A 60663-nucleotide genomic window follows, 5' to 3' on the forward strand; every position below is an offset into this window, starting at 1 on the left:
AAATATACTTTTGAGCCAGGACATGAGCGGGAGTTTCAAGATGCTTGGAATGCTGCTGCTGGCAAATTATATAAAGATATGTTATATAAAATTAGAAATAAGGGCAGCAAACCATCTTGGATCCCAGAGGACATCTGGGCTGCATGGCAAGCAGTATGGCATGCAGAAAGATGGCAGGCAAATGCAGAGATAGCTCGGTCCAACAGAAAGACCGAGATAGCTGGCCCTAGCACCGGATCCACAAAACATACAGCTGGATCCCGCTCCATTGTGGAGCATACCTTAGACTTGGTAAGTTTACAATTAATATATTATTAATTAATTCTTAATGTAATTATTTTTATTTAATTGTATTTTTGATTTTTCAGGAGCACCAGTTACAGCGTCCTCCTACTTGTTGGGAGATTTTTACAAAGACACATAAGTCTAAGGATGACACTTTTATTGATGCTCGCTCGCAGGCCATAGACGTAAGAAACTATTTTTTTATTTATTTTACATTACCTACATGTAATTATTTTTTCAAATAATAAATTTTATATTAATTTAATTTTATACAGGCGGAATATTCAGCTAGAGTTGCACAAGCGTCTGCGCCTGCAGTTGAGGGAGGAGAGAGGCAGGAGCTCTCAACCGACCAGTTGAATGAGATCTACTATGATGTGGTCGGTGGGAGGAAGAAGAGCTCCACCCTCTACGGTCTAGGGTCCCAGGCCCGAGTTGTATATGATCGTGTGATGGCCCCTAGACCCAGGGGTCGCCCCAGTGGATCAGATTCAGCGATAGAAGCACTACAAAAAGAAAATCAAGAATTAAAGGAACGACTCTCGGGGCAGCAAGATCGACTCGCTGCATTAGAGGCGCAGGCAGAAAGTCAAGCTCGGTTTGCGCAGCAGATGGCGGCCTGGATGGAGGCCTTCAGCCCGACGACGCAATCGCAGCCTACTTCTGATGCGCTACGAGCTGCGATGCGAGGTGCAGACCCTGATACGGAGACTCAGGACCCTAATGCTCCTGATCAGTAGCTATCTGCAAGGTAGGTTAGTATTTCTATTACTTTTAATTTTTTTAAGTTATTACTTTTAATTTTTTTAAGGTAGGTTAGTATTTCTAATCTATCTTATTGGTTCTTTGCAGGATCTTCTATTTTGTCTTGGCTGGTTTAGACTTCTTTTTGATCAGTTCTTGTATTTTGACATTTGATATTATGTTACTGTATTCAGATTATACTGGAGTATTTTGTTGTGTTATATTCAGATGTTATGCTGGTGTTGTGTTTTATCATTATTGGTTGTATTCAGATTATTACTTGTATGTCGGATATGTTGTGTTTTGTTGTCGTGTAAACAGGGAAATTCAGAAAACAAATTAAATTATATTAAAAAATTATATTATTAGCGACGGAATTATGAATTCCGTCGCTAATATCCAAACTAATTTTTTTTAATTTTTTTTCCAGTTAGCGACGGAATTTAAAATTCCGTCGCTAATAATAGCGACGGAATTTTAAATTTCGTCGCTATTTTTGCGACGGAAATTTTAAATTCCATCGGCAATATATTTCTAAAATAAATATTTTTTTTAATTTTTAAACCAAAATAGCGACGGAAATCTAACTTCCGTCGCTATTTTTGCGACGGAAATCTAAATTCCGTCGCAAAAAATAGCGACGGAATTTATTTTCTGTCGCAAAACAGATAGCGACGGAGGAAAAAATTCCGTCGCAAATTAGCGACGGAAATGAAAAATCCGTCGCTATAGTGACGTCAGCGACCGAAAAAACCGCGACGGGCCAATTCCGTCGCTATTCCGTCGTTAATGTCGATTAGCGACCGAATAGCGACGGAATTGGTCCGTCGCTATTTCGGTTATTTTTTGTAGTGGTTGGTGTTAAAGTGTCTTATCCTAAGTGGTAAGTATGGAGACACCTGTTGCTTGAGGTTTCGAGTTCGAATCCTCTTAGCAACATATATTTGTTGACTGAGGTGCTGTGCGATTCATGTGTTAGCTCGGCTAAAGTGCTGTTTTGGCAGTATGCTCTTATCAACCTAGTGGTACCGTGCCTCCAAAAAATCCCTTAGGGGGTTTTCTGATATGAGGTCGTTTCGGCGGTGGGATCGATCACTATAAAAAGTTTACCCACTACAGTTTTTGTCCCCGGGGCAATGGTGCAACGGTAGGACATCCGGGTTGTAACTCAGGGACCCGCGGTTCGATCCCCAGCTACGGCGTATTTACAGGAATTTTCCTCCAAATGGGGAACGTAATCAAAGGATGTTGGGTATCTGGATTGGCCGCCGTTTGCGCTTCCCGATTTACACTGGTGGTCGGTGGGAAACTTTCGTGGGACCGGACCGACCACCCCCAGAGATGTGGCTACTGGCATTATCTTTTTTTTTTTTTTGAAATAGACAGTTGGTGTTTTAAAAATGGAGAGGTTATCATGTTATTAGTTTGATAGAGGGTAATTAGGAAAACAATACGCTACTAATTATAAATTTTCTTGTTTCATGACCATATTTATTGATAAAGAAAATTTATTTATATATTTTTTAAAAAACTCCTTTTTATTAGAATCGTCAAAAAAAGAATACTTTTTTATTTATTATTAAAATAACATTCTAGTTCATCTTGGCATATTTTTATTTTTGAGGTTGTTATAGCAACTATGAGATTATAATTCTTACAATATGGTCACTCCAACTATAATCAACACTAATAATATTATATTGTAACAATACGGTTTATAACTGTTACAATATACACACTTCATCTTTACTTAGCAGTTAACAGTATTAGATTATACTAGTTATGAATCATAATTGTTACAATATAAATAATTTATTTTTCTAATCAATTTATTTTAATATTTCTCAATCTCTATTTATTTTAATTTTGATAATTCAGATATCTAACTCTTTTGACGTAATTAATTCTAAAGGTGATCAATCTAATCCTACAAAAGTTTCCCATCAATCCTTAAAGATAATCCGAAAGTGCAAGCAGTTATAAGCGTCGACAGCCGACCCCTGCAGTCTTCGTCATCCTTATAAGACCGTTCCCAATCTAAATTTTTCCATTAAATTTAGCAGTTGCGTATGTCCCAGTAGAGGATCGAACTGCAAGACTTTGGGAATCTCCATTGCGCCTTGTCATATTATGGCTTTAAATAAGGATAAAATAACACATTCCATTAACTTTTAGTTGGAATATCAGGCAATTCAAATGTCCAACGGTCATTTATTATCCATAAAATAACTTTATTGATTAACCATTAGTATTTAGTCTATCAAATCTTGCATTCAATCGACTAATAATATTTTAAGTCAAATCAATTTGCATCCAGTTGATGGAGTTGGATAAAATCATAAACTTGTTCGTCAATGATCGATTTTTATCTTTAGTTGACTCCACGAGAATCTAATTGACTCAATGATATTCAATCTGCCTAATTAGACGATATAATAAGTTTATCTTGTCTAACAATCATATACGAGTCGATATAACTAACATTCTAATATATTCGGGGTCAAATAGAGTCAAGTCTTTATTAAGCAAAAGATTCTAATTAATCAAGTAATCAGTCGACTAAGCATTCCAATTGCCTTAATTTATGATTTTACTTTTTGCTTGACTTACATCTTATATTCTCTCACAAACCTTTAAGATCAACGTCATGTTTAGACTATAAGTAGAAATTCATGTTCCTTTGTTGAAGTTTCTTAATAAATCTATCTAATAAGAAATTGATGTGTCTCGTAATCCTCACCTTGACAGGAATTGCAGACTTGCCCATGCCAGAGCCCTTGTTGTACAAGGGCTCTGGGCGACATTATAATTTTTGAGTCCTGACACAGTAGTATATTTAATTTTTAGAACTTGATAAATTATAGTTTTCAATCAATAAAAATTCTAAAATAAAAAAAATTTTATACGAAACAATGCTCTCCAAGCAACTAGAGTTCCAAGACAAAAAAGAATTTTTTTTTCTATTTAAAATGATAACGATACTTTAAATAATATTAAGAATATACAAAAATAAAAATAAAAAAAGTCAAGGTTTTTTGAATTGCCATTGTAAATTCTATTGAAATACTCTTTTTCTTCTTTGTAGTGAAGAAGTTCCAAACTGGAAAAAGGTTGTCATTGAACATTGAATTTTTTTGATAATCGTCGTTCATAATATTTCCTTGTCTGCTCTACCAAAAGGTATAAACTTTGTCATGTCAAAACATCAAGAAAAGCATTTTGATGCACAAGGAAAAATATACAACGAGAAAATTTAAAAACTTGTATGGCTAAAAATAAAAGAAGGAAATAAAAACACAAGTTACAAGCATGAAGTTGGTGAACATGCAACACAATTCAAAGACCTATATACTTCACTTGACTGGTAATGAGATAATAATTTTATCAGACAAAAATTAAACATATGGACTACTAGAAAAAGTTGATTAACTAGTCACTCGTTAAAAGTTCTGTGCTGCTTTGGAAGACACTAATTTATACATTTGCAACTTAATAGAAGTTAATTAGTATATTCACAGCATAAAAAAATCTACATATATAATGAATTCAAAATGGACAAGTTACACTCTGTTTAGCATGTAGTTCTTAAAAATAAACATTCAAGGCAAAATAACAAGCATGTTGGTTATGAAACTAATGAAATACCACGGTTGAAGATAAACAAAAAAAACCAGCAGGATTAAGCAAAGAGAAGTTAGTTGTATGTGACCTTGTTAAAAAGTGATAAGCTTTTCTTTCAACATTACACGTGCATTCATCAAACAATGGCAGTATCATAACAATAAAAAAACTTAACCAAAGGATAGAGAGGGAGAGAAAAATACCAAAGAAGCTGATTCATTAGTTTTTCACAAATTCTTTATTTTCATCATTCTTGTTTCCAACAAAATCTTCATTTGCATTTGATTCGTTAGTTAAAATCTAAACTAAGTTTTTTGTTATGTCATATGATTCTTTACTAAAATATTTATTCAATGAACCTCTTAAGTTTTAGGTTATCTCTTCCTCTTTTTTCTTTTTTTATCTTTTTTTATATCTAGATAGTTGTTTCAAGATGATAGATAATTATGAACAATAAATAATAAGCAATAAGTAAAGAACAATAAAATATAATATGGAGGGGCATTTTCGCGGCGTGTGGAACTGTAAAAGCAGTTGTGACCTATGGGGGCAGTTCGCGGCAGAGATCCCCCCTCATGGTTTTGTTCTCCACAATGACATGATATTGTTCACTTTGGGCCTAAGCCCTCATGGCTTTGTTCTTAGGCTCTCCCCAAAAGGCCTCATACCAATGGAGATACGGGACTTTCCATCCTTTTAACCCATGATTTTTTCCATGTACTTTAGATGTGGGACTATGTTTGCACCCTTGCAACCCAACAATCCCCCCTCAAACAAAGGACCACAGACCCCCCTCAACGTCATTTTTGATGTCCGAATCCTCGACCCATTAGGACTTTTTGCCCCTCGGTCCACCCAATCTACTAGGACTTCTCACCTAGCCGCAGCTAAGACTTTTTGCCTCTCGATCCACCCGACCTACTAGGACTTCCCACCTAATCACAACTAGGACTTTTTGTCCCTCGGTCCACCCGACCTACTAGGACTTCTCACCTGGTGTCTGGTCCTCTTGATTCAGACACGGGAGCACTCACTTCCCTTGTTTAAGGTTCAAATCACATGGTTAGATCTGGATCATGGCTCATCCGACGGTTAGTCCGGTGAAGAGCGGTCTCGCTCTGATACCACTTGTTAAAACCAATGGAATCAAAATATCTCTACAATGGCATGATATTGTCCACTACTTTGAGCCTAAGCCCTCATGACTTTGTTCTTGGCTCTCACCAAAAGGCCTAATACCAATAGAGATACTTTCCATCCTTTTAACACCATGATCTTTTTCATGTACTTTAGATGTGGGACTATGTTTGCACCCTTGCAACCCAACAAGTTTTTTTTAGATGGACAGATGGGTAAAGAAATACAGAGTTGACCGTTTAGTTTTTTTGGATCCGATCAAAGAATACTTTTAATATTCTTTGAGAGACAATAATTAAAAGCTAAGAATATGAAATGTAATCTAAAAATTAGGGCCCTACCAATTTGTGGGCCCTGGCAGTTGCCCTGGCCCAGGGTCAGCCCTGGCCCACATGAGTATTAACTAGATCACTAAAGACGTGATCTCAAATCTTCGTGACCTTGGAAAGGTTGCATCTTAGGAACAACCCCTTTGGGTATATCCTCAGAAAGACTTTGTCGTGACTTGGAAGATGTTACAGCTTGGAAGCAACCCCTTTGGGTTCATCCCCAAAAAGAAGTCGTAACCTGAGACATGTTGTAGCTTAAGAACATCCTCTTTGGGTACATCCTCAAAAAGACTCAAGTCCCTATGATTTGGAGGATGTTACAGTTTGGGAACAACCCCTTAGACACATCTCTTAGCGAGCTCCACAAACTAAAAAGTTTGCAGCCTTAGAAGTTCGTGGACTTGGATGTTCATGGACTGAAAGTATATGGTCTTGCAAGTTCATGGACTCATAGTGCATAGCCTTAGAAGTTCATGGGCTCGGAAGCTCATGGACTTGGAAGACTTAGAAGTGCATAGCCCTAGAAGTTCGTTGGCTCAGAAGTGTATAGTCTCAAAAGTTTGTAGACTCAGAAGTTCCTAGACTTGGAATTGCCTAGCTCCAAAACTTCATGGATTCAAAAATGCATAGCCTCATAAGTTTGCGGACTCGGAAGTTCTTAAACTCGGAAGTCCAAGGACTCAGAAGTACATGGTCTCGGAAGTTCATAATCTTGGAATCATATGGTTTGGGTATCTTCTCGGGTGAACCCCACATGTTCCTTCCTTTCATAGCCAAATTAAATAATCATGTAGGAGCATCCCTGTCCTGAGAAAGTCCTCGGCATGTTATCCAAGCTGCTAGAATACTTCCTACTCGTGGATATCTCCTACCCTTCCAACTATTTTACTCCATCATTTTTCCTAATTATCTTTGAATTAAGACCCCAACAACAAACAGTGGTAAAGAGGTGATGGATGTTAGGCAATTGGATAGATGACAACTTTTGACATCAAGAAGTCAACTCATATGACAAATCCTCTGTGCATTGTTCTTCTCTGACAAGGCGACTGGTGATCATGTCTTTGACAAGAGACATAATCAGGCAAGCATGCACCTGTATTTCAGCCGTCAGACAGAGCACATAGAAGTAGATAGCGGCTAGTATGAAGGTTGGTCTCATGGCTATATAAGGAGGGGTTGTTTTGCCAAAATAAGGTAATTGCCACTGAGCCAACTGCCTATGAGTAGATTTCAATCGACGTAGTGCTTGACTTGCTTGAACACTATTCTTCTTCCTTCTCTCTTCATCTAAGTTAAGCCCTTTCCCAAAGAAGCATTCTCTTTTAGCTCAACTGCTTCCTCAATAGAAGCTACTCATCTTTTCCCAGTTCAAGTGATCATTTTCCTTGAGGAAGGTGATCTATTCTTCACTATTGTGCTGATTTAATCATCGGAGGGGTTACGTGATCAACAACGTCAACCTCCACTGACGGTGTTGATTCGTAGATCAGAGGCCAAGATAGGAGCAGGAGCTCAAAGAAAAAGTTATAGGTAAGAGCAAGAGCTAGAACTTGGGAACGTGTGAACCCTACATAAATGGTGCGGTCGAGGTCCGGAGCCGCGGAGAGAGATTCGACCGCATCCGAAATCATAAAACCGCACGTCTTTCAATTGTTTCAGCTGTAAGTGGTGAGTTAATTTTACAAGTGGCATATGTCCCTGTCTCGTGTCCTGCTATTAATACATAGATCAAATTTTCACGGAACAAGTATCCATATGAATCCGTTAGCCAACGACTTCACACGGTCCGGCCCCACCATCAGAATAATTGAATAACATAGAGAGGGCATTTATATAGAGAGAATTAGGGAGGTGGAGATCGAGCAGGAATCAGAAGCTAATGGAGCAGTACAACAAAAGTCTCCTCTTGTGCGACAGACGACCTCCTCCCCTTGCAGCAGCGTCGAGTGGGGAGACTGAGGAGCTCCGGCGAGGGCCGTGGACTGTGGACGAAGACCTCCTCCTTGTCAACTACGTCGTCCGGCACGGCCAAGGCCGGTGGAATGCCCTCGCTCGCTCTGCAGGCAATTTATAATTACTCTGCTTTCGCTGTCGATAAGAAATCAAGAAATAGCAAGCAACCCTCACTGTTTTGAGCTGGAACAGGCCTGAAACGAACCGGAAAGAGCTGCAGATTCCGATGGCTCAACTATCTCCGGCCGGATGTTCGCCGCGGAGACATCACGCCGGAGGAACAACTCCTTATTCTCGAACTCCATTCTCGGTGGGGGAACAGGTAATTGAACGAGATTCCTTTTTTGCAGATTAGAACGCCAATCAACATGAAAAAAAAAAGTGAGGAATTGAATTAGAAGATCTTTATCGGAAAATTAAAATTGTATGCAAGAATCTGTTTCAGCCAGGCAAAACTACGAGTGTGATTTGATGGCTCAACAACTGCAGGTGGTCGAAGATCGCACGCTTCCTCCCTGGCAGGACCGACAACGAGATCAAGAATTACTGGAGAACGCGGGTGCAGAAGCACGCGAAGCAGCTCCGCTGTGACGCCGGTAGCAAAGAGTTTAAGGACGCAATGCGCCGCCTGTGGATGCAGGCCGCTTCTTCCGCCTCCGCCGACCTACTCGCCAATCCTTGGACGCCGGCGACTGAGACGGGGACGACGATGGTGGATATTTCTTCTAGCTCAGAGGAGTATTACTTTTCCCCGGCGGCACCGCCCGGCCTCCTCGCCAATCCTTGGACGCCGGCGACTGAGACGGGGACGACGATGGTGAACATTGCTTCTAGCTCGGAGCAGTATTACTTTTCCCCGGCGCCGCCCGGCCTCCTCGCCAATACTTGGACGCCGGCGACTGAGATGGGGACGACGATGGTGAACATTGCTTCTAGCTCGGAGAAGTATCACTTTTCCCCGGCGCCGCCCGGCCTCCTCGCCAATCCTTGGACGCCGGCGACTGAGACGGGGACGACGACGATGGTGAACTTAGCTTCTAGCTCGGTGGAGTATTACTTTTCCCCGGCGCCGCCCCAGCAGCTCTCTTCGCTCGGAACCGTGATCGGGCTCGAAGAGGAGTTCGGCGCCGGCGGCATCGACGCCGTTCTCGGCGGCGGGGATGAGTGGACGGAGCGCCACGTGGATTGCTCTGGGAGCATCTACGTCGGAGGGGACTGGCCGTGGAGTGGCGATGGCTGCAAATCATTTAATTAATTCAATTTTTATTCCGAAAAATTCCAATTTGTTTGAAGAATTATTAATATTTTTGTCAAATAATATTATTAATTTAGGCATAAAAATATTTTCCCATTGGTTCAAAAAATTTTCCACGTGCATTGATTTTACGGGACTGCAAGTCTGCAACAATGACTGCAAGAATTAATATTTTAAACATGGAAATAATTTTTTATTTTAAATTTTTAAATAAAAACAATTAATTATTTTAAATAAAATAGAAGTACCGTCAACTTTGTGAAAGTGAGATGTAAAAATAATAATTTCAAGTAAAAAACATCAAAACTTTTTTCTCAAATACTTGGTGGTCGTGTCATTTAATAATATTTTTTCTATTTAAAATGACTGAAATGTTTTATTAGAATTCCTTAAAAGTCATCCATAGGATTCCATTTTTTTTTTCAAAAAAATGACTTATTATACTTTTTTAATCTTTTTTTTTACTATGATCGATGTAACATTATTCAGTTTGATTTTATTAAAATTGTCTGTCTTAATAATATACACGTGTCGAAAGCATGAGATGTGATAGTATTTCTGGACTCTTAATAATCCAAATATACTTTAGGTTCAACGATGTAAAATAATTTTTTAAAAATGATAATAATAAACTCGATGACTTTGACTTGTTAAAAACTTAAAATAAGACTCCTAAAAATCTTAATTTATGTATTTTTCACAAATATCAACCTACAAATAAAATTATATTGATTTTTGGAACAAGAACATAAAAAAAATAATTAATTCACTTTGCTTATGCGAATATAATAGTAGAATATGACCTATATATTTTTCATAAATACAATAAAATTATATATGTTTTGGTTTAGACTTCTAGAATTTAATATTTGCTGTATTTCAAGAGACATTAAAGTGTTTTTAAATATAAAATAACGTTACAATTTTACTTCCTGAACTCTTATAAATCAAGATTTCATTTTTATTTTTAATGTTTTCAATCCTCCACTTGTTAGATAGATTTGTTGAACTAAATTTCTGGTGACATTTTTTCTATTTATATGGGATTATCGTGAAGTCATTTTATTTACATCTCTTCCATCTAAGCAATATAAGATCCTCATGATTTTTTTATCCAAAAATATTTTAAATGATATAAGTATACATTAATTAATTTATGCCCGTCAAAAGCATAGAAATGAGAACTATAATTATATATATATTTAGCTCCTGTGAACCTAAATATTAGTTGAATAATAGTGTAGTGATGTTAACACTATTCATTAATGAGATACTCTGAGAAATTGTTATGTAACTCAGGGGCGGAGGTAGATTTCCACGAGATGGGGGTCACATTTTAAATATTTAATAATAAAATATTAGGGGGGGGGCAAACTTAATGAAAATAAAAAAGCTGGGGCAGTGGCCCCTACCTGCCCCCCTCGTGGCTCCGCCCCTGATGTAACTAAACACCCACATTAAAGAAGTTAAGAAAGGTTGAGAGAGCTTGAGAGCTAGATTAGTAAGTAAAGAGAAATTACTATTCTTGAGGACTGTTTACAAGCGAAGAGGAGAAAAATATTCATAGTTAGGCATTCTCCTCCTTGCAGTAAAAATAGAATTCGTCATCCTAATAGTCTCATACGGTCGGTGTCAGGATCATTAGATATTCTCCTCTCAAATCAAGGTTGGGTACAATTTGATTGAAAGATGTATATTATAATTTAAAAAGTTTGTTTATAAAATATCTAGTTATTTTTATAATGAAAAGATTTTAGAAAAATAATTAGAATGATATTAAAAAACCTAGAATATCAACATAAAAACTAAGAGAGTGAGCCAAAGTGTAGATAAAGAATCACTCTTGCATTTAAAATTAAGTAGATGGTGATAGTTAGTGGCGTAGTTAGAATTTTCAACTGAGATAAATTTAATAATAAATTAAAAAAATAAATACCACACAAAATATATGACAAACTTCATATATTAATTTTATATATTTTTACCATAACACTTTTTGAGATTTCATATTTTGTAAATATTGAATAATAATTTTATTATTTATATCAAATACATCTTGTTCAACATATGGTACAAATAATCATTTGCCATATAAATTGAAATTTTCAAAAAATTCAAACATTAATGTAGTCAATTTTCACCATCTACAAGCCTAAATTTTATTTAAGAAGCTAAAAATGAACTTAAATTTGAAATTTTTTACCTTAACCCTTGGTTATAGTTAAAACAACTATCCATCGATCCCTAAAATTATTTTCTTCAATACATTCAAAAACACAACACAACTCGATTAATCAATTAAAATTTAAAATTTTCAATCTTAAATATCCAAAAATCAAATCAAAAATAGAAAAGTTAGTTGGGATTCCATTGTCACTCACCGCCCACTACAACCTCTGAAATCGTATTCTAAATACTAAAATCAAGCTTAAACTTATTCAAACTATGATTTTCAATGATAAAAATCCACAATGATACTAAAAAAAGCATCACATAACTCTGACAAGTGCAGAGGATCGACAAGCTCATTCCAACTTATGATATTTCCTTACAAAAATGGTACCAATTGATAACGTCAAGGGTTTTTCAAACATGTGATCGATTTTAATTTTCCGATGATGGTGGTGAATCAGTCAGTCAAAGTGATGGCGAGCATTTGAGATTATTTTAGAAATAAAATGTAGAGAAAAATGAATATAAATGAGATATATTTTGATTTTAATTAGTATTAATTATTTAAATATATATAGTATTATTTTTTGAAAAATCTGAAGGGACGGTCGCACTTGTCCACACCTGGCTAGCGACCGTAGACTACTGTTTTAAAATACGAATTTTTCTATACTTAAAAAATATACAGAATGGTCTTTTAAAAAAGACTTAAAAAGAATTATCATGATCCAAGACTATAGAGCAAGAAAGTAAGTAAGTGTCCCTTGCTAGCCATTATGAGAAAAAAGGTCAAAATGACCGTCATGATTTACTCTTGGATTGTGGGGCCGGGAAATTGGTTCCACCTTTTTGCTACCACAAGAAAGTAAGTAAGGTGGATTAAGAATCTCTCTTGGATTTGAAATTGGATGGATTATGACACTACGATATCAAACTATTTTAGAAAAAAATTATAATAAATTCATAAATAAGTTTGTATCCTATTTTAATTATTTTTAAAAAAATTATAATATTTATATGCATTGTCCATTCAACTATAATTAAATTGAATCAAATTGATAGTTTTATATCAATATGAATTGAACTTATATAACACTTTTATTCAATTTGATTTGAAAGCTTAACATAATAAATTTAAGTTACTCTTGTTTAATTTTAGTCAGTTCATAATAAAATCTTGAGAAAAGTTCATTTGTACAAAAAATAAATCAAAAACCTATTTGAGTTTTTTTCTAAAAATATGGACAAGATTCCACCCACCCCATTTAAACGTGTTCTTTGGTTTAAATAGTTTTCTTGGAAAATAAAATTTAAAAGGTCAAAAATACGAATAAAATAATTAATTAAATTTTGAACATATTTAAATTTATAAAGATGAATAATATAATAAATATTTTTATTTTATTTTTTAAAAATTAAAAACAAAAAATAGAAAATTTTTAACTAGCAAATTAGACATAATTGTTTCTCTTTTCTTCTATTGAAGAATTCCATGGCAAAATTTAAAAAGAAAGGTATTTTCTTTTAAAAAATGCAATATAAAATTTTACCCTTGTGAAAACTTTATTTTTGTGAGAGGCATCTATTTAATTTATATAAAAATCTCATTAATTAATTTTTATCACAAAGCTAAAACTTGCACATACAAACAATTTAGTTTTCTTATTACTTCTTTGCTTGCAACCAGTTTAGTCATATATTCTAGATGATCTTCCCTGTTAATAGATTTCATTAATTTGATCCACAAGATTCAAATTAATTAATTAATCGTGTCTAATTACCACAAAATTATTAGGTGGAATCTTTGAGAAAACAAATTATAAAGATATAAAAGAAAATATCTGTCACATAAATTTCTTGTGTTAATGTTGGTATGTAATATTATTTTAGTCGGACTCTCATTTCATTATTTCCTTGGATTTACATTAGAGTTAGAGATTGGTCACTCTCAAACTCATTGATAAGTGGAAATCAAGACAAAATTAAAAGTCATCATCAATGTGAATCTTGTCGACTAAACTCAATTATATATATTCGCATTTTAAAATTTAATTAAACTCCATCATCTTAATTTATTTTATTGGATTGTACATGCACTTAGAAGCATTAGGCGATAGCTAGTATTAGTCTTTGTAAGACGATTTGGTACTCCTTATTATTGAAAATATTTTTTAATCGTATCGTACACCAACATTATTATTCTAATAGATGCGGAGGTGCTTATGCGAAGGTAAGTCAGAGGTCCATGTGACGAGCCCTTAACTTAATTAGTCAACATAGATTCCACCTGGTATGTCAACTGCCGAGCTGACTCAATCAACCAAGTCAATGACCTCTCTAGGAGTCTTCTTAATAAAAGTTTACCTTTCTCGAAGAGTTTTCTCAATAAAAATTTACCTCACATCTCCTACAAAGAGTCTTTCCAATAAAAACTTATACTTCTCGATTATTCATCCCAACAAAGGTCAATCTCCTGCAAAGAGTCTTTTTAACAAAGACTTATCTAGAGAGGAGTCTTCCAAACAAAGACTCACAGCTCAAATCTCAAGCAGGACCACTTACGTTAAGATTATTTGTTATATAGTAGAAACTACGAGAAGAATAATTTTTCTTTTTATGGTTGGGCATGGCCACCGTGTTTTAATAGTTGTTAGATAATTTATGTGCACTAGCATAATTAATAGGATGCTATTGGGCTTCACGGATGATGGGTAGGCTTGGTCCATTATTCCCTTTATATGTAGAGACCCACTCCTAACCCTAATGTAAGCCTATCGATTCGCCATTGAGACATACACGTAATTTTTGTCTACGGCGGTGAGACCAGCAGTTTCTCTTACTTTTCTCTGTATTGTTTAGGTTTCTTTCACAGAAACAAAGATGAACTGATCGACATCTTCTGCATAATTATATTTATTAATTTAATGAATAAAATAATTATTTTATTAATATATATAAATTTGTTTTGATTTTTTTAAATTAACAAATTATATTTATTAATTTAATGAATTATTTTATTAAAATAATTATTTTTAATGAATTATTTTATTAAAATAAAATTATCAAATTATATTTATTAATTTAACTCATTATTTTAATAAAATAATTATTTTAATAAATTAGTTTATTAAAATAAATACAAATTTGTTTTAAATTTTAAAAAAAATAAAATTAAGGAATTATATTTATTAATTTAATGAATTATTTTATTGAAATAATTATTTTAATAAATTATTTTATTATATATTATTATTTTAAATTTCAAAAGATAAAATTAAAAATTATATTTATTAATTTAATAAATTATTTTATTAAAATCATTATTTTTAATAAATTATTTTATTAAAATAAAATTATCAATTTATATTTATTAATTTAATAAATTATTTTATTAAAATAATCGTGCGATGAGGAGGTGTACGACACTCCTTTTCTCATTTTTTATTTTTCAATCACAATTTTCAATATTCTCTATAAAAAATGATATTTTATTATTTTCTGTTTTCTTAGAAAATGACTTTTCATTCTCTAGAAAATGAGATTGGAAAACACAAAAGCAAACAGTAACTTTTGCTGGCATGAGTAGCCATTTTTTTAGTTGGAGATTTTGTAAAATACCGGAATTGAGGATTAAATCATAAATAAATTAACCCTAAGATTTAGGAGATTAATTAATTAAACCTAAGTTAACTAAAAGGGTTAAAGGGTTAATAACATTAATGGGTTTAATGGGCTTTAAGGTTAATGGGTTATAAGGTTTAATGGTTTAATGATTTAAGCTATTGGATCCTAGACCCGACCCGACCCGTTAGGAATCCTATAGAAGCTACAGGAACCGCGATGCTTCTTCCCCAAATCGCGACTCACCTCCGCCGTCTCTGAGATCTGATCACACGCCGTTCCTCCTTTCGTTGCCGCCGACGCAAGAGCAGCCGCGGAGCTGCGACGCCGGAGCTAGGGGAGGCTAAGAGATCATCGGCGACCGGAGCTGGTGTTGTTGGGGTTGGATTTCGTCGGTGGTGGCAGCGGCGTAAGGAGCAGATCGAGCGGCGAATCGAAGGGAGCAAGCCGATTTGGTAAGTTTGAAGCCGAAACATCTTGGATCTCTAGGTTTTAAGCTTAGATCTAAGTTATTCTTGGATTCCAGAACTTGTAAGGAACGGTGGTTTAGGTTGTGGGATTTTCTGGAGTTTTCGGCCGCAAGGAGGAAGAAGAAAGGTAAGCTAGATTGAGTTAGATGTTGAGTTTTCGTGGTTTAAGAGCTGAAGTTCTTTGGATTGTTTCGATGCTTGCCTTGGATCTTGATTCTGTTGTTTCCTGTTTCCACAGTTCACGGTGGAGTGCTGATCCGAGTAAAGGAATTGGGTGGGTGTCGAGTGGTTACGGCAGCAACAAGAAAGGGGCTGTGAACGGCTCGATTAGAGGTAAACCTACTTGATTCTGATCTGGATATCTTAGATTAGCTACGGATTTTGGGTATTGACCTATTAGATTGGTATGTACGGTTGGGTGAATTTGAGCAGGGTTGTTCTTACTGTTTGATTGATTTGTTAGGTTAAGATCAATATTAATGAATGTGATGCTTAGTGTGGTGGCTGTTGGAGTTTATTATTGGGGTTTGTATGTTGTTGAGATGTGGTTAAGTTAGTTGAGAAGTGGGAAATCGATTGATCAATGGAGTCTATTGGGAGTTGTTGGTTAAGATCTGATTTAAGATTTATTCTGATCATTTACCTTGGGAAGTGAGTGATATGATTATATGTAGACATAAAATTTAGGATTTAAAAGTTAGAATTTGAATATGTATTCGATGCAAAGTGCTCAGTGATTTATTGAGTACTCGTGATTTGAATTATATTTTTGAATTTATATTAGTGGCCAATGTACGCAATGAAAAATTTCGATGGTATCGGTTATTTTCCGAATTAACGGTCACCTCGGCTCAGCCAATTTCGTATTTTTTTAAAAAATATATATATTTAAGAAAAACAGTCACTCCGTGAAACCCTTAAAAACACTCTCCCAGTCCCGACCGATTGCGGTTCCTTCCGCTGACGACGCCCCTCCTCCTCCTCCTCCTCCTCCTCCCGTTGCTGGACGCAGGTATTTCCTCCTCTTTCATTCTCTCTAGTTGTCCTTAACATACTCCGTTTTGTGGCTTGTGTGTTTCTTCTCATCTGGGGATGTTCTGTTTCTGGGATAGATTGAGTGCGCATCATGGATATTGTTTCTCAGCTACAAGAGCAAGTGAACGCCATGGCCTTGCTTGCCATGAACACATTTGGGACCTTGCAGAGAGATGCTCCGCCTGTACGCTTGTCACCTAACTATCCTGAGCCAACAGCTAATGCTTCAGAAGAGACAATTGGCGCTGAGTATCCTAAGACAATGAGTGCCGCTCTAGTGGAAGCTGCAAAGAAGGTAACTTTTTTGCTGTTCTTACTGAGTCGCAGTGAGTTCACCAGAAATTGGGTCTTTAAAGTGGAAAATGTAGTGATTGCTTTCGGTGGAAAATGGGACAGATTGAATGGAGTGGATGAAAGTCAGCAGATGAAATTTCTGTATTCTTTTTATTGATCAATGTCATATTCTTGTGTTTGATGATGTATTTTCTTGTACCGATCTGCAACCTTATCGATAATGTCTTTTGTAGCTCGTTATTGTATTATCTATATTGATACTAAGGGCTCTGTTTTTTTAACAGTTTGATGTTCTTGTTACTGCCTTGCCCTTGTCATCAGAAGAAGCTCAGCTCAAAAGAATTGCAGAACTCCAGGTAAGCTGAATCATTTGTCCTAATCTTCTCAGTTCTCATTGATCTATAGAACAGGAAAAGCTGGAGTTTCAAAGGGCAAAATGGCACAACTTTATGTTGGTACTTTAATGAGCGGAAAGTTCTGACATGTTTGTTTGTCACTTGATTTTCAGGAAGAGAATAAAGCAGTAGGTTTGGAGCTTGAAAAACAACTAGAGGCTGCAGGCATGTTGTTTTTCTACCATCCTGGAGTAGATATGATAGTTTAATATTGTATCATTGTTGATATGATAGTTTATTTGATCTACAGACATACATTAAACTTTTCATCATTGTGATGTATGGACCAAATTTTGTTCAAGTTTGAGAAATTTGCATTAGTCACTTTTCGCCGATCATCTTATTTTACATGGTATCAGCACTATCACCCTTCTTTGTCTAATCCACTTGAGAATTAGCTTCAAGGCAATGCCTCACGCTTGGCCTCCTCTCCATCCTATACCTATCATTCATCCTCCTTGCTTTCTACTCTTCATCAAATTGTCCTTTGCCATCCTCTAGATTACTGTCTCCAGTCACCACTACCCCAAGGTCAAGATTCTCATGAACTAGATACTCATCAGCACTCGCCTCCTCAAATTTTGCTCAACCTACTAAACTCCTTTATGCCTCTGCAGGTTCTGGTACTTTCTCATATTGCTTAATAAAATTTCGATGAATTGCTATGCTAGTCACAATGAGCACAAACATTGAGTTACATTATTGTTTCTCAAACTAAAAAAATCTTATTATATCCACATCATCTTGTTATTTTGGTTTTAAGATGTGTATGTCATCTTGGACCATGTGTATCATCCGAGTTGCCATTAGATGGTAAACTCGAATCTGCGGATGTGTTGCAGATGTCCTATCATCATGAAGTTGGCACAAATCATCCTAGGTTAACCGTGCCACTGATCTAGCTTCAGAAATCTGAAAGCATTTGCTCCTCCAATCATTTTCTTTTGATTCAATTCAAACTGAAACTTCTTTCAGCATCTTCAGTTTGAAAGGGGGTATTAAAGGAAAGAGATGATCGCATAATCTCTAGCCAATCTTTACCAATTTCATTTTGTTTCATTCTGATTATTTTCTGATCTGCTATATTTATTTCCTTTGATGTTATGTCACAATCTTTATAAATAAGGCATCATTTATACAAAAAAACATATTGAGTGAATAATTATTTCTTCCAATCATTTTATTTCACAACAGTGAATGATGATTAGCCTAAACAGGCACACAGGTCAATAAGGAATAGCATATACGATTCATTTTGAAAATGGTCTATAATGTTATTAAATCATTTTGTCTCATCTATCTGATTTTTTTTTTTTTTTTGCATTATCTATCTGAATACAGAGAAAGAGTTGAAGCAGGTACAGGAACTCTTCAATCAGGCAGCAGATAACTGTTTGAATCTTAAAAAAACAGACTAATTAAAGTGACTGTATGTTAACTTTCCTACTATTTTCATATTGCAACTTCTATTTTTCATACTGTTTGATTTTACATTTTGGATTTTTTAGATGTATTCTGATAGAACTCATTTAGTATTGAAATAGAGATAATTAAGTTTTATTGGTATTTCAGTCATTAAGATGATTTATTTTTTGGGTAATTTCTTATCTAATGCTTCAACAATTTATGTACAGGATATAACAGTCTGAGTTTTAATTTGAAGAATTTTTGGCTATGCAGTTCCACCCCCTTGCTGTATCATTTTGTTTCCTCATACATTTAGCCAGCAACTTCTCTATTAGACATGATGACCATGTGCTCCAATTATTTAGGGTTGTCTATATTTTAGCCTTGACTATATAACATTATTACTAAAAATATCCACAGGTAAACTAGTATTGCAAATATTATTTTGACAATTTTCCATTGCCCATTGGATCCTTCACTATTTCCATCCAAGCTTACTACTCAAAGGGTGACGTTTAATAATGGTAATAATCTATGATATTCCTTCAGTTGAGTTTGACTTGTATACACAAGCAATTGATATTATTTAGCATCCTGGATCTTCCTTTTGACCTTCCTACTTTTGCCTTTTCTAATTGACTGGAAACAGATAAACCTAGGCGGTCAGGATGGCTTAGTTATCATATATTTATGTTCTTCTTTGGTGTAGAAAACATTGCAATTGTTGATTTTTTTATTATTTTTTAATAATACACTAAAATAATTGATCAGCTAGGAGTCATCTACATTATTTGAATAGTACGTCTATCAATCAATGACACTATGGTATTGTTAAACAAAGATGCATTAGTGCTGGCAATTAGAAATATTTATTCTAATTCTTTACGATTGCTATGATTGGATTAACAGTCATTAGGGTAAGACTTTTGAACTGCCAAACTCACATTAGAAAATGGGCAAAAATAAAAAAAAGACGCCTTTGTTTTTTTTTTATATCAAATCATAGGGTGCCCTACTTTACTTTTTAATTAAAAGGGCTTTCTTTTTCATAATTCAATCTTATATATTTACTCTCCTGTCTTCTAATATTATTTTCATTATTATCTTCCGTCTAAATTATCCATTTAAATTCTAAATCGATTGGATGCATTATAGCAGTTATAAAATTATACTTATTAATCATGTTGTAGCAGCTACAATTTCATAGGTGTTGGTGAATGTTGGATGAATAAGTCGAATCTGTATTGTAGTAGTTATGAAATCATAGCTGCTACAATAGTTGTGGCAGCTACGATTTTATAATTGTTACAATTGAATGGTAGAAAAAAAGAGTTGAATCTATATTATAATAATTATGAAATTATAACTATTATAATATTAATATTTTTGAACTAATTAAGTATGAACTGTAGAAGTTATGAAATTGTAATTAATAAAATATGTGTGTAATAGTTATAAAAATTATAACTGCTACACTGAGAGTAGTATTGAAGGGCAAGAGGATAAATGTATACGGTTGAACAGTCATAAGGAATGTCTTCTGATTAAAAATAAAAGGGTCAAAATGAAGTTTCTCTCTTCTTCTATTTAGTTTTCCTCTCACTATTCTCATTGTTCATGAAAAGTCAATTCTCCATCTTTTAACATCTTATTTATATGCTTTGAGTTGTATCACATGCCTCTTGCCCCCATGAGTGTAATGTCATCTTAAAATACTCAGATAAATAATAAAAAAAAATGAAATATGAATGTTAAATAGGATGAATATTTTAAAGATCAATTTTTGAACGTGTATAAATTGTATTTTAGATTTATTTGGTTGGTGAATAAGGAGAAAGTAAGATTATCGATCTATAGGAGATGTAGCTTTAATCCTTGAATTAGTGATCTTGTTTCATATGTTAGCTTGTTAATTGAGTACTCATATATTTTTTTCCCATCGGTTCTGTTTTTCTCCTTTGGTGTAGATTTTGAAGCGCCGGAGAATGTTGGGAGTTATAAATTTTGTATAAGAGGCCAATCAAACAAAGAAAATGATGATGTTTTTGAATAGTGAAAAATGCATATTGTTTTTAGGGAAAAATTATGATCCTAAACGAGCACATTTAATTTTATAAATTCTTAAAAGATATTTCCAAAATCTATAAAATATTTCTACAACTCATGATTTAATTAAGTATTTTTTGTAGATATGCTCCAGCTCCTGAATGAATAGTTACGATCAAGTTTTATAATATTAATTTTTATAATATCCATTTTTTATATACTCTGAGAAATCTTTAGAATAATCTTTTTTAAAACTATTAGAAGAAAGAAAACGGTGATTGACACTTGAGCTTGAAAATCATTTTCCTCCATTTAAGTTTTGATTGATGAAGCAGATGCTTGTGAATTGTCACAATATATATCTCATTCTCAATTGTAGCACTTGATCTTGTGACAAATGCATATATCATGTTCTTAATTGCTTATGAATTATAATGATCGTCTGTCTATCAACTATGTTGGTGGTATTTTGGTATCAGGAATCTCTAATTTAGGCTACGTTTGGTACGACGTAATGTAATCACGCTTGTAATGTAATCAAGTTTGTAATGTAATGTAATGTAATCTTGATTACATTACTATGTTTGGTTGAAGGAATGCATGTAATCTTTGATTACAAGAATGATTACATTACAGTGTTTGGTGTACATTATTTTCAGTAAGGAATCTAATTTTTATTATTATAAAATACCAATAATACCCTCCTAATTTTTAAAATAAAATAAAAATAAATGTAATAATAAAGATTATTTTTATTATCTTTAAAATAAATTATTTTATTAATAATTAATAATTAATAATATTATTAATTAATTAATTTTTTAATAAAATTAATAATTATTAAAATTTTATTAATTATTAATAAAAAATTAATTTATTAATTACTAATTAAAATTAAGTAATAATTTTTAATAATTAATAATTTATTATTAACTATTAATTTTTAAAATTAATTATTAATAATTAATTAATTATTTTTATTTTTAAAATAATTAATTAGTTTAAATAATAATTAATTAAAATTATAAAATAAAAATTATTAAAATAATTAATAAATGTTTTATTAATTAATAATAATAAAAAATAATTTTTATTTTTATTTAAATTATTAATAATTATTATTTTAATTATTTTATTAATTATAATTATTAATACTTATTTTAATAATTAATAATTATTATTTTATTATTATTAATTATTATTAATAATTTTATTATTTTATTAATTATAATTATTAATACTTATTTTAATAATTAATAATTATTATTTTATTAATACTTTTATTAATTATTTTAATTAATTTTATTAATAATTAATTATTAATTAAAATTATAAAATAAAAATTATTAAAATAATTAATAAATATTTTATTAATTAATAATAATAATAAATAATTTTTATTTAAATTATTAATAATTTTATTATTTTAATTATTTTATTAATTATAATTATTAATACTTATTTTAATAATTAATAATTATTATTTTATTAATATTTTTATTAATTATTTTAATTAAGTTTATTAATTATTAATTATAATTAATAAATTATTGATTTTATAAAATTACTAATTTTATTAATAAAGTGGAAGGGTATATTTGGTACGATAAAAATAGAATCTGTAATGTAATCGGATTACATACTATTTCCTTTGTAATCCAGATTACATATCTTGACTTCTCTTTTGTAATCCAATTACATTACATTACATTACATTACATATGCATTCCAGTCTACTGTGTGTAGAGTTGGAGAAGAAAAAGCCAGGCATCCACTTTGAGATGGCTATGACTTATGAATGCTAGTGTATGATCGATCACTGAATTTAGTGTATCGTCACTTTGCAAATGATATTATAGTAATTGACGCAGTGCGGAAATTTCACCACGGTGATGTGGAGGTAGAAATCCATCTCGCATCCAAGAGCGATGACGTCGAAGCTTTGTCTTCGCTTTCTTCTTATGGCGTGGCGATGCCTACGGAGAATAATAAATATTAAAGGATTCGTCAAGAATTGCTCCAGCGAAATACTCTGATGCTTAAATCATCATGGTGCTTCGATGGTAAAGAAAAAAGGGAAAAAGTAATACGAGAGGTTGAATTAGAAAGCGCCTCCACTGCTCGAAGAATATACCTAACCTTTTATAAATGTAAGGTGCCCCGGGAAATCATGGAGAGCTGGGGGAAGAGCACATAGGAGAGTGGGGAGAAAACATGGGAGTATAGGGATCATGCCCCATGTGTACTCGTGCATGGCTGAACTTGATTAATAGAACTTGATTAGACTAGGAGACTCGGTCCTATCAACTTGACAACCCAATGGCTTGACAAGTTGACTCGATAAGTCGAGAAAATGATAAGTTGAGAGATCGGAGTGCTTGGGGAGTCGGAGTGATCAGCTCAACTTGTCGACTTAGTCGCGTTGGCACTCAACGGTGCTAAGCAGTGCTTGACTGTGCTCGGGAAGAGGGCTTGGGGAGTCAAAGTGCATAGGAATCGAAGTACGCGTCTCAGTCGGTTGGCGATTATTGACATGCCATGTGGAGTCTATATTGATCAAATCTTAGGTCATGCCTGTTAGTACCGATGAAATCAAAATATCTCCACAATGGTATGATATTGTCCACTTTGGGCCTAAGCCCTCATGGTTTTGTTATTGGGCTCTCCTCAAAAGGCCTCATACCAATGGAAATATTTTCCATCCTTTTAACCCCATGATCTTTTCCATGTACTTTAGATGTGGGACTATATTTGCACCCTTGCAACCCAACAATCCCCTCTCAAACAAAGGATCACATTTCCATCCTTTTAACCTCATGACTTTTCATGTACTTTAGATGTGAGATTATGTTTCTGCAACCCAACAATCCTCGATCACAGACCCTCTTCAATGTCAGGACCAGGACTTTTTGCCCCTCGGTCCACCCGACCTACTAGGACTTCCCACCTAGCCGTAGCTAGGACTTTTTGTCCCTTGATCCATCCGACCTACTAGGACTTCCCACCTAGTCGCAACTAGAACTTTTTGCCCCTCGGCTCACCCGACTTACTAGGACTTCTCACCTGGTGTCTAGTCCTCTTGATTCAAACACGGGAGCACCCACTTCCTTTGTTTAAGGTTCAAACCACATGGTTAGATCTGGATCATGGCTCATCCGGCGGTTAGTCCGGTGAAGAGCGGTCTTATGATACCACTTGTTAGTACCGATAGAATCAAAATATCTCCATAATGGTATGATATTGTCCACTTTGGGCCTAAGCCCTCATGGTTTTGTTCTTGGACTCTCTCTAAAAGGCCTCATATCAATGGAGATACTTTTCATCCTTTTAACCTCATGATCTTTTCCATGTACTTTAGATGTGGGACTATGTTTGCACCCTTGTAACCCAACACTGCCACACGACTCCTGTGTTAATCAAGTCAAAGGATCTCCAACATGGACTTCCTGTTCACCTAGTTAATGCCTTTCATAAGGACCCCCTTATGCATCACAAGCATCGCCTTCATATGGATCCTTTACTTACCTATGCATCACAAGTATCTCTTCAAGTCTAAGGACTCTTGGTGCTAAGGATTAGATAAGTCTTTTACTATTATAGAAATATGATTTTATTAGAAATGGGATGGATATATTAAATTTGGACCTGACGACTCTACTTGAGGCAAAGAAGATGAAATGTTGATGAACATATGGACAGGAGGAATGAAGGTTTGATCCGCGACTATGTTTGAGTTAGGAAATAAATGGCTCGATCTACTATTGGGTTGTAAGAGTGCAAACATAGTCCCACATCTAAAGTACATGGAAAAGATCATGGGGTTAAAAGGATGGAAAGTATCTCCATTTGTATGAGGCCTTTTGGAGAGAACCAAAGAACAAAGTCATGAGGGTTTAGGCCCAAAGTGGACAATATCATACCATTGTGGAAATATTTTGATTCCATCGGTACTAACAAGTGGTATCAGAGCGAGGTCACTCTTCACCGGACTAACCGCCAGATGAGCCATGATCCAGATCTAACCATGTGGTTTGAACCTTAAACAAAGGAAGTGGGTGCTCCCTAAGTCTGAATCAAGAGGACCAGACACCAGGTGAGAAGTCATAGTAGGTCGGGTGGATCGAGGGGCAAAAAGTCCTAGTTGCGACTAGGTGGGAAGTCCTAGTAGGTCGGGTGGACCGAGGGGCAAAAAGTCCTAGTGGGTCGAGAATTCAGACATCAAAAACGACGTTGAGGGGCGCCTGTGGTCCTTTGTTTGAGGGGAGGATTGTTGGATTGCAAGGGTGCAAACATAGTCCTACATCTAAAGTACATGTAAAAGATCATGGGGTTAAAAGGATAGAAAGTATCTCCATTAGATATGAGACCTTTTGGGGAGAGCCCAAGAACAAAGCCATGAGAGTTTAGGCCCAAAGTGGACAATATCATACCATTGTGGAGATATTTTGATTCCATCGGTATTAACATCTACGACTATGTTCGAGTCGGAAGAGATATACCGATGGACGTCATCTGTCCGAGACAAAGGGAATGAATGTTTGAGCTGTGACTACAGCCGAATCGGGAGAGATATGTCGATGCACGTCATATGTCCGAGACAAAGGGAATGAATGCTCGATCTGCGACGATGTCCAAGTCAAAAGAGAAATAGCTCGATCCACAACTATGTTTAAGTCTGAGAGATATGTCGATGGACGTCATTTATTTGAGATATAAGGAACGAATGCTCGATCTGTGATTATATCTGAATCAAAATAGAAATAGCTCGATCTAAGATTATGTTTGAGTCGGGAGAAATATGCTAATAGACGCCATCTGTATGAGACAGAGCAAATGAATGCTTGGTTCTCAATGGTCCTGTACATAACGACATCAATAATAGTCGTTGACAAACATAGATAGAGTTAGTTGTCTTCGTGGGATGCATCATTATTGTTGAAAAGATAAGATCTCCATTGCAAATAGAGAATAAAAGAGGGAAAGCTAAACCTAGTAGTGGAGGTAGGTGTTGCATTCTTGAAAGAGTTAAAGCATATGATTAACCGACCATTTCATTAGAAGGGGATTTGGAACTTCGAATGAATTACAGAATATCCAACCCTTCCTTTAATCTAGAGGTTGTGATCATCTCTATGAACAATTAATAGAGTTGAAATAGCAAAAAGGAGATCAGTGATATGACAAAGATAAGACCATAAGAGGTAAACGTCGCCATGAGTGGTAGGAGACTTATCTTGTCATTGAAAACCTTTTTAGTTGATCCTTATCTGGTTGACAGGTCCTTGAGTAACGGAGACCTCAACAAGCAATGAGGAAAGCGCGATCTGAAGTAGAAATCGAGCGATGGGTGCGCACTTGCAATGAACGGACAGAAGACGTAATCCTTCGCTACAATTGCCCAGTGATTTGTCCGCCCATTCCCGTAGGAGAGGTGTGCAGGAGGCTGGATCTAGGTTTGCACCGACGAAGCGCAGAGAGGAGGCATTTGGTTGGACGAAACCCTAGGCAAGTAGGACGGATGGGTGACGAAAACCCCATCCTCAAGGACCTGTCCACTAATAAGGAAGGGGAAAAAAATTTACCTCTGTTTGGAATGGGGTGAGGTAAGGAGGGGAAGGGAAAGAAGGGGAAGTGTTCCCCTTCCATGCCCATGAATAGTCACAATTTCTTACACCCCAAATCGGGGTGTAAGGAAGGGGAAGCAAATATTACTCATGTTTATTCCAATTTTACCCATTAAACCTAGGGATGGCAATTAGACCCGGACCCGATGGGGAATCCGTTCCCCGAACCCATTTTGACCGGGGAATCCCCGAATCCGAGAAAGCGGGGATGGGGATGGGGAATCCCCGAATCTCGGAAAACGGGGATGGGTCGGGGATGGTATTCCAAATATTCCCCGTCCCCATCCCCGAACCCGACCCATCTTATAGTTAACTCTTTTTATTTTTTTTCTTTTGTAGGATAAGTGGTGTCAAAATTTTGAAAAATTGAAGAATGGAAGAACTTCAAACTTATTGTATCGATTATGCATTAGTTAGATGTTGTTTTAGAGATAATGTTTTGTTTTAGAGTTTAATATTTGATTTTATAATGTTATTTTGTAAGGATTTTATAATATATATATATTTATTTAAATTAATATTTTAAAAAAATAAGACGGGGATGGGGATGAGTATGGGTATGGGGATACCCATGAAAATATCCGCGGGGAAAATCAACCCCGAAACCCGCGGGGATCCCCGAAACCCGCTGGATACCCGAAACCCGACGGGGATGGGGATGGTATTTAAATTATGATACCCGACGGAGATGGGGACGGGGATGGTATATGGGTTTGGGTTTCGGGGACGGGGATGGAGAAGGCTTCCCCGCGAACCCCCGAACCCGTTGCCATCCCTAATTAAACCGATCGGGGAAGAGGCCGCGATGGAGACGCCGCCGGAGATGTTGGCCGCGATGGAGACGCCGACAAAGAGGGCCAAGCCATGCGCGAGCGCCACCGCGACCAGGCCTGCCGGGTCAAGTGAGGCACCACTCGTCAACTTATCAAAGGCGATGGCGGAGCCGACGCCGGCGAAGACGAAATGGCAAGGAGCGATGCCGAGATGTCGGGATCTGGTATTTATAAAGAGCCAGAGGAAGCAGTCGGGACTGGGCCTCGTCGCCGCCGACCGTGGAAATGGCAAGGAGCGATGCCGAGATGTTGGGATGGGAGCGATGCCGAGATGACGGGGAAGAAGAGCAAGGAGCGGAAGTGAGAAAGGATATTTTTGACCTTTTATATTTTTAACTTTCAAATCCTTTCCTTTTAACCTTCCTTTCCTCCCAAACAAGGTTACTTTTCTTCTCCTCCCTTCCCTTCCCTTCCCCTCCCTTCCCCTTCCTTCCCCTTCCATTAATGAACCGTCCCTCACCCGATCCAAACAGAGCGTAAATTGTCACGATCCGGAAGATAGTCGTCCGAAAATTTTTGACAGCACCTCCCCATTATCCCTGACAATTCTCTAAATGCACACATATAATAAGGCTCACACGGTTTATTCATACTACAAAATATGGATTTAGACAAGTAATAAAAGTAAAAGTGACTCACACGACCACGTACACATCCTACACAATGCATAAGAATGAAATTCTAATTCTACACAATGATTAAGGAATAAATTCATCAAGTAACGAAAAATCCAAAGTTTCGTAAGCGGAAATGTAACAAGTACGAGTATGAAATCACGAATAGGAAACATGCTAAGTCTCAAAATACCGATACAAAATCAGAAAGTCCGATACTGTAGAAAGGAAACCAACAATACAAGTATATCACCACATGCTACAAACATCCACACAATAATATCACAATTCCTCGTCGTGAGATGGTATAGCTGGCAGATCCTTGGCATCCTCTGTAAGCTCCTACCTGATATCTGGGAAGACAGAAAAATCCTAGGGTCGAAAAGATGTGAGTACAAATACTTAGTGGATAATACAGGAAGATAGTGCATGTATGAAGTAAAGAGCAAGAGTATAACTACATACCAGAGGTCAACAAGGTATCAACAATATCTCTGCAAATAATAAGCAACTAACATGGATCTCATGTAATGCACCATATGAATGACATGTCAAACATAGTGCAACAATTAAGAATCAAATAAGTAGACAATCAAAATGCAGTATCAGTGTGGTCCAATACATATATATCATGCACATGATGCGCATATGCATGATGCAACTACCACATTCACTACAGAACTCGTGCAAGCATCTGAGTCTGGGAATGTCCGACATCGGGGGATCAGTACTCCGCGCCCTACAACAAAGTAGTCAGGTGATCCAAATCGGGGGATCAGTGCTCCGTGCCCTACAATCAAGTAGTCCGGTGATCCAGTAGCTATGATAAGCTACGTATCCTATGGTCGATATCTGTCCTCTAATACTCATCACCGACGTACCAACCATGTACTCTCCGAGTACCACCCCTATCCGGTGTCAAGGTCAAATCATCGACTCGGCTGCGTACACTGCCATACAGCCACCATCACCGCGATGGAAATAGGGTATGATAACCACCTATATAGATATACCACTAAAGACCATCTACCATCACGATAGACCCACAACATTGGGATTTACAATCGTTATCATGCATCATGATGAGATGCTCAAATCATAGTAATCAACACCTACCATACTAATCAATAAGCGTAAGTATAAATCATAATGATCTCAGGTATCATAAGAAAGAACCATACCAATAATAATCACAAATGTCATATCAAGGATAAAAACAACAGTCAGGAATAATAATCCAAGATCAACAGACATAAGGTCAAGTATGATATGAACATGAGTAACATCAGCAGTATACAAATAACAGACAGGAATATAATCAATGTATCAAACTACAAGAACTGTCAAAGAATCATGCACTGGAAATGGAAAAAACTGTATTGATCAAATACAGTAAATTACCCACAAACAGGTATAGGTAGGTGATCAAGAGACTAATCAATCGCAATAGAAAAGGAAAACATACACTGAAAAGAGAGTAGATCTGTATTGACCAAATATAGAGATTACCCATAAACAGGTATATGTAGGTGATCAAGAGACTAATCAATCGCAATAGAAAAGGAAAACATGCACTGAAAAGAGAGTAGATCTGTATTGACCAAATACAGAGATTACCCACCTACGTATCGTAAGTCAATCAAGAGTACTCCCAAAAATATCCTCGTAAGTAACTGATCAAAATCAAGGACCTGCAAAATAAATAAACAACATCCATTAATAAACATATAGATCTTAATAAATTTTAAGATCTACATATAACCCAAATCCAATTAAATTCATAATTCAATTAACTCATGTTAATTAAACACGAGTTAATTTCATTAACTCTAATTGGATTTAAACCAACCTAACTTAATTAACCTAACTAACCTAATTAGCCTAATTAACTAACCTAATTACACAACTCTAATAGATAAATTCTAACCTAACAAATAAATCCAACATTAAACAACCTAATCAGATCAAACCTAATTATAATCAATAACATACTAACCAATAGAATCTATAGCAGAACCCTAATACCTAATAGCAAAATTCTTTCCCAACTTTAAATAAGGATTTACCTCAGGTTGATTCAGCCCCTTTGCCCTGGAAATCCAGCTCCCTTGATTCCAACTACAAACAGCAAATCAAATTCTTAGTCGATCAGCCCAGGATAGAATAGAATCACCCTCAATTGAATCAATCCAATATTCAAGAACACTAACCTCTATTGCCTTAGCAATCTAACTCTATCCCACGACTTCTTGATCAAAACCTGCCACCAACTCTCCACCGGTGATTCCTAAATCAAGAAAAAAATAGAAGACAACTCACAGGGAATGGAGAAGGCAGCGACATCTAGATCAGGGCCTGGATTCGATCAATATAGGGTTCCACAAGAAGAGCTCCGGAGAACGCTCTGATCCTCTTGTCTTCGTGGCGTCGGATCTGAGCCTCCTTTGGTGACAACCTCAGCCAACAAACCGACAAATTGCTCCACGGCAGGAGATGATCCCTGAACGGCGATGGTGAACAAGCAGCAACTCACAACGCGGAGTGAGGAAGGCAACACACGAAAGGGGAAAATCGATCGCGATGGGGAAGAAGAGAAGAAAACTTCGACCAAGATGGGAAGTCGCCGCATCTCCCACTTCGCCCAGCTTTCTCCCTTCTTCCTCTCCCGATCGATTGCCCTTCTTCTTCTTCTTCCACTCGGCTCGAAGTTTCTTCTCTCGACGCCGGACGCCGAAGCCTTCTGCCTCTCGACGAAATGGTGATCAGCCTATCAACTCTTATGCCAATCCCACAAGATGATCGCGCAGCGAAAGAGAGATTGATTATCTCAAAGAACTTGGAGTGCTTGCCACCCTAGCGGCTGACCATGCAATTGATCGAGGATATTATCTCAGCGAATAGCGTTTTATGAGAAGGTAAATCGAGAAGCCACGATGGAGGAGGATATTATTTCAGCTTCATCGAGATTCGAACCTTTGTCCTCTTCTGCAACTCTGCTCCGTCGTAACCAACTCAACTATACCCTAGGAGTCAATGTCTTTCATTCTTGTTTCCACGGATAGGGGTGAACAAAAATTCGATTAAATCGAATAAACTGACCGAACCAACCGAATTAAAAAATTCAGTTTGGTTTTTAAAATTTTGATTTTTTTTAAAACTTCGGTTAATTCGATTTGATTTTAAAATTTCTTATTTGGTTAAACTGAATAAACTGAATTAATCAAATTAGAAAAATAATTTATAAATTTTAAGTAAATAAATTTATAAATCTCTAATTAATTAGTAAAATTTTTATAATATTTAAAAAAATCGATTAATTCGGTCGAAAACTGAATTAATCGATAAAATATCGGTTTGATTTGTTCGATTTTTATAGGAAAATTCGGTCGGTTCGGTTGGTTCAAAAAAAAATCGATTTATTTAGTTTTCGATTAATTCAGTTCAATTTTAATTGAATACTCAGCCCTATCCACGGATAGTGTCCAAATGATGTCGGAGTCTTCCCTTTGATTTCTTCTACAATTCTTACAGAGAATAATAAATATTAAAGGGTTCATTAGGAGTTACTCTAACAAAATCATTTCGAGATGTTGAGTTAGACAACTTCTCCCTTAGAGTATATATATATCTGACCTTTTATAAATATAAGGTACCTTGAAGAGATCATAAAAAGGTTGGGAAGAGAACATGAGAAAGTAAGGGAAGGAATGTGGGAGAGTGGAGATCATGTCCCATGTCTACTCGTACATGATTGAACCCGATTAATATAATTGGCTGAACTAGGAGATTTGGTCCTATCGACTCGGCAACTCGACGGCTCTGCACGTTGACTTAGGAGGTGTTTGGTTTTAAGTTGTATTTTTTCAACGGAAAGTTGGGGTTGAAAATATGTAAATGTATAGTTGGGGTTGAGAACAGATTGAGAAAATGTAAATGTAAATGAAGTGTTTGGTGAATATGAGGTTGAGTTGTATTTTGGATGCCCATTTACTTATTTACCCTTTAAAAAACTTTAAAAAATCCTTATATATTTTTCACAAGGGTAGATGTGTAATTTGAACTTTCAGGTTGGCAAAAAGGACCTCCACATGTCCTTTTTGCCAACCCCCAATTTCCGGTTACCCCAATCCCATATGTACATTCACCATCTAAATCCAAACACCCATCATCTGTCTATCGCACAAATTTTGAGAACTCAACGGAACATTTACATCTGGGGAACCTTAAACCAAACACCCCCTTAGTAAGTTGTGGTAATAAGTCAGAAAATAAATAGGTCGAGAAATCAATGTGCTTAGAGAATCGAAGTACTCAACTATGCTCAGGAACTAAAGGACTCGAGAATCAAAGTGCTCGACCATGCTCAAGAATCAAAGGGCTTGAAAATCAAAAGGCTTGGCTCAGTCAATCAACAATTATTAACATATGATTCATTTATTGATCGAGTCAAGGAATTTCCTATATAGACTTTCTCTTAACATAGTTAAGAGCTCACACCTTCACATAGATCCTTATTTAGCTATGCATAGCAATTTCATTATAGATCCTTAAGTATTATATATTTGCTGACATCAATTTCAAACATGAATCGAAAGGAATTGATCAGGGCCATTCAAAAACAACAAATATCTCTTTCTAGTCCCATAAAAAAATAAAACTAACTAATCCTAAAACAAAATCCATCTTCTTTTTACACTATTATGATTAATTTTAATCATATTAATATATATATATATATATAATATTTTTGACTAAATTAATTCGATTTATTTGTAATAATTATTTAATAGTGATTATAATAATATTAGAATAAGAGTATTTTTAAAATTAAAAATATGATTGGTATTTTTCTATTTTTTTAAAAAAAAAATTAATGATTCTAATAGTTATGCATGTTTTTTAATAAAAAAATAAAAACAATATCATTATTTTAGTGTACTTATATTTATGTTTGACTAATAGAAAACATAATTTGATATAAAATTCATGTAATTTGGGTTCCATGTTATTATGTTAATAAATTTCTGTTAGTTAATTTTAAATAATAATAATAAAAAAAAATCCGAGTTTTAGTAGTATTTTGAGTTCCAAAAAATGTCACGGGGCTAATGAGTGTTGAGGCCCAACCGCACGTGCCGCCGTCTCTCTCCTGCCCCGCTGGTGGTCCCCGTCGCACGTGGTGGGAATGAAACTGATTATTAATTTATTTTCATTAATAAATCAAATAAATGGAATGAAAAATTGCTGTCATACGGCTCCTACGGATCGGCGTGACGAATAAATAAATAATACAGGAATTGTGACAGCGAAAGGAACAGAAGGGTTGCGCTCAGACACAGACCAGACCCCCCAGCGCAGCGGCCGCTCCCTCTATAGAAAGCGAAAGCACGTACGTCGGAGAAGATAGGCGAAAACGGAGACGACGACGGAGAAGAAAGATAAGTGAGAGAGAGAGAGAGAGAGGCGATCGGAAGCTCTTTCCCCTCCTGTTTGGGCTCGACTCTAGGGTTTCGACTTCTGGAGCGCATGGGTCGCGGTAAGCCCTGAAAATTTTCTTCTCTCAAATTTCCGTGTGATGCCTTCTAATTTTTGGCGTCGATCTCGATCCGATTTGTCCCGCGTCTCTCTTTCTTAATGATTTAATCTTATTGGCTAGTTTTGGCCGTTTGGAGTTTGTTTTTGGCGATCCCAGGAAAAAATGGCGAATTAGGTTTTCATTCACTCGGTTGTGTTTTTCTAGATCTCTAATCCTTCTGTATCACCGTCGAATTGTGTGATTGTTTTTCCCCCCACGTGGAATTAATTAATTATGGATCTTTTCTTGTTTCGTGGTTTGTTAATTTTTTTTAGATAAATAGAAGTTAATTTTCGAATAAGGTTGCTAAAAAAAAAAAAGAGAAGCAAATCAAAACAAACTGGATCATTACCAATAAAATCAATTTTTATGAATTGAAACATCTTTGCCCAGTATATGCATCTAATATCTTTGTAACTAGAATTTTTAAATAAGGGTGTCAGATTCTGATTTATACTAGCAATCTGTTTGTCAAACTTTTGAACCGTCAATCATATCAAAACGTTGGCTGTGAAGTCCAACTAAAAAACAATGGAATAAGTTAAAGCGATTCAAGTTGAATCGTGAATCATCCACTCCTTTTAGAAATAGAACAATCGATGTCGACTTCATTGTCATAGTAGTCAACTTTGGGTCTGAATGACATTGATGTGGTTGAGTAGAGGAAGTGGAAGACAAGGAAGGTGCTACGTGAAAATTAGAAGAGGACGAATTCTATGTGCTGAGGTTTTTTCTCAATCATTTTGGCTTAAGATATTGTTCTCTCATTCACAATTAGGACTCAAGCATTGACTGCACCTTCATCGTTGATTATTGTGTTATACTAGAGTGGGTTTATCATATTTGGATAACTTTTAGGTTCATTTATTAGATAAGTTTTGTATCCTTTATTTATTTTGTCCAACCCAGTGGGTACGATTGCCTCCATTGGGCATTACTTGGATTTCTACTTGGCTGTATTAGGTATCTGTGAACCCAGTTTTCTTGCTTCGCCGGCTTCTTCTGTAAGATTTGGTTTCATTTTTTCCTTTTGTTTAGGTGGTTTGTTTGATTATGAGAACAATAAACAGGATATAGATATATTCTAAATCTGCAATTCTATCAGTTGATCATTACACTCACCTGTCATGACTAGAAGCTTGGCCAGTAATTGCCCAGTATAGGTCTTAATAAGTATTGTTCTAAGAATTCTTTTAATTTGTAGCTGTTGTATACAACTAAAAATTTATAATATCCATGGGAGTGATTGAAATATCTATTACCTAGTAGTTTTGTGGAAATGGTTATGAAACTCTTTAAAAAAATGAGGTTGCCCTCAGTGACATTGGAAATGTTTGATACTAGTTAAATTTTGCATTGCGCTAATTAATTTTTTTCCTTCTGAAAGCAGATTTGTGAGTTGATTTCTGATTGAACTGTGCTATATATTACAGTAAAATTCTACTACTTGTTTATCCTCTTCCTACTGGCTTGGCAACATAGTGCAAGGAACTGAGCATTGAATCTTTTACCAGTGTATTTACCTGTGAGTCAGAATGACACTTGAGGATTTTTTTACTCTATCAGAGATGAGAGATGGACTCTCAAGTCTTGCTAGAGTTGAAGAGCTGCTCTCGATGATTCAAAAGCTAAATGATCATGCTATAAATAACTTGGGTGATGCAGCAAGACAATGGTCTACTGTTGCAAGTGTTTTGGCAGCTACTAACAAGGAATGTCTTAGTCAATTTGTTGAGTTAAATGGTCTTTCTTTTCTGAAAATGTGGCTTCAACAAGCACTAGATAGTAATACTGATGAGAATGAAATTGTTGTTGAGGAACTAATCCTATCATTATTGACAGCATTTGAGAGGCTTCCTATTGACCATAAAAGAATAACTGCCTCTGGAATTGGAGCTACTATTGAACATCTCCTTGATCACAGAAGCACTCAAATTATGGAGAAAGCTAAAATATTGCATGATATATGGGATCATGCAGAAAATGATGATGCACGCCTCTATGATCTGGATAATATTGGGATCAGTCAAGAAAATCAACATATACCAGCTGAGGATGTGCAGACTGGAGAAACTGATTCAAATTCAGGAAATCCACCTGTCAGTATTCCTCCTTCTTCGTGTCTGGTGAAGGAAAAGATGGAGTACAATCTGCTATGACTGAATCACAGGTCTTGACTGGCATAAGTTCACTCGAGTCCAGAAACAATGAGAGAGGCCCAATATGTGATCAATTTCATTCCACATCTTTGAACACAATTGTTTTAAATTCAGTTTTAGCTGGTGAGAATTCATCGGCATCATCACTTGTCTCAAACTTATGTCAAGAGAAATTGCATGTCATAGAAGAGCCTCCTGTTTGCAATGTAGAGGGAAAACTCTCTGCTGAAACTTGCGCACAGTTTTGTCTGAAAGGAGATGCAGACGATCAATGTGATGCATCAGGATCCAGGGATATTCTTTCTGATGTGAAAGATATTGATATGGATGCTAAGGAAGTCAAACCAAGCAAATCCATCCAAGAAAGTGGTATTCATTCTCTGTCTCTTGTTTTTCATGAGCCTAAAGCGACATCAGCAGTTGCTACAGAGCCAGATATCTCATGCATGCCAGTTTCTTACATTGGTGACTCTTCTTCAAGGGTTATGGAACATCAGCCAATGGCTGGGGCAGTCAACCATGGCCTGGACAAGGATTTGATGGCAACCAAGGAGTCCATGCCAGCTGCAAATCTCACTACTTGTTTTCAAAATCCTTCTCCAAAAGCTAGCATTCATGACAACATCAGTGATCCTCAGTTATCTGATCCGAAGGAGGAGGCCACTAGTAGTGTCATTAAGGATCTTGATTGCAAACTCAATTTCAAGTATTGCAAAAGTCACTTTTCAGCCTCCACTGATTTTTTAAAAGCTGTGCCAACCGCCAAAGCTAATGAAGAGATCAACCAGAAATCTGGACTGGAACTTGAATGTTTGGATGATGCTCTTGAGGTTGCGAGGCAAGTGGCTATAGCAGTGGAGAAGGAGGTGGTTGATTATAGAGAAACTTTTTGCAGTTCTCCTAATGTAAATTCCAGGGAAGCATATAGTTCTCATAGCCCTGTTTCTGAGGAAGAAAAAGAGGAGGAACTGACTGAGCAAGTATGTAGGAACAGTTCATCAGCTGGAGCTGAGTATTCTGACCCATCATCTCCTGATAAGGGATCAGAGATCACACAGAATATCAGTTCTGATCAAGAAAACATTGATCAAGATGTAGTGTCACCTGAGCCAAAAGTTTCTGCTCAAGAATCAGTTTGCAAGGCTGATGTGGACGGGTGCACTTTTGATCTAAATGCAAACATTTGCAACGATGAACCTGAGTGCTCAACAATGGTCAGCCCCAAAATGCCTATTAATGTGTGTGCTCCCGTAGCTGTTGTTGCTTCTTCAAAAGGAGCTCCAGGAGTGCCTGCTACTCTATGTTTTGGAGGTGAAATGGGTTGGAAGGGTTCTGCTGCAACCAGTGCTTTTCGACCAGCATCTCCTAGAAGAACTTCTGATGGTGAAAGGATTTCTTGTGCAAAGCAGAAACAGAATTTCCTTGAAATTGATTTGAATGTGGCTGAAAGGGTGGATGGGGTTCCTGATGACTTTGCATCATTGAAACAGTTGCCTTCTTCCTTTAGTCATCCATATAGAGATTCATGTATTGAAGTTGGTTCAAAAACAGAGAAGCAGAATTTGGATTTAAATTGTAGTGGGGATGAGGAAGTGTCTATACTTCCATTCTCATCTTGGAAGTTGAATATTCAGAATGGAGAACGGAGTCAATCTTCAGCTTCTTCATCATCCCATAAACAGACTTCCTTTCGAGATTTTGACCTAAATGATAACCCATCTTTAAATGATGCTGGTTCTCACAGCTTCAGGCAATCATCTAATAAAGCTCTAGAATCTTTTGGATGGAAAGCGCCACATGAGCCCATCATCAAGATCATGGGAGCAGAAATTCCTATCACACGGACAGGCAATATGAATCAGGTGCAGCTTTTGTCCATACCAAATGGGCTGCAAATGGAACCTGGCATGGTTACCAGACCATTGCTGCCTTGCACGAGCATGCCAACCCTTGCTTACGGGTTCAGTGGACTTCCATCTGGGTCTTCTATGTCAGTTCCAGCAGCATATTATTCACCCGGGAGCATTCCTTACATTGCGGAGACTAGAGGCATGGTACCTGTAACGCACGTCTCTGGCTCCAGCACTGGCTCGGGACATGCTGGGACATCATCCAGGCCGCCACACTTTCTCTTCAGTGCATCTGGCATGCCCTACATGGCTGGTTATGGCAGTGCATTACCTGGTGGTTTGAGCTTGAACAACGGGATGGCACCTCCAGAAGGTGGGATCAGAGGCGGCATTTTTGAACATCAATTCTTTCTGCAAGGGCATAGAGGTTGGATGGAAGAGCAAAACCAACCTTCTACTTCTGTATCGCCGTTAAAGCGGAAAGAGCCAGACTCAGGGTGGGAGCCACTTCCTCCTCTAAATGGTTGCAAGCGGATGGCATCCAGGCCTTAATTTTTTCTATTTTTTCGGTAGGAGTCCTAACGAGAAATTTGATTGTTGTAGGTTTTGGTTGTTCATAATGAATGCCTCCATTGTCATTTATCAGTGTGCCCACCTGGTGGTGGTAGAAAGGCCAGTGCTTGTATATCTCACAAATACTCTAACAAGATGAAGAGAGGGCAATAGAGCAACTAGTATTTATTCGCAAGATGGAATCTTCGCAGTAGTATTCGGTTTTAGAATTTTGTTCTTTGAATTTTCCTACGCTATTGATTTCCTAGTGGTTATTTCATGGGTGTTTTCTTGAATTTGTTTAAATATTCTTATAGAAAATATTTTAGAAAATTTTTAGTTTTTGATACACCAGGCTGTCCGATTGGGTTCAGCTTGCTAGGTCAGGCTGGTCGAGTTGATACTATGTTTTCGCTCGAATGGATAAGTTTGCTAATTCAACCTGATCGATTGGTCTAGACGATCTGATCAATCCGGATCGAATGATGTGATGATCAATCGTTAAGATTACTCAGGTGGCGGATTTCATCTTTTACATCAGAGTTAAGGTCGATAGAGTTAAATAATTTTAATATTTTAAAAGTTAATTCCTAATGCGTATAAAATATAAATAAGGCTTTAGATTTATCAAAAAGTCTGTTAACCTTGGGATTAAAAAATAAATAAATAAATAAACCGTCCGTATCTTTGCTCTCGTACGGACAGACACTGGATTGGACGCCATGAGGAGGAGCTGCACAGCATTAAATGTGAGTTTGCGGCGTGATATTTAGAATTAGATGCCCGGCCCGTCCTCTCTCTCCTCCCTGCTCACGTGGAAGTCAGTGAAAGAGAGTTGGCAGCTACAACCACAAAGTTCGTGGTAAACCGTGCTGCACTGTCGCATATGGACAACTGAGAACTTGGAGTGAAACAGAACTTGCATGTGCCATGTGGGCATGAGTTTTAGCCTGTTGGCAGGCAGGCAGGCAGGCAGGCAGGCAGGCAGTGCTACACGTGACACAAAGCTAAATTACACCAAGCACAACAACGTGTCATGTTGAGTATGACCTGGTTGTCCGCACTGATGGGCTCAGTTGATCATGCAGCATGAATGTTTGCCACGTTAGATTTTGAGATCAGTTTTCAATGATGAAATGCTTATTAGATTCTGCATTGTGTCGGGATAAAATCCTATCTTTATAAATAGTTACGAGACAGACTGTGTGAGACGTCCGAATCAGCGCATCAATCATAGAGTTGCCAAATGAATTAATACAGAATATATTAATTTATCAAAAATTTATTATACGATAGAACAAGACAGATCGATTTATTAATTAACGAATTGAAAAATCTTTAATCCAATCCAACTCCAAATGAATTATGAGTTAGATGGATGAACCTATCAAAAAAATATTAAAAAATAAAAAAATTTAAATTTAAATCTACCTAAACTCACCTTAAATAATAAAATTTCAATCTGACACATCTAAATTATTTGATGGGACAAATTAATCTGATAGACCTAACTCAAATTGACATACATGGATATGACAAATGGTCAAGTTAGCCATGAAATTTCTCTGGGCGGTTAACTATTGGTGTGTGTGTGTTAGGCGCGACTCAATGTGCCAACCCCTTCAATTTCAATGGCCAAAATACCCTTTTTGAACACGCACTTTTACTAAAATACCCCCTCCTGATCTAGGCCATACCAAGCACGATCCATTTCTTATTGTGTTGTGTCATGCAAGTCTAGCTAATCTATAGGACAACAAGAGGCGCTTTGTCTCAAACCTAAGTTGAGTAAAAATAAAATAAAATAATAGGAAATTATACAAATTAAAAATATAAATATTTTTAACAGAAATAAAGCACATGTAATCCTTTAGTAGAAGAAAACAACAGTGTCTTGTGCTTCCTATGCACTTGTATGCCTTGTAATAGAGCATTGCAATGTTGGAGCAGAACTAAAAATCACATATATATTTTTCTAAAAAGTTATTAGAAATTTTCTATATTACCCCAACCTAACTCATAATTTTCATTTTGTCTTCCAATCTCACATTCTCAATCCTACTCTCTATTATATATGTATATTTATATATATTTAACACCACAACCATCATAGTGGCAAGCACATCATAACTTCTACAGGGAAACTTTTTTACATTGGGATAAGATATTAATTGGTAATATTTATTATTTTTATTTAGTTAATTAAATTACATTTTTTTTATTATATAAAATAAATTATTAATTTTAAAATTACATATGTTAGAATGCTTCAACCACTTTATGGCTTCCCAGTTGATACTCCACGTGCCTATGGATAGAGCTCATCCACAAGATACAACCAACCTCATGATGACATATATAAAGATTCAAGATATAACATACGATCAGAAGGTCTATTTAACAAATCATCAAACTTTAGAAATTTTATAAAGATATGAATATAAAATATAAAAAAAATCCACTTAAGTACAATATAAGTGGATTTCAACCTAAATTATCTTTAAAACAATATTATAATTTAAGGGAAAAATTTATAATACCTCGAGAATGATTCAATCTTCTATATTATTACGTTTGCATGATAACCAATAAGAGTTCATTCCAGAATACATGCAAAACTATTGTCATACTACTATTTTTCAGGGATTTTTTTCTTGAAAAAATTCTACCAACTCCCATAAATATCATTGCTAAAAGATCCATTCATCAAGTTATGATAAGCACTAAAACACAGCAAATGGAATGACAGTGACGATTAAGATAAAACAGATAGGCAGCAGGTGAATAGTATCTCGTTCCGGCAACAATCAGTACAGAAAATGATTTAGCCAAAATTGAGGTTTGTAAACACACTTTCCCCATCCCTAGTATGTAGAATAATGATTAACCGAGAAGTTGAAACAAGACAGTAAACTACCTCAAAGGCTCCAGACTTTTTCCTCGATTGATAAACCTAGAATTGTCAGAAGCTGTCTGCTCTTCCTACGAAGCCATGCTACCAGTTTAGCAGCATGCGTCTACTTCTTTTTCTTTGACTTGCTTGACAGTGATTGAGCATAAGCAGTACCCTGAGCAACAAAAACGAAGTGAGAAGAGATCAACAATTCAATGTGAAGGATGAAGAACGTACACCTGTAGCTATTCACATATCAGAGGTCACAATCTAATTTTCAAATAACTAAACCAGGATATCAATGAACATCCTTCATTCGAGCAACTTAATAATTTACCTTCAACCACTCATCCATATCGGCTTCCGTGGTTTTAGTACCCACTTCTACCTTGGTTGATCTCTTTGGTTTCTGGAGAGAAGAAAAAAACAAGACTAATAAGGCCCTCAACATAAATCAGTATGAGCATATATAAAGCAAGCTATTCTAAAATCTGAAAATAATAAGGTCCTCAAAACATCTATCATAAAGGAACAGAAGGTTTTCTTCTTATTTGTTAGCAGATTGTCCATGTTCAAAATAGACCATTTAAGGGCAGTCCGATGTATGAAACTCCCGCCAGTGTAGGTCCTAGAGAAGAGTCGGATCACATTGGATCAATTATACGTAACCTTAAAATGGACCTTTCTGAGAAAGCAAATTCATTTCATTCTTGTCTATAAGCTGGTTGTCCTTGTACCGCATCAGGCCTGAACTTATCTTGTTGAGAACATGTTTGCAATAGCAGAGAGAAGTAATCGATCAATAATGCAATTGCAAGTCTTCTACCCTTGGATCTGATAGACCTACTGATCTTATATTCTTGCTATGAACATGAGTTAGAACACTGTTAAGAGGGCACTGTAGGAAGAAAGCTTTTTAAGCACTCTTCCAGGATGAAATATAATCTATGTTTTTGAAAATCAGTCTGGATCAGCTAACTCAACAACCTAAACTAGGATGGAGGTCAACCCAATCTAGTTGGATCTATAGAGGTGCACTCTGGTTGAACTGGAGTTCATGCCTGTGAAATGAGTGGATCATGACCAGAAGTGATGACTGTTTAAAACCCCTAGCCCAGGTTTGGAAACACTATGTGCCAGGACTAGAATGTAACGTACGTTTTTAGGAATCAGTGGATCAGCTGGCTCAACCACTTAAACTGGAACGGAGGTCAATCTGACCCAGTAGGATCAATAGAGGCACTCTAGTAGAACTGACTTTGGGCTTGTGCAATGGAGCATTGTGTTCTGAAGTGGCGATCATTTGATAACTCTCTAAAGACATATATGGGTATATATCCATTAATGTAGCTCCTAAGTTTAAAGTTCACCTACATATTGATTTAATTCCTTTGCCAACTTTTATTCGCCAAACTGAGAATTGTATATATGAGAGAGACACACGTCGATATTATGGGAAAAATTGAATTGAGTAATCATTATTATAAAAAATATATTAATGCATTTGATAGATTCAAAGATAACAAAATAGAGCACACCTATCCATTCATTAGCCCAAAATTTATCATAAGGAGCTTTACGAAAGTATTTACAATGAGAAAAATTGATGCATGTTTATTCAATTTACCAATTTATTTACACTGTAATTTAATTTTCAAAACAAGGTGTATACTAAATTACTGAGATATTCGAACCTCAATATTTGTGTGTTGACTTGTCAGAAAAGAGTCAAAAGAGATTACTTCGACAAATAAATCAAAGGCAATGTTTTCTGATTTACTAGAAATGACGTCTAAAGAAGGGAACGATGGCAAAGATTACCTTACCAAGAAACAAAGCAAAAATGAATATAAAGATGAACATCCATTAGTCTCACTCATAGAGCTCACCCAAGAAAAGATACTGAAGAAAGCATAGTTAATAACATACTGAGTATTATAATTTATTATTGGAAACAATGACTAAAGAAAAGGGCTAACAAGGCTTAGAGACTCTCAGATAGGAGAATGATGTTCAAAAAATTAGAGATCAATTTAGAAACTTTGTTTGAAATTTGAGAGTTTAAAATTTTAATATATTTTTTAATTTTTAAGAGTTGTTAAAAGTTTGTTGTATTTTTTAAAGATAAATTAAGCCTTCTAAAATTTTATCATAAATTTTTAGAGATAAGATAGGAGTTTTTAGATGACTTGGACTTGTTTCAAACCTATAAAAAGGGTTAGGATCTCCTGTAATGGATTATCTTCCGATTTAAAGATTTCTCTCATTGAGTTGAATTGTTCAGAGCTTTTCATGTGTAATTTTTCATGTTATATCAAATAAGATACAAAATTATAATAATCGAGAGCAATTAAGTGCAACTTCAATCCATAATAACATGAGAAAATAGGTTAAGATGATATATACTAAAAGCCCAATAAATTTTAAAGATAAAAGAGTTCTGTTAGAATGAAAGATGGAAAAAATAAAGGGGCATTAAAGAAAATATTAATTAATATAATATAAATTATTTAAAATTTTTAAATATTCAACTCAATGGAAACATAAGATTCATGTAACTGACCCTATATAATTAGTGGACAAACACAAGTTGACAATGAGGAAAACAGAATATCATCAACCTCACGGCCTCTTTCATTTTATGGGAAGATAACTTAGCTAGGAAGCTAGAATGGTCAAATTGATAAAGTGATAAGGTCAATCAAGGCATTCAAATACTGTCAAATGATAATGTACCTTTGAGAACTGTTGAATTTGACCATATGCCCACAATCCTAGAAAGACGAGAAGAGCAACTCCAAGGGTCACAAGGAAAACTGACTCGATGGTTAAAAATCCTCCAGCTTCAACAACTTCAATTGTACCATTATAGAAAACATTCTGATATGGCTGCTGATCAATCTCATAGTCTATCCTTGCCACCAAGTCAAAAGAACCAGGCTGCACAAGAAACAAAGCATAAGATTCATAAGAAATGAAATAAATTTCAGTATACATTCATCTCATAAACTTCCCTTAAGTGCATTTTTCCTAACATCAGTAATTTTTTTCTCAAAGCGAAGAAAGAATCTGACTTGTGGGTTGTACACATTATGTAATCAATTTATAAAAGCTATGGCAAAAAGGTTACACTTATGAAAACTACCTGTAAGTATTTGCTGACAGCAAACAAATAAGGGAAGGTAGCTTGAGTAGAAACAGGCACTGAGGCATTATAGAATTCCTGCATGAGAAAATAATTAGAGTATTCGTAGTAAACAGAACGTCAATGTAAAGAAAAGACACCATGTGATTCAAAAAATGATAAACTTGACATTCAGGATAAAATAGCATGAAAAGTACTTAGCAGTTTCAAGAAAAAACTAATGACTTTACTGAAGGACAGCTACCGTTAATAGCACAGGACAATGGCCTTTTAAGATGTTTTTTATAAAATCAGCAAGGTGTTCTAATAACTCTGCTAAGCTAACATTACAACTAAGTAACACATCAAGAAAAATCTTATTTATTCAATAAAATCTTGCTCCAGAGTTAAAGCAGATAGTTATCACAATTGAAAAATGTTGAACAACCTTTTTAATCAAAATTGTTGAACAATTTAATTTCCTGCTTGGTAGCTTTTCTACTGCAGCCCATGTACTACCCGACATACCACGTGTGCCGTGATAAGTGTTGAACACCAAGAAGAATATTGATAAGTTCTTGAAGGCCAGGACGTCCATCAATTGAATTTATCATGAAAAAATAACCTCAATGAAACCCTCTACTTTTCCTCTAGTTAGCAGGATGGAATTGATAAGGAATTGGATATTCTAGGGAATGAAATGAAATCTGAATGCAGTAGGAATATGTAATGAATTTTCCATTCAATTATACATTTGATTTGCAGAAATTGTGTGTAATAGAAATGGAATAATCTCCACAAAGGTGACACATTTCTTTCCGTCCACTAGCTGACACACAACATAGTATGAGACAACACAACACGTAATCAAGCTCTATAACAATGCTGATGCAGTTGAAGGATTCCCTTGATGCACATAAGGCTTCATAATGCGGCACGAGGTCAGCAATGTCTCTGTGCAAGAGCCACGAAGATTACACATGGCAGAAATAACTTCTATGTAAGATCCAGTGATGACAACAGCTTCAGGCAGCTCCTCTTACCATTGATTGTAATTTGCAAGCCTTCCATGCCATCTCAAAATGGTCAAATAGTTTATCTTCTTCCTCTCCCTTTCCCCCTTCCCCTCTTGTGCTGTTTGGCATGCCCACTCCACCAACACCAGCACTTACCTCTACATCTAGAAACTTGCTTTTGAATAGATCAATTCAGTGTTCTAAATGGCGAGGCGGCTGCACCTAGGCGGCAGGCATCAACCGCACCACCTTTGCCTTAGGCGGTGCTTTAGCCAGTCAAAAATGAGGCGAGGCTTGCCGAGGCAGTGGGTAAGACGGTCAAAGTCAACAAAATTAAAAAAATAAAAAATACTCCCTTTCAAAACATAAATAACTCCACAACCCAAGTCACCCACAACTCCCTCAAAACATAAATCTCCTCATCCACAACTCATCTCCTTCAACTGGAACCCCCCCGCCGCCGCTATTAGGTTAGCTTTTATATATTTCTAGTCATAAATTGAAATCTCGAGACGTTCCGATGCCAACGCACCACGACACTTCCGGACATGTTCCCCGGACCTAGCGACGAGTTCGGATGCATCACCTGGGCCCGGCGACAAATCCAAACCATCGCTTGAGCCCAACAACAAGCCCAAATGCATCGCCCGAGTTCGATGACGGGCCTGAAAGCGTCACCCAAGCTCGACAATGGACCTGGACATGTCATCTGGATCCAGAGTCATCCCATGGGTCGAAACAAGGGTAAGAAGGTTGGAGTTAAATTTTTAACTTAGGGTTTAATTAAATAATTTTAATCAACTCCTAGCTATAATTAGGATAATTTAAATAGACTTAATTAAAGCCTAATAAAATCATCCTATTAATTTAATATTTATTTATTTAAAAAATTATTTTGTTTTTTTATATTTTTAAATATTTAGATTAAATTTTTTAGAATTAATATGGTGATGAATGTTTATTAATTATCTTGTTAGTTGCATTTATATATTTATTTATACCTTATATAAATTGTATTATATTGTATGAAGCTTATTTATGCTGACTATTTATAATATTATGTATAAAAATAGTAAAAAATTCAACCGCCAAGGCGGCGAGGCGGTCACTGACCTCCCTGCCACCACCTATCGCCATTTACAACACTGGATCAATTACAATGTAATCACATAAGTACTCTAGTATTGTTGGGTTAATAAATGGATTAGGTAAAAAGTAAAATGATTCAGGGCGCAAAACATCTGTCAGAAATTGATATTCCAGGTCTGTTTTGTTATTTTATGAAGAATAAAATAGCTGTTCCTGAACATTAAAAGTTCTGTTGGATTTATACATAAACAAAATTTATTTAATGAAATAATTTGAGATGAAAAAAAATTCTCAAAACTGGGTTTTAAAGAGGCCCACATCAGCCCTACCCTTTTTATTGGATGTCTTTAAAGAGACCTTAATAGTTCTATTAACATAAAGAACAATAGTATCTACATGTCTCTAAAGAGACCTTAATAGTTCTATTTACATAAAGAACAATCATATCTACAAAAATCGATCAATGATAACAAATGCCAATTAAGAGGGCAGTTAATAGACAATCCTCATTAACCAAACTACAAAAGATCTATAATTGCTATTAGAAACTATATATGATCAAAACAATAAACCAAAATGAGGATGTTCCATGACATAAAAGCCAATAATAGAAAGGCAAAGAAGACAACTGTCTGATACAACTTGTTAAATTTCATCAGCACAGGATTGGTTTTCCTTTAGTTACAAAAGAACTGCAAAAAGAAGATTACCAGGCTTTAATTTTTTGTTACTATTTGACCCAATCATAATATCAACTCAAATTTTCACTTATGCAACAGTTGTGAACACTTAGTCTAAGCATATCAGCTTCCACCTAACTGATACGACTTTGTTTTTTAATTAGAATTGACATAGAAAACTCCCTGCGGTGAATCATAAATCACAATCTTTAAAAAAAGTACATCATAATGTAATAATCTGAGACCTAGACAAAATTTGAAGAGATGGAATAGAGCATACACAATTCTTCAGTGTCATGGATAACTCATAACAGGATCAAAAGGCTAAAAAATGAATTTGACAGGCATAGTACAGCAATAATACTTTTAATTTTGAAAAGAAGCATGCATAGTCTGAGTGCATAACAGGTATCAAAGGATACACACCTGCACTGTTAGATTCTGCACCAACATCTGATGATCAAATGGAAGATGAAGGCTAGCATGTATAGCAAGCACATGAAGTGGCGATTCGACTGTATTTTTCCAGAACAAAGCATCACATTAGATGCGCCGTAATTCAACATCAACGATAAGAAGGAAATTGTAGTATGAAAAACACCAAAAATTGCATCAAATAAGTGGACCTCAGTAAAAGGATAACATATGAAAAGGTCATTAACATAAAATCAATATACCATCACACATAACATAATTTCCATGCAGAAGACACAAATACAAGTAAAATTTAGAGAATTTTTTTATTATGCTTAGATTCAGCAATTACCCAAATGGATACTGTCTGAAAGTAGAAAAGTTTGTTATATATAAAATCTGTCAATATAGAGGATCCACAACAATCTTGGGAAATAAATCTATCACTTCAATGAAATGGCAAAAGTAGATCTGTCAAAATAGGAAAACAATTTAGGGAAGGTATGTTTATTAATTTAAATGAGTAGGAGATACTCCTAGTACTACATAATACATTTGTCAGCATTGCACGAGAGTACACAACACAAGAAAGTAAAATCAATACTCATAGGATAAAAATAGAAAAGTTATTTACTATATTATGTTTAAATTTTAAAGTAGGTAGAAACCCACCATCATTATGTAAACCAACCAGCAACTCAGCTTCTTCTCCAGCTGGTACTACTGCATGGATAAAAAGATAAATATATATGTTATAATGCTTCAAAACAACTACCATACCACTTACTTGTGTAATGATTGATCTTCACTAACTTAATACTTACATTTGCCAGCATTCTTTGGAAATACACAAACAGTATCCACTCCAGGAGCTGGACCAAGACCAACATCACTAAAAACTTGGGTATCATCACCAACTATCCCAACGTCACTTCCTTCAATAACTTCAGTTGCAGCAACATCTTCATCTGACTGGCATTGAACTGCCACAGTAAACATATAGTCAGTAAAAGATCTTCTAATGCCACACGTTTATCATACCCTCAAAGAGAAAAAAAAAAAGTTAGCAAATAGAGGATATTAAACGGAAAATTTGTACCTCCTAATTTAGTCCAGAATTCTAATTGGTTAATAAACATTTGCAACAACTTTATATAAGAACATTAAAGTTAAAACATCAGAATCTGAGTTAGTTTCACACTGGGAGATCCTTCACCATATGAAAACCAATAACCTTAAAACTCATTTCATGGATGGAAGTCAAGAAATATTGATTTAACTCTTTGCTCAATCCTTTAGGATCATTTCACAAACCTGTCATATGACTTTGATATAAAAGAAAATTCAAAACTTCATTCACATTGCCCTTGCAAGTGGCAGGCAATTAGCCATTAAGAATAATCAAACTGTTACATTAGGAGAAAGTATTTTGCGAAATGTATTTTTAGAATTCACAAAAATCCAGCAATTCCTAGTTTCGCCGAACCGTCAAAACAATTACTTGATAACATGAATGGGATAATACTGATAAAAAAAGTTTGTCATAGAAACACTGTTGGAAATCAGGTTAAAGATTGCAGGTACAGATGCAGAGCAATATTTTGCCAGAAGAATTTTCTGCTGGCGCTGGAAGTTCAAAGGGCGTCGTAGTCGAACCTTTAGTAATTCATCCAAAAAGGAAACCTTTTGTATCCTATTGTCTTATATCAAAAAAATAAAAAAAAAAAAATAGATCTATTTTCCGTTTTTGTTGTTCCAATTTCAGTTTCAATCCTTCGATTCTGCAGTTTCTTTTATTGTATTCCGAACTCCTTGCGTAGCCTTTTCCCCTCAGAATTCATACATGAGCCATGGTGCCCAGAAAATGAAATAGATCTACGTAATGCCCAATTATACAGATCTCAAATCTCCATGCGCAGGAAACAACTAAGAGATCGAAATAGGTGCGCAGGAAAAAACGCACACATAACAATCAAAATATAGCGACAATCAGTCCCCTAGGGTTCGATGAAGGCGTGCAAGAACTGATCGACAGGTTCAAGCTATCTGGGATCGGGAAGAATATACCTTGCAGGACAGGGGCCCCTACGAGTAGAAGCGCGAGTAGGACGGCGCAAACCCTTATCACCATGGCGGAGAGGAGATCGAAGAATCGCACGGCGACCGCTCGAAGGAACAAGTGATTCACAGAAATGGAATAGGCAGTCAAGACTCGATCGGATCCAGCGTACAAATAACCGTGCGTGCCCTTTTTCACCCCGTGTGTGTGCTAGATCCTACCCGTTCCATGATTCGTGCAATTCCAACGGATAGCCGTTCGATGGGATGCATGGCGAGTGGTTTAGTTTGCCTTGGACGGGGCTCCGATCAACGACACGTCAACGAGAGAAGAGGTGTGGAACTCTTTTTCACCGTCCAATCGTGCCGGAGTTAATTCCGACCGTTCATGGGACGCACTACGAAGGGGTTTTTTATATATATAATTTAGATATTCAATTTTTATTTTATAAAATATTTTCATGATTCCCTAATCTATAAAGAAAAGCTATGATATAACTTCTCTAGACACAAATGATAATGTAAAGTTGAGAAATAAATAGAATTATATATAATGTAACATCAAAATTGAATTGTTAAATCACTCAAAAACAAACTTTCATATAGGAATTTATATTAATTTAAAAAGAAATAATTATAAGACTTTGTTTTATTATAAAACAGAGTTGATAATAAATACAAAATTAAATATTTTAAATAAAAATATATTAATATATTTATAATAATTATCTATTGATTATTAAATAATAAAATTTAAATCTCTAATTTATTAGAGATGCATCAATTTTTATTAGTCTTGATTTTGTAGTGCCAAATTGATAAAATTAAAATTTATCTTGAATTTATTTATTTTTTACATTATTTATTTATTTTTTCTACATTAATTAGAAAAGATTGTTTAGACTCAAAGGTAGAAGTGATCAAATAACCATTACTACTATACACCTTTTAATCAATAATTTTCTATTTAAGATTTAGGCATACACGTAATTGTTGTTTTTTTTTTACATTGATCTTCTTCTGCATTTTAAAAGTTATCTCCTCTTTCGAAGCAAATATATTATTAATTATTGTGAACTTTCAAAGCAAATATATTTTTAGACTTCTCTAATTAATTGATTAAAATGGATGGTGCATGTAGTCTTTGCATGAATTGTGATGAATAGTTTCTCTCCATCTTCATCATCAACGATAAGACTAATTAATCTTTGGATCTATCAAAGTATATATTGTTAAAATTCTACAATTCATATGTCACTGTTGTATGATTTAAACAAAATCCAATATTTTTGGCATTATAGAAAGTTATAACCAATCAGGTTTTGATCGAACTATTGTTAAAGATATCATCATTTGACTTCGATATTTTATTTCTCAGCTACATTCACTATTTGTCATGCACACTGTATCTTCTTATAATTCAGCCTTTAATTCGTATTCATATAAAATATGTGAAAATTAATGTTCATTTTATTCAAGAACATATGACAAATCGATAATTATTTATCTATTAACTCTTTGATCAGACTGATATTTAATTTTTCATTAAACTATTAACCAGATATATAGTGGTTTAACGTATTGATAATCAAATTTGATATTCGTACTATACCTCTATTGAATTTATAGAGAATATTAACAAATATAGGTTACCATAATTTTTATTATTATAATATTTATGATTTTATATTAAAAAATCTTATAAACAACTCTATTCAGCCATTATAATACAAGAAATTATGATTTTCTTTTTCTTTTTCTTTTTTTACGTTATCTTGCCTTCTTGCAACTAAAACATGTAATTAAAGCTTCCCATGAAAACCAATTCGTCTTAAAATGCTCCTTCTTATCAAAAATATTATTAGACAAAAATTAAAAGATTGCCTCTTATATTATTTTCATTAAAAATATTAAAATAGCACTTAGTATATTGTTTATGACTAATTAATAACATGTTAAAATAAATTTATTCAACTTAATACAGCAACATATATATAAAAATATTTGTACCAACTTAGATAAAATTATTTGATTAAAATTATTGTAAATTAATTTTAATCAAAATAAAAATAATTTTAGTTTATATTATAGCAATTATAACTATAATTTTTACAATATTATTTAAATAAAAGTATTTTCTTGTTAACAAATAAGTTGATTGTATAAATATTTTTAGCAAAAGCAAGAATACAGTGTGCATCATAAATAATAATTGTTAGTATTCAAATTTTACTAGAAAATACCCTCAAGATCAGCTTTTAAAATCTGAAGTTTTATTTAGGGGTAAATAAAATCTAGATTAAACTAAAATAATCTACCGAATTAAGAAGTTTGATTAATGTTATGGGTCTGTATGACCTAGCCTAGAACGTCAAAGTCCTATCCACGTAGATGGCATGTCAGACGAAAGGAAGGTTGATTTGACGTCCTCACACCCTCGACCTGTTAACCTTGACTCGACGTCTAGATTAGGTCAAAGTCCTGCATCCCCTCGGTTTTCAGTTCAGATCTGGACCCAAGGCCTAACCTCTTGAAAATTCGACTCCTATGCTGCAGCCCACTCCGAGCTCTGATTCCAGACTATTCCATCAAATCCACCCAGCTTGACCACCTCAGCTCCTTATCTTGTTCAACTCAGGCATGAGTCCAACGCGAAAGGCAGCTCAAGTCGAGGGGTCCAATGCTTGACCTGGCAAGTCGACTTAGCTCGAGATCGACTAACCGATCTTTCTCCCAAGCTGAGTTTATTAATCTCGACCCTGAGCTGAGCCCCACCAAAGCCCCGCTCGATCATATTCCACCCCCCAATTTCAACCTATCCCAACTTGAGTTCCTTGTGCCGACCAAACGTCATTCCCTCAATGCCCTGCTTAACACTCGACTCACTCCGTTTCTTTTCCTCAGTCAGGTAAGTCGCCGCCAGTAGAATATAGGCTATCATGTGATGAGATGGTTAACCTACCCCTATTAATGTGGCATGATGACGTTGTATGATGATGAATAACATGATTTTTCGTTACTACAGCAACAATGTGACACTCTCCTTACTTGGAGATATATTCTCTCACAAAATCTCCCTTAGAAATATTTTCTTTAATAAAGTTTATATAATCCTTGCTCACCACCCGTATAGGTACGCATGATCAACACAGATCCTCAATTAACCTCACTACTTTGCTCCTTCTTCCTTCGTTAGACGAGAAATGATTTGAGCATCGGAGTGGTTGGGCCAGAGTCCCCTTGACTTCGACCTCACCTTCTCTCTGTTCTTGCAGTACTAGGGAGCTCACTCGGACCGTGGAGTCCGTCGTCTTTAATTCTCTCTTTCTTCAGCCTGATCAACTTGCTTGCCAAGTGGTGGTATCACGTTCGAAAGACGATCTCAACCAAAACAATTAAATCTATTATTTTGATTTATGATTTATCAAAAAAAATTAATTAGTTAGACAAACGAGAAAAAAAAATCATCTGTCTAATATTAAAAAATAATAATAAGGGGCTGCAGCGTTTATTTATTATTATTATTATTGCCCGAGTATTCTTCCTTTTGGCCCTTCTCTTCTCTTCCAATGCAGCAATCAAACGTCCAAATCGAAACTGCAGAAACAAACAACATTGCTCGCATATATACGATGTAGAATACCAGCAGAAAAATTCCAGAGGCGGCACACTGTTAACGTTCTCTCCTAAGCATGGATTCATTCCAGTTCATCTCTTTCCAACAGGTCGCTCGCCACCATCATTTTTACATCCATCACGATCAACAAATTGTAATCAATGATTAATTATTAGCGAATATCCCTCGAAGGCTTCAAGAAAAACCAGCTCCTGACAAAAGAAATTGTCAAGAAGCGCAAGATCGATTATTGTTTTTTTAATAAGAGCACTCCTCCTCTTGTGCGCATCGATCAAACATGGTCCAAGAGTCCTTGATTCCTTCTTTTCTGAAGTGGTTACCAGCCAGCGACAATTGCAGTAGCATCGGCCCTGAAGCAGTTCTTCTCCTCACAGGTAGAAGGAACACCGATCAAGGTTGGCTTCCTCTTCAAAGGCAACGACGACGACGACAATTGAAACGAGTTCACACGAGCGTTCTCGAGAGCTTCGTCCATGTCCATCTGCTCCCACCGGCACTCCCTGCTGCAGAAAGGAATGTCCCCTCTGCAAAACGAAAAGAATAAGAATGTCACTCCTCGGAATGCATATTAATTTCCTGATCAGTCTCAGTAGTCGATTGTTTGAGCGAACCTGTACATGAAGATGTCCTCGTTCCGGGGGATGCGCTTCTTGCAGAGGAAGCAAGCGTCGAGGAAGTGGTGGCGCCGGCTGGCGGCGGTGGCGGGGTTGACGTCGCCGGAGAACCTCAGGGACGACATGGTCTTGATGGTTCTTGGAGGAAGGAGGACTGTGAGCTTTGGGCTCTCTTCGCGGTCACTGAATTTCAGTCCAGTTGTTGAAGGTAGAGGAGCAGGATTGGCGAGTTATATGGCTGCAAAGAGAAGGGAAACCCATGGGTGGAAAAAACTGGCAGTATGCAGGAATCCATTGGCTGGGCTTTGAAGCCTTCTCATTAAATGTATTTTTTTAAATTTGTTTGAAAAAAAGAGGAAAAATGGATTCCTAACTAAAATTCTCTCTTCATAAATATTCCTTGCAGGTTTTGGTGTCGCAAGCTGTTTTGTAAATCAGTTTGCTGTAAAATTATATCCATTTTGTAAATCCAAACAAAGAGAAAAAAAATTCACTTTGGTCAAATTAAAATTCATCACGCATTTGTGTTGATTTTGAAGTAGATTGTGGTCGATTTGAACTTGTAAATATATATACTGTGGAAATATTAGAATTTATCTAAACGGTTTATTTTGATAAAGAAGATTCACTGTGAATTAATCTGTGAGCTAGTTTACATATGCATTTTACCCAATTTTGAAGTCACGGCCAGATGTATAAATCAACTTGCTATAAAAAAAATATACAATTTTAACAACTTGAGTGAACTAATTTTAGAATGATTTTGATCAAAATTACATCATCTAAAAATAACTTTAACTAAAATTACTTTAAGGTGAACTAATTTTAATCAAAACTACTCCAAGGTGACACACAAAAGAACATTTCGATACTATTTTGATAAAAAAAATTTTAAAAATAAGTGCTCTTCTAACCGTATGGATGAAAAAGGGCATTTGATTTGGCTTGTGGATATTCTTTAAAGAAAATAACATTTACAAAGATATTTTGGGGAAAAAATTAAGTAGGAATATACATCTTTTAGTAAAATTCAACATTAACATTTATTTTGAGTATTTTTTTTCCTTGTAACTGAATCAAGCCAAAATTTGATTCAATCACAACTTGGCTAGTAAACTAGCGTGGTAGTTGAACTACATGTCCTTTTATTTGAAACAATACAATGCCCCACCTCCAAATTGTGTTTCTTGGATTGAATCACTAAGGCAAGTTGCAAACAAGTTGTGCAACTTGCAAATGGCCATTGAAGGTGAATGATCTAGTGATCTCAAGGAATCGTCTCAATCAATTATATTTAATTTTAATAACTACTCTAAACTAGAAGCTCATTGAAAATAATTCTTCTCTACTGAGGGCCTGATCTAGGTATTTTATTCATGAAATGAATGAATGCCCACGGCAATATGATGTGGACTGATCCTACGCTAAGAAGAATCCCACACCAACAGGCAAAACCACGTTCCCATTCCACTAAACCTGGTACGAATGGATTCTTGTATAGAGAACACTATCATCCAAATTGTTAAAAGAAAACAAATATCACAATCACTCTTCCTTCCCTCCACGCGCGCACACAGCAAAACCAATATAAAAGGACCCACAACTAGTATTATATATATTATTCCAGGATTCTCATTGTTCTTGTGCATCGTGCCACCCAATCACCATCCTGTTCTGCTGGACTTGTGCATCGTGCCACCCAATCACCATATTAAACATAAACAATTTGCTTAGAAACGATGAAAATCAAAATCAAACTACCCGAATTTAGCACACAGTTCAAGGCAACAGCAGCTTCAAATTGTAATATATTAGTTTTACTTGGATCGGACCACACCTGGAGACCAAATTGCAGTGGAAGTTTGTGACGATTGACAACATTTATTGGACCTGAAACGGGAACACTAGGGGAAAAAAAAGACGGCTCAATTGAGTTCTAACTCCATTAGACTCTGTTTGCTTCAATCTTGGCCCTATCTTGCTGTCGAAGCCTCTCACCCTCGCGGTTCAGATATTCTTGAAACTTCTCCTGTGAGTTCCATGGCAATTCAGTCGTGAACATAAAATGATTTGTAATGAAGCAACTCTTATGTTAATAGAAAGTGAGAAATAGGCTTTCATTTCTTGTATTTCAATCAAATGGAGAGGAATCTACAATTAGTATTTTATCAAATATACCATAAATACAAGTTTATACATGAGAATGAAAAAGCAAGTGTAGTTGGCAAAGAGCTTTGTTCTTATGTTTTGTGTCATTCTAAAGGTTCAATTAACAATCACTCTATTTCTAAAAGTTCAGAATTAAACAGACATATCAGATTATAAAATACAACTTTTATAATCAATTCACATAGACAATCAAGAAATAAAAGACAAAATTGACATATTCTGAGTTTTTCTAGAGTTGAACATTACAAATGACACAATTCATCCCAAAATTGCCAAATAGTTGGGAACATAATTGTCAAAATTAAGATTGATACTGGAATCAGATGGTCAAAATATGTCCGTATTGATCATATTGAATTGTAGAAATGAAATAATTCAAATTAATAAAAAGATCAAAAAAAGAGAAGAGGTAAATTCATATATGAGATAGCAGATGTTCTATCTTGGTATAAATGCATATTATGTTTCACTAAATATTAACAGCCACACAACATAAATAAAAATAGTATTCATTGAAGTTAGAATGATACTGCATAATATATGATCATAACATGAACAAAGTATCATATTACTCTTATCATCATCAGATAAATAATCAATATTATTATTTTATAAAATCATACTTTAGAAATATTAAATAACATTAAATTTGTTGATAATGTTATAACTATTAGATTATTAATAATCATATCAAACAATATAATATTATTATTCAATATTTTATGTTCTAGGGGATGGGTTCAATTGGATTCTAATCAGGGTTTTGTGGCCCTTGATTATTGAGATACTATGTTTCTTCTGATTCATCATAATCTGATACTAAACAAGATACAATGAGGCAATGATGAGGCACTTGGTCTAGCCAGTGGAAAATTGAGAACAATAGCAACAGTGAATAATTAAACAAGACAAGTTGTGAGTGATTGCAAGGCCAGAGATTTTAAGTTAGACTATAAGCAAGCGACAAAGACTTGCCTCCTCAAATATGTTCATTATGATTCAAGCTGGGAAACACACAAAAAAAATGATTAGAAAAATAAGTTTTTCACAATCAATGTGACTAAACCAAAATCCCATCAATTGCACTTGTTTTCTTATCAATTTAACCAAAATTCAAACAATTCCATATATGTTTCTAGTTTTTAGGGAGACTAACTCATATTCAAATATTTAGTTTTTAAACTTCCCAATTAACCTTCACAAGATGGTCAATTTCTCATTTACCGATATTAATCCAACTCAAACAGTCTCTTTTGGTTTGATATCACTAATTCTGATAGACATGGTTTGAACTCACAGCTTATTGTTCGTAATTTTCTTCTGTTACCTTAGTGAGGGTATAAATCTAACATTTTTCAAATCTGAAAAGTTTTCTTTTTGTTAAGGATGAGATTATACTGGGATGATGGTGTTGTAGTCCTAAGCTTCTCCAAGATAGAACAAATGATGGATTTGTTAGGGAATATGAATTTCATAATTTTTTAGTATTGGAATTCCACTCCTAGTTTTTTTATTATTCCTACATAGGGGAATATTAAAAATAGGGAACCTACTTAAGGTTTGGGTTATTCTCAAGTAACCGACCTGTGGTAATTAACAAAGCATTTCACCCACGTGCATTTGCCGTCATTAGCAAAATACCCATCTGCCATTACCGCCCATGGTTTTGAACAGCAGTCTCTTCACTGTTTTCTCTTTTGTCCTCAAATTTTCATGATAGCCCATCATGCATTCCCTCAAAAAGATTTAATTATCATGCTTATCTTGTGAATTTTCTTCGAATTAATCCAAGATAGTGTGATTCATTGACTCTACCAGGCAACACTCCATCTTTCACAAGTGAGAAGAATGTCATGCCAAAATTAAACTCCCTCCTCCGCTTCAAGTTATCAATGCCACCTAAACAATTGTCAAAGTAACTGAAGTAAAAAAGTTGACATATACACCATTGACACAATGATGTGCTTCTTCCATAAAGCCTCTACGACACCCCATGATTGTAGCACAAACCTCTCAGTCAGCCCCTGATTTCTTCAAGAGCCCATGGTGAGGTGCACTAGGCTTTGGGGCAGATATATCACTGTCTAATTGTCGCTCGAGCCAAGGCAGCATGATGGGCTTGACAACTATAACTTTCACTACATCAGATCCAACCTTGCTGATATAATCAAATACCATGTTCAACAAAGATGTGCAAGAGTGGCTGTCCTCTTTTAGTCAGTTTCTCCAATATTGAGTTTGATGAGTCCATCGTGGGGATGGGGATGCTTGATGTGAAGATATAATGGATAAAAACATATTGTGGAAGAAAATAATTCTATATGCATTTAAGTCTGATGACAACTTCATTTGGGTATTTACTTTTTTCAAACTGTGATAATGATTAGTAGCATCTACTAACATAGTGAAGTACTAGAGGAAAAGCAAGCTAAAATGACCCTATCCATGGGCAGACAAATTGTAATTTTCCCTTAAAAAATGGAATTGGAATTTGAATTTAATATAAACTTACAAGCTTCAAACAAGGTGTAAAGTGTTTTATACTTCAAGAGACAAGTTACAATAAGGTAAAAGTATTGTGTTTGTTTTATGCCCAATGAATAAACATTTTGGGGTTCTTGGTCAACCATAATCACTATGGCGATTGAACTCAAAGGCTTACCAATGTACCTAAGACCACTGATGTCTTCTTTTTGAGTGGATAAGTAAATTGACAAATATCTACTTCCTGTTATTTTTTCTCACCTCGAACTAAATATTGATCACTTAACCATGATCCATTTGTTTATATTTAACATAAAATAACATCAATAAGTATCCTAACAAAATATAACTTTTTTTTTATCTTCAGCTGTCCCTCAAGTCCTTGTATCTTACATGACCTTGTCATGGCTAACATTCCTTAAATGTATAGATTCTTATGTTAAGAGTGTAATAATCACCTCACATGCGTGTCAATTCACATACAAGAAACTAACTTCTCGTACTTGTGGTATCCAAATTCCTCACAATTTTAAGGCCCAAGTGATGACAAATACCAACCCCTAAAGGGAAAGAAATCACACCAACAACTAAATTTTACACGAAGATTAAATCTCATACCTTAGAACAACACATTATCTGGATTGGTTGGCGAATGTAGTACCGGTTAGCGGGGAATGGAGGGAACAAGGTATGCATAGATTTCGGAGATTTGAACAGATTGGTTGGAATGCAAGATCTTTTCCGTTAGTTGCCTTAATGGAAATAGAAGGAATCGACAATCAACTAGCTCGATTTCCCTAAAAGAAGGGGGAAACTACTTTTCCTACTTGTTCTGAACAGCATAAGAATCATTTTCCCCATATAAAAAAAATAGGTCGCAGCATCACTATCAACGAATTCAAATATCCAATGACTCAAAAAAAAAAACATGACCGAAAAATAATTGAAGAACAATAAGAAAACAGCCTGCGAAGACACACCTTGCCACCGAAGACGAAAATCCCGGCGAGGCCAGCAGTGGCGACGCTTCCCCATATAACCACCGTGGACGACAGCAGAGACCAGCTCCGGTAGATCATCTTTCCTCACCGCCTCTTTCTTTCTTCTCGCTCACTCTCTCTCCAATCTCGATCTGTTCATTCCCACAATTCTACTCCACTCCGCACTTTAATGGAACATAACCTAATTGGGCCGGGCCAACGAAAGGCAGGCCCATAATAGAAGACTCTTTAAGGAAAAAATAATTAGGGCAATTTTTTATAATAATTTAAAAATAGATGACTCTTTGACAATCTTATAAAAAATAAATGCCCTTTTAATTTCTTTTTGTCTAAATAACATTCACTTGCAATTATGAAAATGTTAATTGATTTCTCCAATATTAGACATAAGCATTCACCTTTACATCAAATCGGAATATTAAATCATGCATATGAACCTAAATTGGTAGGGTCAATCAGATTAACTAGACGATTAAAATAAATTAGTCAAATTGATTTTATTGGACCTCCCGTATTTATAATTATAAATGTCTTATGTTATTATCTTTTTTTATTCTCTATAATAAAAGTATTATCAAAATATTTCTCGATGGCGATGAGGGAGTTAGATTTGGCAGCACGAGGAAGGAGGGTAGCAACGAGAGAGGTGACGACGAGCGGATGACAAAGCATGGTTTGTGAGCCCGGGAGGGAGGTGCGGTGGCTCAGGGAGGGAAGGCGGTGAGATTGAGAGGCAAGACCTGTTATATTTGATAGGTGTTATAAAATAATCATTTTATAATTGTACTATTTATTGAATAAATAAAAAATTTATATTATTTGAGTGTGTATTTTCTATGTATTTAATTAGATTTTAAATTTATTTATTAAATATTTACAATATGATTTATAGCACGAGAGAATTTATGATTAAATTGTAACTAGTGAACATCTTTACATGTGTAATTATGAATATATTGAAATTATCCTTAGTTGGTGAATTGATGAGCATGAACGTCATCGATTCTGTTGGGACTAGCATATTTTAAATTTCTTGGTTTAACAAGCAGTTGTTCCTCACTGATTGAAGACATTGGATGTTGAGAGTTAAATGTGGATACTAGTTAAAGATAACTAGTTTATTAGAGTAACCTACTATAAGACTTCATATGGTTTTATGTATATGGAAATATGTCAATTAATATTTCAGTACAGCTTAAGTGTCAGTTTTCTTTAACTAACGATATTCAAGTCATTTTGATTATGGAAGCTTATATTTTGACACTTTAAACAAACATCACCAAGAAGGTGTGACGTTGAGATGATTGAGTGTAAGTTGAAGTGTTTGAAAGTATTTAGATAACCCACAAAGGATTCATCATTCTTTGAAAAATGAGATGTATATCATGTGACACTTGTGAGAATTGTTACTTGAAATCATTGGTCAAAGCATTGCATGCCAAGAGTATGATAAGAAAATAGACAGACTAAGTATGACATAGTCAACCTAATGAGAATTGATACATAAACT

The 60663-nt window shown here is 35.4% G+C and overlaps 5 protein-coding genes and 1 long non-coding RNA gene across 7 annotated transcripts; 3 read left to right on the forward strand and 3 right to left on the reverse strand.

Annotated features, from left to right (window-relative positions):
• The first annotated feature begins 7998 nt into the window (after window positions 1-7998).
• On the forward strand, window positions 7999-9327 carry LOC141823731 (MYB-like transcription factor EOBII). Its single transcript, XM_074710983.1, has 4 exons — window positions 7999-8182; window positions 8265-8394; window positions 8562-8915; window positions 9114-9327. Exons 1-4 carry the CDS (start codon window positions 7999-8001, stop codon window positions 9325-9327), a joined length of 882 nt encoding a protein of 293 aa, XP_074567084.1.
• A 6037-nt stretch (window positions 9328-15364) lies between these two features.
• On the forward strand, window positions 15365-18880 carry LOC141824541 (mediator of RNA polymerase II transcription subunit 21-like). 2 transcript variants are annotated; one of them, XM_074711850.1, is made up of 8 exons: window positions 15365-15575; window positions 15647-15717; window positions 15829-15923; window positions 16526-16602; window positions 16703-16920; window positions 17204-17275; window positions 17428-17479; window positions 18656-18880. In XM_074711850.1, exons 5-8 carry the CDS (start codon window positions 16717-16719, stop codon window positions 18730-18732), a joined length of 405 nt encoding a protein of 134 aa, XP_074567951.1. In that variant the 5' UTR covers window positions 15365-15575; window positions 15647-15717; window positions 15829-15923; window positions 16526-16602; window positions 16703-16716; the 3' UTR covers window positions 18733-18880. The 2 variants fall into 2 exon arrangements, with proteins under 2 accessions (XP_074567951.1, XP_074567952.1); XM_074711851.1 differs by lacking the exon at window positions 16526-16602.
• Window positions 18881-33172: 14292 nt separating this feature from the next.
• On the forward strand, window positions 33173-38062 carry LOC141825610 (uncharacterized). The gene is given in 3 exon segments (XM_074712991.1): window positions 33173-33374; window positions 34847-35525; window positions 35528-38062. Coding segments are annotated over 2 exon segments (3024 nt in total). The 5' UTR covers window positions 33173-33374; window positions 34847-34948; the 3' UTR covers window positions 37975-38062.
• Window positions 38063-40729: 2667 nt separating this feature from the next.
• LOC141824117 (translocon-associated protein subunit alpha-like) lies at window positions 40730-49401 on the reverse strand. The gene is made up of 8 exons (XM_074711353.1): window positions 49258-49401; window positions 48015-48173; window positions 47863-47913; window positions 47203-47291; window positions 44013-44090; window positions 43604-43807; window positions 41205-41276; window positions 40730-41042 (listed from the first exon to the last, which is right to left on the reverse strand). The coding sequence occupies exons 1-8, from the start codon at window positions 49319-49321 to the stop codon at window positions 40992-40994; spliced, it is 768 nt and encodes a 255-aa protein (XP_074567454.1). The 5' UTR covers window positions 49322-49401; the 3' UTR covers window positions 40730-40991.
• Window positions 49402-53107: 3706 nt separating this feature from the next.
• LOC141825657 (FCS-Like Zinc finger 2-like) lies at window positions 53108-53746 on the reverse strand. Its single transcript, XM_074713040.1, has 2 exons — window positions 53497-53746; window positions 53108-53409 (listed from the first exon to the last, which is right to left on the reverse strand). The coding sequence occupies exons 1-2, from the start codon at window positions 53622-53624 to the stop codon at window positions 53202-53204; spliced, it is 336 nt and encodes a 111-aa protein (XP_074569141.1). The 5' UTR covers window positions 53625-53746; the 3' UTR covers window positions 53108-53201.
• A 1488-nt stretch (window positions 53747-55234) lies between these two features.
• On the reverse strand, window positions 55235-59283 carry LOC141825573 (uncharacterized). Its single transcript, XR_012601518.1, has 2 exons — window positions 59133-59283; window positions 55235-55528 (listed from the first exon to the last, which is right to left on the reverse strand). It is a non-coding gene; the product is annotated as an uncharacterized LOC141825573 (long non-coding RNA).
• Between the last annotated feature and the right edge of the window lie 1380 nt (window positions 59284-60663).

Source organism: Curcuma longa, chromosome 3 (assembly GCF_044706935.1).
Source record: "Curcuma longa cultivar G26 ecotype Majalengka, Jawa Barat chromosome 3, ITB_CL_G26_1.1, whole genome shotgun sequence".
In the NCBI taxonomy this organism is placed as follows: Eukaryota; Viridiplantae; Streptophyta; class Magnoliopsida; order Zingiberales; family Zingiberaceae; genus Curcuma; species Curcuma longa.

What these genes read in the sequence shown, in the direction of transcription:
- LOC141823731 (XM_074710983.1), top strand. Translation starts at nt 7,999, where the DNA reads ATGGAGCAGTACAACAAAAGTCTCCTCTTGTGCGACAGACGACCTCCT. An exon ending in CATTCTCGGTGGGGGAACAG is followed by an intron (nt 8,395 to 8,561) that starts GTAATTGAACGA and finishes CAACAACTGCAG; the next exon opens with GTGGTCGAAGATCGCACGCT. An exon ending in ATTGCTTCTAGCTCGGAGCA is followed by an intron (nt 8,916 to 9,113) that starts GTATTACTTTTC and finishes CTTAGCTTCTAG; the next exon opens with CTCGGTGGAGTATTACTTTT.
- LOC141824541 (XM_074711850.1), top strand. Translation starts at nt 16,717, where the DNA reads ATGGATATTGTTTCTCAGCTACAAGAGCAAGTGAACGCCATGGCCTTG. An exon ending in TAGTGGAAGCTGCAAAGAAG is followed by an intron (nt 16,921 to 17,203) that starts GTAACTTTTTTG and finishes TTTTTTTAACAG; the next exon opens with TTTGATGTTCTTGTTACTGC. An exon ending in AAAACAACTAGAGGCTGCAG is followed by an intron (nt 17,480 to 18,655) that starts GCATGTTGTTTT and finishes ATCTGAATACAG; the next exon opens with AGAAAGAGTTGAAGCAGGTA.
- LOC141824117 (XM_074711353.1), bottom strand. Translation starts at nt 49,321, where the DNA reads ATGGTGATAAGGGTTTGCGCCGTCCTACTCGCGCTTCTACTCGTAGGG. An exon ending in TCCAAAGAATGCTGGCAAAT is followed by an intron (nt 47,914 to 48,014) that starts GTAAGTATTAAG and finishes TTATCCATGCAG; the next exon opens with TAGTACCAGCTGGAGAAGAA. An exon ending in ATATGGATGAGTGGTTGAAG is followed by an intron (nt 41,043 to 41,204) that starts GTAAATTATTAA and finishes TTTGTTGCTCAG; the next exon opens with GGTACTGCTTATGCTCAATC.
- LOC141825657 (XM_074713040.1), bottom strand. Translation starts at nt 53,624, where the DNA reads ATGTCGTCCCTGAGGTTCTCCGGCGACGTCAACCCCGCCACCGCCGCC. An exon ending in GAGGACATCTTCATGTACAG is followed by an intron (nt 53,410 to 53,496) that starts GTTCGCTCAAAC and finishes TTCGTTTTGCAG; the next exon opens with AGGGGACATTCCTTTCTGCA.